The 72,089-nt window shown below is 35.4% G+C and overlaps 1 protein-coding gene and 1 long non-coding RNA gene across 2 annotated transcripts; both read right to left on the bottom strand.

The window, feature by feature from the left end:
• Positions 1 to 3,540: 3,540 nt before the first annotated feature.
• LOC134527826 (uncharacterized) lies at positions 3,541 to 9,675 on the bottom strand. Its single transcript, XR_010074294.1, has 5 exons — positions 9,300 to 9,675; positions 8,762 to 8,955; positions 8,217 to 8,349; positions 7,007 to 7,150; positions 3,541 to 6,294 (listed from the first exon to the last, which is right to left on the bottom strand). It is a non-coding gene; the product is annotated as an uncharacterized LOC134527826 (long non-coding RNA).
• A 23,772-nt stretch (positions 9,676 to 33,447) lies between these two features.
• On the bottom strand, positions 33,448 to 70,083 carry LOC134527824 (uncharacterized). Its single transcript, XM_063360774.1, has 2 exons — positions 49,331 to 70,083; positions 33,448 to 47,840 (listed from the first exon to the last, which is right to left on the bottom strand). Exon 1 carries the CDS (start codon positions 52,959 to 52,961, stop codon positions 51,114 to 51,116), a length of 1,848 nt encoding a protein of 615 aa, XP_063216844.1. The 5' UTR covers positions 52,962 to 70,083; the 3' UTR covers positions 33,448 to 47,840; positions 49,331 to 51,113.
• Between the last annotated feature and the right edge of the window lie 2,006 nt (positions 70,084 to 72,089).

Below are 72,089 nucleotides of genomic sequence, written 5' to 3'. Positions count from 1 at the left end.
ACTGCATATTCAAGTTTTTATTGTTATTATTCAACTGAAATTTATTCTATATGTTGCACAAACTTCGTTGACAAAGATTTTTAGTTTCTGTAAGTATCAACACAGTTCTCTCTCATAACCATAATTTGTGGTGTTTACATCTTAGAAACAAGCTTTCTCGATAACATTGATTAAAAAATTTCCTAAAGATGTTTGAATGGCATCCATGCCTGAAACTTTGTCGGAGATACAACTGCTCCTCAATATGCTCCATTATTTAATTTTTCAGGAATCAAACCAGGAAGAAAAACTGTCATATGAAACTAACACTGAAAATGAACCAATCAATATTAAAGAACTAGAAAATATGGATGGTTCTATGGAAATTGTTATCGAAGATGGTATTCTGAAAAAACCAATTCCAGGTACATATCTACACAAACTTAGAGGTTAATGATAGACTTTCTTGTCACTATTAGAATGAACTTTATTAGTATTATCTTTCATTTACAAATCATCCAAACAAAACTTATAGTGTACAAAATTTTTAATAAATAACCTTTCAAGCAAAACTAATATGATTTTGTTATTATCACCTCTCAATGTAACACTCTAAAGAATAATAATCGAAAGCAACTATTTTTAAAAATGGCCAATAGTGTTAATTTATTAATATTTTGTTGGTTTACCAGACTGCTTAGGTGAAAATTAATAATATAAGAAATGAACCAAAAAGTTTTATATGTGATGCAATACAATTTTTCTTGTGAGACATGGATGTAAAATAAAAAGCTGCAATTAGTTTCAGAGAATGCTACAACACCAAAGGAGAAAAAAAGATCTGTAGAGTGTGTGAGCATGCCAAGAAAGAAAACAAAACGTAAGTTTTTTTTTTTTCACAATGATCTTTACGAACTAGATAAACTCTCTAATAATACAGTTGTGTTCCAAATGAACAATGATAAAAATATATTTTAGCAGGTACCAACATGAATGAAAATGACGACAAATTTGCGGAACTCTTCTGTCAGGCCCAAGAAAAACATTTTCAAAACTATGAAGTAAGTGACAAACAATATTTTTTAACAGCCTTTAAAAAAATTATAATGGTGATTTAAATCAATAATTTGACAAACATTTAGTTTTATTTAATGAGGCTCTCGTCCTAAACTGCTAGCCAGCTTTTTCATGTATCACAAATAATTTTGTTTTACATTTGGGCTTTGTTTACGTTGTTTATAATTTAAAGCTACTACTATGAAAGCAATAGAGTATAAAATCTACGGAGCATAAAATGTATTTACTCAACTGTGCAGAAATCTAACAATCACTTGTTTTAGGTAATGAATGGTGAACTCAAAAAATTGAATGCCAATGTAGAGAGGATGGCCACTGCACTGGAGAAGTTTACTGCAGCACACGAGATGCTGGCATCAGCTGTATCACAGCTCGCATCCTAAGATGCAAGTTTTAAGTTGTAAATAGAACTAAGATTTAAACAGAAACAGTGTGCAATAATAAAGATATAATTTTATTTACTTAGCAATTATTATTTCTTGAATGAAGAGGTAGTTTGTATAGCTTCAAGTTAACAAGGTTATTTTTCTTCGATTTAAAAGTTTTATGCATGTTGCATTTGTTGTGTGTGCAAAGGTTTTTTACATCCTCATAGTTGTTGGCAGAGTAACTTTTGCAGTCTATGAATTTATGAGTCTTGAGAACATTAGGTCGAAACACATTTTTATATGTTGCATGTCGCTATTTGTAAAAGTTTTCTCTATTGTATTCTTCCATTTACAATATCAATTAACAGCTATTATGGTTTTTATTGCAGAAAGTTAGTAACTTCCTACGTTTGTGCTACACCAATCACAGGAATGTTTATGTATTATACTTTTTACAAACAAATAGAGGAAAGGTACAATTGCACACAATTTATGCTTGGTCTTTCAAGCCATGATGATTATATTATTTTCTTAGAATTACTATTATTTAAGTACTGGTCCTGTAAATGTGTAATATAAATTACATGAGAGCTATCATGATAAATTGACGATAAAACCCCTTTAATAATAGCTATAACAAGAAAATAAAATATCCAACATAGCGAATAAGACCAAACCTTAGAATAACGCATACTTGGAATGAGAAAAGATATAACTCCTACATAAGTAAGCAATATATATATATATATTTATGTTATGTTACAAAAATTATAAGAAATTATTAAGCAATCTTTATAACAACAATCATCTTTACACCTCAGACTCTTACATGCAATACATGCAATTTATGTTTTAAAAAATTTCAAATTGCATGAGAAAATTTGTTAAATAAACAACACTTTATCAATCACAACTTTCAAAATACTATAATCAGTTAAAGAATACATGAAAGTTAAACTCATACCTTGAAAATTTTATGGGAATCTAAATGTACAGAGTAACAACACTATATAATTGATGATCCAATTTTGTTTTGCAAATGTAACTGAATATCTTTATCATTGTGGTGCCAAAAATAAATAATAAAGTACATTCATAGAACACATGACATAAGTGAAACATTAATTTACAAATTACTTTCAGTCTTGTATGAATTAGTATATCAAGTGACTATTACAGCAATCCATACTTGCCTCTAGCACAGCTGAACAATAGGTAAACACCAACAGCTATCATGAAATGAAAATTTTCTCTATTATGCATTAGTATAATGAACTATTCAAACAGGAGTAACTAGCCAAAATTACTGCCATGATGGCAACTGAACACTGTAATTAAATGTCAATAAATCATGCTAATGTTAATTTTTTTATTCCTAAGCAAAGTTGTAAGCTAAAAATGACTATTTGTGCAAAGTTCAAATCAAATGTGAATAGTTGTTTTTTACAAACAAAATTGTCTTCAGTACTGTTGCAAAACCTATTTATACTGTCCATTCCAATTAATAAAAAATATAATATGCAGCTTTAACCTTACTGCTATTTAACACATGAGACATTGAAACTATAAAAAACATTACAAGAGAATTAAAGGCAAAAAAGGTTTAAAGGGCACCGCAGTTCTGTAATCTCAAAAAGAAAGACAAAAATATGAATAGCAAATATCAAAATAGAAATAATCAAATAATAAAACAATACTCAATGTATTCTATTTATGGAAGAATTATATTGTTGATATTGTAACCACTGGCAGCCCTACGATCACAATGAGTTCTCCAAATTTGTTAATATAGCTCAGCTTTAGCAGTCAAACTAACCCAATTGAGGTGTATCACAGGTGCCCACTGATAACCTAACATCTGGTAAGTGACCAAAACATGTAATGAATTAAATTTTGCTATTTAGCAATCAAAATTAGAAAAATAATTATATCTCACTTTGTAACACTGTTCTAGTAACCAGTACTTGCTATTTTTTAATCCGTAACAAGTGTTCTTCCAAAACATTTTTTTTTATAATCTAAAACACTAGATAGAAAATTGGCATTTACTGTCAGTAGATTAGTCAAATACCATACATTGAAAACATGTCTCAGGAAAATTAAGTACTGCAGATTCAGTTTTGATAGTACTATTTTCAAAATTAACAACCTAAAATATGACACAATATCTTTATTTCATTGCAAATAACATCACCTTAGGTACCCAGTTTCGTAAAAGAAATCTGTGTTACGAACATCACTGAGAAAATCATAACACAGAAATGGCACAGTGAAATTTAATAAGGTTGAAGGGTACTAAAAATTACCATCCCACCAGTGTCGCATATGCCAATGATCATTGCAATTTACCATACTGTCCTTTTTATAATTGGGATAGGTGGAGCAGTCATTACCACGTACATTCAAAAAAATTACATTGATTTTTACAGGTAAGTGCCTAATTAGTAATGAATTAGTGCAGACATGAGTTAAATATCATCAGCTACCACACAGACACTAGAAAAAACTATTTACATACATCACATTTGCCAACATCTGTGAAATAACTCCAGACTGCACTATGCATCTTGCCATTATGAGATAATGTTAACAAACTCACGCCCAGAAAGGCGATGCTGCATGTTGCCTAAATGTTCTAATGTTAGAATAATCTTTAATTATTTCACCTTTCTAAGTTCACAGCAAATAAGTCTACAAAGGATGTGAAACATCGAATTATCAGAGAGGTTTGTTTCAATGCCAATAGTTCATATAGTTTGTTAGTGTTCTCGAATACTAAAATAACTTCAAACTCAATTGTATTATTGAAGCTCTCCACATGACTAACATTAATCCATGTAGAGAAATATATTTTCCAAACTTGCCAATCCCCATATGCTGATATCTGCTTTGCATTGTTACAGACCCAATGTTATGTTAACTAAAATAAGTTGATTTTGTCACATAAATTTCTTGATTGTCATATATGAAATGTCATTCCACAGAGAAAATAAAATTGACTACTGATTTTTCAAAAGTCAACACATAAATTAATGTAGGATTGTGATAGTATTAAATTTCAAATGTGACTAGCAATTTATCATTCAATTAATATTGATTAAAGTAGATATAAAATTAGGTTATTTTTATTAAATTTATTTAGACTGGATTATTGTTACAAATTTATATAAATTCTGCAAAAAAAATCAATTTATGCCCAGGGCGTATTCAAATTTTTAACATAACTTTTCATAAGTAGTTACTCAATTTTGTGAAAAATTCAGTGCACGTTTTATTCATATTCTTGATTTATGGTAATGGGCTTAAGAATATTATTTTCTTGTTGGACCTTACATGGCTATGTGCGGATAAGTTTCAGATATTTCTGTATGCGAAAACCAAACTCAACGTTACTAGATTCATGTACATGACATTTACAGCACTTAAAGCTCAAAACTAATAATGGAGTTAGAATATCTGCATGTGCTACTGGGAATTTTAAACGAGCCAGGTATAATCTAATCTTTTTTTTTACTACCAACACAAAAAACTGTTGCACAAATATTCTGTGGTCAGTTCAAAAATCCATACAATTTTTAACATAAAAAAATAGTTTACTTATTTGTATTGTTTTGTCGCGATCCTGTACCATTATGTAACACAGTAGCAGCCCTCTCGCTGTATTGATTTATGACAAATCAGACTCTACAACAAAAAGAAAATAAACATAAATAATGGTTCGATTATTGAGGATATTTAGAGTAAATATGCTTGTCAACTTGTTGAACTAAACTACAGTTTATGTTGCTGCCATTAATATCCAAAAGTATGAACTCATTTGGTCACGAATGTGTAAATAAAGCTGTTTTGGAAGACACTGAATTAAAAAAAAGAATTGTATTGCCTTCCCCTATGCATTCTACAACAAAAATAACTTGCAGACAAAATTTATTACTATTTTGAAGTAAATGTACTGTGCATTAGATGTTGTTTTTCAAAATAGCACATACATGTGTACACAAAAAGGCCATATATTTCTTACTGTAAATAATATGAATCAATCTACATTAATGCCATTAAAAAAATATCAAATTTATGTATAACTACTTTTATATAGTCAGTAAGCTCTGTAAAGAAAAAACTAAAAAGAAAAAATAAGTCATACACTACATAACTGGGATTAACACTTCTGTCATTCAGGACAATTAACAATGATTTGAAAGATTTTCAAAATAACATAATTAAATCAAATATGAATAGACGAGATGGTTCGTAAATCTCTCTTATTATTAGAATATTTTCTTGTAACTGAAAGAAATATGAATACTTTCTCAAACTTTACATTTTGATTACTTGTGATAGAAAATCATTTAATAACAGTTAAATAGTTACTCGTTATTGGGTTTTTTGTAACATCATTATTTGATAAATGCACATGCTAATGTAAGAAACGAATTGGAAATTTACTACTATGAATAATATAAATTGGAAAAATTGTTTACGTGAAAACCTGACAAAACTTAATTTTGAAAGTGACGCTGAACAACTTGGGCCCGCACATTCAATGCATTGGCTGCAGGTTCTCCAACATCACCTTCAAAAATTTCAATATGTTCATCAAGTAACACATCTGGTTCCAAAATTCTATAATGCCTCATCATGTTGTTCAATACAGCACAAGACACAATTATGCGCCCTGCTGTCAATGGGCTGTAATGAAGAACGCGGTCCTTAATGAGACATCGCCACTCAGTCTTCATAACTCCAAACAAACGCTCGATACAGTTGCAGGTACTGCAGTGGGCCCGTGTGTACCGTTCCTCCGCTGAACCTGCCTCAGCATTTCTAATTGGAGTCAGAAGATATGGCTCTGGTACATAGCCAGAATCTCCTAGAAAAAAAACAATTGTGGAATACATTCACAATCATCGCAGTACTAGACAGAATCAATCAGAACTGGCCAAACACCAAAATTTATGTTAGGAAACTTTCAATTCTGATTCCCATTTTTGATTAATTTTAAATTGTATCATAAACACGCTATCAAGACTTAGGAAATTATGATTTAAAACATAATTATAACAAGAATCATGGCAGTTGGAAAATTACTGTTTTATATTTAGTAGCTATGAGCAATTTTCAATATTTCTAATGTAAATAACTAACCGTTCTTACTATGATCATAACTGGCCAATTTCATGCCTGACTAGCATCAGCTGAACATTAATAACACTGAGCTAATAAACCAAAGAAAACCAAGCAAGAATGCAGATTTATTACGCTCAAACACTGCTTTCTGTCTGTGAAGTATATTATGATGTAAATTACTTTTGTATCAATTAAACATTATCGAAATGGAACAAAACTTGGTTCTGTTTGAAAATACAAAGTATACAAATCTGTTACATTTTTAGAGCAGACATGTCAATGATTTCAAAATTGAAATAATAAAATATCTATGTATTAAGCTTCAATATTAAAGTTTAACTTTCTTTAATTTTTAATTCAATATTGTGCTAAACTTCTCGGAAATAATATGAATAAAGACTTTATTGCATTTTAACAAGGTAGTCAAATGAAGGAAATTTATACAGTAAACTTACCCAACAACCAGCAGTTCCGAAGCCCTCTGGCATACTGTTGCTCCAGTGCTTCCCTCAGGTTCCCAAACCTGAAGACAAACTGATCGTGTAAGAGCCCGGCATTCGTGGGTCGATGTGCAGTATCCTAAGATCGTAACTGGACACCTGCACAAAGACGAAGCAATGTTGGGATAGTGTAGCATTAAAGTTACATATGTATATACCTTTAAATTTTCCCTTGGAAATGTTTTTTGATACCATATCAAAGAGGACACTTTTTCTCACAGGTTAAAAAAAAGCACTGCCACAGGAAGTATGAAATTTTATCGAACAAAAGTTCCATCATTGTCCTACACAGAATTGTGTAAGGTAGAAGTCACGAAATAAAATAAAAAATCTGAACCCCTGTTAAATGTGAATGTGAACTGAGCTGTACACGAAAAACTAAATTTTAATACTACAACTAATGTTGAATACAAAACTCTCTCTCTATGTATATATAATCTCTGTATAAATTGTATGTATAAATATAAAATTTTATTTACATATATATTTATTTAAACACACACAAGAAATTTTTTAGTAGGTAACAGATCCATGTCAAGATCAGGGGCGCAACAACTAAATTTCCAGGGGGGGGGGGGGGGCAATATACCATTTTATAAAGAATCATCGATCCCCCCCTATTGAAGCGGGTTGTCCGGGGGTCCTCCCCCAGGAAAATTTGTATTTCAAGGTGGAAAATGGTGCTATTTAAGCAGTTTTATTATCAAAAAATTGATTACACAGCACTTTCTTTGCCCCCATTTGCCCCCACTTCAAGGTTTCAGAGGGGGGGCAAAATACCCTTGCCCCCCCCCCCCCCCTGTTGTTGCACCCCTGGTCAAGATGGCATTGCTCTGATTTATGGAAAGTGTGTATGGCTGTGTATAAATAAGTTAGAATTAAATCATCGAATAAACAAAATAAAAAAATAATCAGCAGAATGTGAGGTACAAGTCAGCAAGTATAATACAAAAGCTGTTAAGTGTGAATGTGAATTTAGATGTACAAAAAAAAAAACCTAACACAATTTTACTACTACAACTAATGTTAAATAGAAAACTAACTCCCTCTATGTATGTATGCCTATCTACAGCATGCCAATACATATATAAATTTTATATTTTAGGACATTATTCAAATGCATAAACACTTGCTTTAAACTAATTAAAAAAAAGCTGATACTGACCACTTGGACATTGATGGAATGGAAGCGATTTTGATTAAAATAGGCAGCTTCATTAGCTGTAGGTCTCACAATCGCAATGTGGGAGCAATCGATGCAACCAATTACGCCTGGAAATCCAGTAGCTGCTACGAACCTATAATAAACATTAAAACAATTTTGTTTTGATCGTTTATATAAAAGTAAGAGAAACATACAAAATAAATTTATAATGGGGAAGAGCTGAAATTCTAGAAGAGGGCCTATTCAGAAAAGAAAGCAAACAAAAATCTGAAAATGCATTAAAATTTAGCTTGTTATGTAGAAAGCCATTGCAATACACAAACTACTATAAATAATACTATAAAATAAAAAAAATACTAAAATGGTGTGCACAGTTGGTTAGATCAATGTAATTAATTTTAAAAATGTAATTATTTAACACAATTATTGTAGGAAACTTAAAAAACAGTTAATTTTTTTCTGTAGTATCCCAATCCTTGAAAATTACAGTCAAATGTATTTACAATGAGCACATTAGTGAAAATAAATGTTACGAATATACTTACTGTCTCTGCACTCTCTCCCGTTCTTCGTAGGTCTGTGGGAATCTAATCCAAAGGGCTGCAAAGTTTCCACTAAGCAGCTGGCTCACCTGTCGCACACAATTGCCTGCTGCAGTCTGGCAGACTGCCAGTACAAAATCTTGTGCTACAGCTCGCTGGTAGCTTCCAGTGGCAAAAAACCGAACCGCTACTAACACCTGTAATTAATAAATTGATTTTTATCACATACGTTGTTGATAGCCAAAGCAATAACTTTTATGAAACTAATATAAACACAGTAGTTTTAACACAGAAATTGATTAGTAATTGTCAGAAACAGTGGCTAGTGAATAATAAATGAAGTAAAATGTTTAATTTGTAAATTAAAATATTTTAAGGAATGTTCTACATAATTTCAGCTTACCTAACCTAATAAACCATTCACTTAATTATTTACTTTCCCTTTTCCCACCAGTTTAAAAATGTAGGTACCAAATCACCTAAAAACACCTAAAGAAAAATACTGTTATTTAATTCATTTAGGCCTATGTAGGTTACGTACCTGGATGTGCACTGGTACTTCGCTGACCTTCAAGATTCGGTCTCAGCGCTTCACCAAGCTCAAATGCCATTCTCATACCCATTCGAAAAAGAGTACGGAATTCCACTTGCCGCAACTCAAATGGGTTGAAGCTGTCCCGTAACTGCCTACGATACAACCTAAGCCTGTTACGTTGGCGCCTTCTCCGAATTCTTTCTTGGACGAGATGCATAATACCCCATCCTTCAAAATCCATTGTGCCTAAAACAAGTTAACTGTAAAAATTAATTTGACATATTATATAACACAAGCCAAAAGTATGTTTGCACAATAGTTTGTTATAATTAGCTCATTATCACAATCCATAAACTTGCTACGTTTGTGTTTGTATGTATATTTATTTTAATTTTATGATTTTATTAGCATCTTATTTAAGTTTTAACCTCGATACTGTTATTCCATATATACTGCATCGTAAAAAACAATTATTTTTAACGTCATATACAAGCATTTATAGGTTAATTGGAGGTTTTGACATTCATTGAAGTAGGTAACCTAATTTCATGATAATAACATGAGCAAGCGAACTGAATTTCATGGGCAAGAAATAAAATAAACTAAATATATAACGAAAACAACTTCAAACACAATAAATAAGACATGCCTAAGCATAATCATACCGTTTTTCCCCGTTCTCTTACAAAGCCTTTGACGAAAGTAGCTGCCTATGACGGCTATGACAGGCCTACGACGGGGGACGGCGGGCAAACCATCGCGCCTTACGTATGATGGGCCTGTCGTGGCTAAGGCGTCTTGCTGGAAGGCGAAATAAGATCCATGCTCGCTTTTAGTGGCGAAGCGTCATACCGATGACGCGTCGTCCCTATGACGGGCGATAAAGAGAACCATGCTCGCCCTGCAGGTGTAATTTGACTCCTAGATCTCTTTATGTTTTCACTTAGCCTTAAACTAAGAGCATCTTTGTGTCGGGCCAAATAGGATGATATCCAATCTTTCCCAGGTAGGTTATTTTTGAAACGTTTTTCTCTCACACCTTTTTGTCCAGGTAGCTTTTCACCAGTAGCCGAATATCAAAAGTAGTCAAAGGAAATAATAAGTTTACAATAATTTTTGAAAGTACACTTTAAAGACTACAGTGCACAACATTCATGTGTCAAATTAAAGCTTTTAAAGAAATGTATAATGGTTTTACTTATAAGTAATGCTAGTAGTTCACTTAATTTTTTTTTCCTGTTTTCTGTATTTTTTTCCTCAGATGGCGCCTGTTAAGAAAAAACGAGCATTTTGGACTGAGGACCAACTTTCTCGAGCAATGAAGGCTGTAAGTGATGGTTCTTCTGTAAAGAGTGCTGCCCAGGAATTGGGAATTCCCAGAAGAACCCTTAGAAATAATCTTCTCACAGGTACAGTGACTAAGAAACTAGGTCGACCATCATATCTTACTGTGTATCAAGAAAATGAATTGTGTAAAAGAATTTTCCGCCTAGCTGATATGCGTATAACTGCAAAAATCCTTCGGCGAACTGTATTTTCATTTTGTGAAGCAAATAAAATTCAAGCTCCTTTCGCCCATGGAAGTGCTGGGCGGAAGTGGTTGAAATTATTTTTGCGAAGACATCCCGATGTTGCCAAACGAAAAGCCCAATCGATGAACCCAGACAGAGCTGCTAAACTAAATAAGTTTGTCGTGAATGATTACTTTCAAAAATTGAAGGAAGTAATGACTAGGTCAGATATTTTTGACAAGCCTCAGCTTATATTCAATTTGGATGAGTAAGGTTGCAGACTTACCTTGCATAAGCAACAGAAAACATTTGCTAGAAAAGGAGCCAAGCGTGTTCATTTAATAATGCAAGAACATGGGGAAAGTGTATCAATTGTGTCCTGTGGAAATGCCATTGGACAAGTAATCTCACCAATGGTAATATTTAAAGGTGTAAGATGCAACCTTGCATGGAAAGATAACTTACCTAGTGGAACAGCAATTGAAATGACAGTGAAAGGTTGCATGACAACTGCCACCTTCATAAATTGGGTTCATCACTTTTCGCAGTACAGGCCACCAGACAATGTTGTTCTTATTTTTGATGGAGCAAAATCCCATTTAGATGCTGGTATTGTGAAAGCAGCTGATAACTATGGCATAACATTATTTTGCTTACCGAGTAATACTACTCATGAGTTGCGACTGATGGACAAGTCTGGCTTTCGTCCTTTCGAGGCATTTTGGGACGATGAAGTGATGCTCTACTGGACAACACAACAATACAGTCACAATCAAAAAATTACGAAGCATGATTTTGGCAAGATATTCATAACAGTATGGCCAAAAGCTGCCTCGGCCGCAAATGTTGTTGCAGGCTTTAAAGCCGCCGGAATTTTTCCCTACAATCCAAATATATTCCCAGAAGAAGCTTTTGCTCCTTCAGAGATCACATATAGAGCTGAAGATAATGCAGCTACAGCTACAACCATAGCACCACCTGAGTGCAATGCAGTTCCAGCTCCAAATGCACCCACAGCACAATATGAAGATGACACAGCTGCAGCTACGACCATAGCACAACCTGAGGGCAATGCAGCTAGTAGCACCGCACCATCTAAGAGACTGCCAAAATCGCAAGCTTCTTCTTCATCACTGAATCTTGTTTTACCATCTTGTTATTATCCAATAGCATATGCCTGTAGAAAAAACACCATATCCTCCTACAGTACCAGATCTTCAAGTGAATCAACCTCAGTGAGTGACGACATCTCTCTTCACGATAGTTTGAGCAGTGATCTTGAGTCTGATGAAGACGAAATTGAAACAAATTTTCAGGACATTTTGAATACACCTGAGATTAAAGTAAAAACAGCCATTAGCAGAAAGAAATCATTAAATTACAAGGCTATTGAAGTGACAAAATCTTTGTTTGAAGAACCAGGAAATTCTGGTCGTCAAAAGAAGAAAATATCTAAATACAGTGCTACTCTGAAAAAGAGGGCTACAGTAACATTTGAAAAGGGGGATAAAAATCTGACAAGGAAACTACGACCTGGGAACTCTAAGAACAACAAAAAGTCTAAAATATATGCAACAGAACAATCTAAGGAGAGTTGGTATTGTCATATTTGAGATGAGGATTGCCAGGTTGACATGCGACTATGACAACAGTGTCTTCAGTATGTCCATGAACAATGTGTAAGACTTTCACATGAGGACAAAAACATTTTATTCCTGTCCTGATTGTGAAAATTAGAATTTTGATAACCTACATTTTAAATATGATTGTGTATTTTGGTATTTCTCTACTTAAGTTATGATTCATAACCTAGCTTAAACTAGCATAACAACAGTTAATGAAGAATGTGCAGGGCTTTCATTTGAGTACAGATACATTTTTATCCACCCTGAGTGTGTTATTACAATGTTTGTACATGTAAATAGTGATTTTGTTTGTGGTTTATCTTGTAATTATCATAACCTTCCTTAAAGTGGCATACAGACTATTTACTTGCAGTAAATTAATTTATTATAGGTGGGCCTTATATGGTACTCCTGATGGGCCTTATTTGGAACACGTGGTTTTATTAGTCCACTATTCCAACATTTGTGTTTTACAAAATAATGTCATTAAACAGGGTAGAATGTTAAAGTTTGCAGAGGTGTTACTGATCACAACAAACAGAGGCATTTTATTAGATGTTTTCTCATAATATTATGATTTATGGGAAAATGGGAAAATTCAATTAATCTTAGGTGGGCCTTATTTGGCTAACTTACCTTACGTTTTGTCGATTACACTACACGTCAGGAACGATCAACCAATAATAAAGCTGCACCTATTGCTGATATTTGGAACATGCTAAATGCAAAACTAGCACCGGTGTATAGGCCAACGGAGCAATTGACTATCAACGAACAGCTCTTTCCTTTTCGAGGAAGAACAAAGTTTACCCATTACATGCCATCAAAATCTGCTAAATACGGTCTAGGGGCATAATTCATAGTGGTGTAAGCAATACTTGAAACAAGTACTTCTTATATTCATGCTTAAGCATGGCATTCAATTCATAGCGAACAAAATGAGCACTGCTTATTAAGGCTACTTCAAGTAATACTTCATGAAGCACTATGTCAAATTAAGTTCTGCTCAATACGAATTCACAGTCATGAAATAAGTTTGTCTTGTTTCGCAAGTATTCATAATCAAATAAGCATTGCGTATTCATTGATATAAGTAATACTTCAAGTCGGCTATCTTGGTGACCCAAGTACCGGTATGGATTTGCTTGTTGTAAGGAATAGATTATATAAGTATTAATTCCCGTACACTTTTCCATATATTAAATTACAATTGAGAGAGTAACACAAATTCAATTCGGGGAAAAGAAACAAAACAAATCTTTGCCGCTTAATTTTGTAAACAGTACAGGCTATGTACAAAACCTTTTCTGCAGCTGGCGTGATGGATTTTGGCGACTAGGTCGAATTTGAACAACTTGTGGACGAAGTTTATGAAGACCATGTTAATGTACTGACACCAAAGCGCTACATTAAACCCTATCGAATGGTATAGTGATTCTGAGTTCAAGCGACATTTCAGTTTCAGCAAGAACACAGTCATTCAAATTATCATGTCGTTAATTGAACCTGCACTGAGGAAAGAAACTATTTGGGGCCTTCCTATTACGCCTGTCTGCCAAGTTTTGATTGCTCTGCGATATTGTGCTACGAGAACGTTTCAGGTAAGTGGCAATGTTTGTGTAATTTACATAATGCTTAGGCCTAGTCTATATTTGGTAGATAGCTGTATCATTACTGGACTAGGGAGAGGGAACAACTGCTGATGGTGGCAAGCAACGTTTACGATTCAGGCAGCGAATTCTAGCGGTGGGCGCTGGAAGTAAGTGTGTGATTCGTGTCTCGAAATGTTGGCATGTACTTGAAAAATGAACATTTTATTGATTAGTATACTTATCATGCACAGCATTATTTTAAAACTTATACTTAAAACTTCGTGTCGAAGTTTCGTATTATAAGTTTGGCTATTTGCAACAGAAGAACACGAGAACACATTAATTTGCTCGTTACCGAGTTTAAATGATTACACATCACTGACGAGTACTGAAAGGCTCGCTCGCATTTTTTAATTATAATTTGTAACAAGTTAAATGTTTATTCAAATTAAAATTTCTACATTTTTACATACACACACATATAAATATATAATTTTATTTTGGACTCTGGAGATCTCGGGGTTGAGACACTCTTTTTAATAATCTGTTTCAGATTCGTATTTGATAAATGGGGATTTAACCTAACACTAATCATTGTGAGTCACATTGCATGCTCAAAATTATAGCTCAAAGTTTTCAAACAAAATAATATTTCTGTCCAAGTACCATTTTCAAACAAATAAACATTTCATTTTTAACATATGGTCTTTTGGCTAATCAAACACCAGTGATGGCCACATACACAGAATACAATACAAGGTATAGACAGAGATTAGAGAAAGTTACAGATGGAGCATGTCACCAATTTCTGCGGGAGGGGTCTAAGGCCCTGGGACAGAAGGGGAATGCTTTTGTCCGCCATATTGGAACGTGAAGAAAGTTGTGTTTTCCCGTAAGAGTTATGTTGCGGCGAATTTTGAAGTGCTTGCATTAAATTAAGTATATTGTTCGGTATCGAGTTTTATTAATATTTTTGCCAACATATATTTAACTTTTGATTCCACAATCGTGAGACGTTCATTACTTCAGGAAGTTAGTAGATTGTGTAAAAAATTGTGTTGAGGTGACACTCGTATGGGAAATGGGAAATGGCATCCTGCGTAGCTTTTGGGTGTACTAATAGGAATGCAAGGAAAGGAACAAAACAACTGGAATTCGAAAAGGATAATAAAATAATGTTTCACAAGTAAGTAGCAATAAATGGCGGGGCTGGCTTATAGCCTTTTATAATGTTTATCAATGATATAGGTTATCTCCCCATAAACGGAATAATGTGACTGTTGATACGCAATATGGAACATTTACCACCCGAAATATTACAAAATAGAGCTGTAAGAAAACTGGGTAAATGTTCCGTATTGCGTATCCAAGTATATCTGTTGGTCCTGTTTAAGTATTTTTAATGTCAGTAGATTGATAATTGATAATATTTATTGTCATTAGACACAGGGTGAAATAGACATTGTCATTGAAAATACATCTTAACAATAATATAACTTTACACAAACTTAAAGGGGCACACAATACAAAATACAAGTTGTGGTGTAAGGAAAGATGAAGGTCTACAATGAACTATGAAGGTATCGATTTTTATTTGCCGTGTCCCGTTTCCGAGAAACACGGCTGGAAGCAAGCAGCTGTGATGTCATCTCGTTCACCCGGTCGCGTGGAGTGGCTGCTGCCTGTCTTGTGTCATCCGACACGTGTACGTACTAATACATCAAGCGTGTTCCTCAGTTCCTCACGAACAGTGCGAGGTCTCGTAACGGATACGTTCACAAGTGGAGTGCTATGTTACAGATGAGTGCAAGATTATTTTAAAGGTTTTATTGTATTGTCATGAGTGCAAACAGTAGATAGTTTTTTTAGGACAATGCCGAGTTGTAGTGCATTCGGATGTAGTAATTCTTCTCGGAACCCAGGAAATAGAGGTAAAGGTATATTTTTCCATGTGTTTCCGGACCGTTCTAAATTTCCTAAAATGTTTTCGAAATGGGTATCATTTTGTAAACGAAAAATTTTTACGCCGGGACGTGGTGCACGTTTATTATCCCAACATTTTCTAGACAGATTTCGATGAAACCCAGTTAATGAAATTGAAATTAATGCACGACGAAAAATTGATTGGTCCTAAATTAAAGTCCGGCGCGATACCTTCAGTGAGGAAATTAAACTTGCTGAATAGTGAAAGAGTAGAAGCAGAATCCCCATGTACTAGTACAAGTAATACATGTGCAGTGTGATACGAATCAAAAAAGCGGAAAATGTTAGTACAGGAAATGCTGTCATCGGAGAATCAACCTCAAACTATACGCGAAGCTACGATAACCTCTGGAACAGAACTTCCTGACGTTTCTCACAACAATAAAAATAACGTAGAAATACAGTGTGAATTAGGGTCTGAGTGTTTTAGGCAATATTCTGCTGTGTTTGGTGGCACTCAGCATGACTTGACTGTAACAAATAAATGTGATTTGGATGAAAGTTTTTTCGAACCAGATGAGGCGGAAACAGAATCTGAGAGTGAGAACGGTGACACAGACGAAGGGGAAATGTACAAGCCATTCTGTTCTCGAGCAGAAAATAAGCCACAAAAATATTTCATTGTTGCATGGACGTGTTTACTGGTCTTTTTTAAAACGTGTAGTGACTGTTGGAATGAAATACGAAACATATCTTATTACTGCAAGGGCGCTATGGTTTGTATAAAAACTGTGTGCGCTTTTGGAAAGATATTTTCATGGCATTCTCAACCTGTTATTGGTAAAAGACCAAAGGGGAATGTGGAAATTGCTTCATCGCTTTATTTGTCAGGAATTTTATTCAAATCTTTTAAATCTTTTTGTAGTTGTATGGGTATTGCCATGTTTTCAAGAACAACATATGATAAGATTATCAACGAAATAATCAATTCGGTTTTAAACTCCGTGTGGAAAAACGAGAGAGACACAAACATCCAAGAATTAAAAAAGAATGAAAATGTTTGGCTAGCAGGCGACGGACAGTATGATTCTCCAGGGTTTTGCACAAAATATGTAGTATACTCTCTAATGAATTTGCATAAAGGAGTTATCGTAGATTTTCAGCTTTTGCAAAAAGGTATGATGAAGGGGGATCTAGAAAAAAATGCTTGTGAAAAATTAATGTCAAAAATCATTGAGGAGAAAAAATTCAAAATAAAACTGTTTTTGAGTGACAGGCATGTTGGAGTTCGCCATTACATGAGAACACAACATCCTACCATCGAACATGAATTTGATGTATGGCACATGTCAAAAACATTAATGAAAAGAATAAAAAAAATTGAACATCAGTACCCCGAAATTCATGCTTGGAAAGCAAGTATAAACAATCATCTCTGGTGGGCGGCTCAGTCATGTGGCGGAGACAGTGAACGCTTGATTGAAAAATTTGTCTCTCTTCTATACCATATAAAAAATCAGCACGAATGGTACGAAGGAGGTGTAAAAAAATGTTGTGAACATGAACTTATCAGTGAGAATGGAAACTCAAGAAACTGTGGCTTAGCGGTTCATCTGAAGGTTATTATGCTCTAAAGACAATTGTATTAGATAAATTATTTTTAAGGACCTAAAGCATGTAAAGCATTATGTACACACTGGTAATTTGGAAAGTTACCATAAAGTTCGTTTGAAATATGCACCAAAAAGAGTTCACTTCTCTTTCTGCGGTTTATATCGGCGGGAAATTTTAGCTATATTGGACTACAACTGGAACGCAAATAAACAGAAAGTGGGATGTAGAAGCCAGTATTCAAAGGCATCTGGTGACTGGGTTCTAAAAAATAAGTATGCACTGTCCACTGACGGGTGGAAAGAAGAAATAATGAAGCAAATATTAGGACGTTTGAGAGATTTGAACTTACCAGAAGAGGAGCCTGGAGATGCAGTAGAGCTATCGGTGCCGGAAAAAATCGTTCCAGTACCTCGTCCTTCTATTGACGCCTTACAGAATAAACGATTCTCCAGCTTTCATCATGCTTATCAGTAAACAGGTACGTTTTATTGGAATTGCTAATATACTAATTTAATTTACACCTTATGTATTTGTATAAAATAATCAAACAATGTAACATTCAACAGAATATAACAGGTCTATTACATAAAATATATTTATGATTTGCTATATATAAAGAATGGCGAATTCTGAAAAAATTATTTTATGACTGATAAAAGGTAGCCCTAATTAGGCCATCTGTCACTGTTATGTTTAAAACCTGTGTATATTCCATTACGTTCAGGAAAAGTTAATCTAATTCTGCTAACAACACACGAAGGAATTACCACTCTGTTGTGGTGTCCTATAGCTGTCCATGAGTTTATCCACGAGGTGAATTGTTTGTATGCAGTATATCTCCACGTTCTATTTGTAGGATTATCTGCTGTTAATTGTCGCTTTTTTACGCGACTTTTTGTTTTTATGCTTAAATTATGGCGAGTCATGGTTAACACTTCCCTATCTAGTACTAAATTATTAAATGAAGGGTTTTCTGTTACACAGTGATAAACTGTGGTTTTAACATTTCTCACGTTTTCTATTTCACAACAACACATAATCTCTTCATCTGTGTTCATTACAACACATTTACCACACGAGCACCATGAATGATTGTGTGCCCTACCCACGGTATTTACTTCATTGTTGTTGCTTTCATCTTGACACACTATCTAAATAAATACCTGAAAATTTAACAGTTTTAATTTCTAGGGAAGGTTTTAAAGTAAAAGTAATAGATTCTGTTTTATCATAATTTACAACTAACATATTGGTTTTAAACCAGTAATAAAACTTTTCCGTAGTTTGTACAATTTTAATTTTTAAAATCTCAGGATCGTTATCATTAATTAAAAAAATTGGTTGTCTGTAAAGTCGGTTTACGGACGATAGTTTAACGTGACAACGTCATAACAAAACATTAATGAAATTATTGATCCAGAAGAAAAGGAAATATCATATTCGGCCTGAGACTGAGCCGTAATAGGTTTTTGCAACCAAACCATTTAGGTATTAAAAATATTATATTCTTTGAGGAAGAATTTTTTTTTTTTAATTTTTCTATCTTTTGTATGATAAAATCTACCTCTGCATACTTTTATGAAAAAAATTGAATCATTTTTATTGTATTATCACTATTTTGTATGGATACAAAGGAGTGAAATTAAATCTACAATTTAATTAATAAATTTACTTTAATTTGCATTAATTAATTCAAATATACAGTAAACTCCCGGTATATCGCGCCTCGATTGATCGCGGAATCGGGTATATCGCGGGTCAAACCATGTCCCCCAGTCAGAAATGAATAATAATGGAATAAATGGTTGACAGCAGATTAGGATAATTTTGCGTTGTAACTAACAAACTAAGCATCGGGCAGAAAAAAGCCTAGGCGTAGAAAATGTCCGCAGTGAAATTCTAAACAAGATATCTCCGTACATTATTCCTCTATCTTGTAGGGTTTTCAAATTATGGTCCAATCCAGCCCAGTGATATTTTCTGAAACACTAGTTCTTAACGTCGCTTTATCTCACAAATGAAGCATCGGAACGGGGACCTGATAAAGCCCACCGTCCAGCGACATTATCCAGCGTGACTCGGCTGGGGATTGATGTTGGATAGGCTTGGTTGTCGGCAAGCGCTGGGTAGGGAGAGACGAGCCGAGAATATGGAGAGAGGTAGAGATTAGAGCAGGCAGAAACATGAAGAGGGGGAGTGGGGGAGGGAATGTGTTCACGCAGCACACAGGCAGAGCATGAGTCACTTGACTGAGCAGCGTTCCTGCATACAAGGCAAAATCAGGTAGTCCGGTGTTTAAAATTCCACTACAGAATCTTAATTGGTACTTTACTGGACATCTTTATATAAATGTTTTGTTACAACTTAAACCTACAGACGTAATATTATTGGGTAATTCATTGTATTATACACGTTCATCTTTTTACTTTGGTATAATGTTTTAACATTAAATAGTAAAGTAAATCAGCTAGCGTATTTTTAATCTTTGCCCAGGAATTCCCAGTGGTCCAATACTTACGTGAACCATACTGTACCACTTTTGCCGTGAGGTAGTAAACAAGTCCCGGAAATGTTTATGTGTAACGGTCTCCCGACCTTTAACCAGAGGCTGGGGAATATAACACTTGCCGATCCAAGCCACACACACTCAGCAACTCGACACAGCGTTTGGTGAAATAAGTAAAGACATAGATTAACACGGTTTTTAATACGGCGTCACTGATTGCGCTAAAATTAAATTGGCGCAATTTTTGTTTCCCACACGTGACCATTTATAATTTACTGTAAGCATGGATAATAAAGTTTAACCACTTGACACGATAGACGATTCTTTATTTTTTATTGTACGAATGCTAGAATCGTTTTTTCCTGTATCTGCGGCCTACTTCTGCAAAAGACAAGCTATCTGTAAGTAAATATAGAATTTTTATTTTGTCAATCAAACTCGGTACTTTGCGATTCATATTCGGTTTGAAGTATCACTACGGCCTTTCTTTTTAGAAGACTTCGACCACAGAATCGTGTGTAACCGCACACACTGCACTTACTTGTTACGGACACTGACGAAGCAGATACTGTGGCTGACACCACGAGACTGGCAGCAGCTTGTGTGCCGCACGTGTGTTTGGCGGCGTTTGGCGCGCTCGTAGGCCGTGCGACAAACTGTGCGCGGCACACGAAAAAATAAAAACAATTCAACATTTAATATTTATCTTTAAAATTTATTATTTCTATTTTTTCACCCGCGTTTAGTGAAAACTGCGGATGCAAAGTCCGCACAACGGCGGGCCGTCTATACTGTGCGTGCTTGCCGACTTATTAGAACACAGGCGGTGTTTTATGCCTTTTGACCTTGGTCACATCAAAACATTGCGGTTATACAACAACGCGGGTAAAAGTTATGTCCCCCGACAACCGCGTTAAATAGGGAGTGTACTGTATATAGTACTTTTTTTTGTACACTTTGAACTATAAATACTTTATATTAACAATACTTTTTTACTTTAATAGGGAGTGTACTGTATTTATTACTTTTGAAATGTTGCGTGCGCCGTATTTATTTTTACAAGTACAAAAAAAAATTCGCAGCTGCCAGGATTCGAACCGACAATCTTTGAATTGGAAGTCAGCCATTCTAACCTCACGGCCACGACGCCATATTGAGAAAGTTGTTTCAGGTGGTATAAATTAACAAATATTCCATGCACAATATTTGTTTGAATTTCTTTTAACTAGCATATTCTCTGTTGGACTCGAAATATTTACACACTCGTGGGCTCATAACTATAATAGGGTGTGTGATTTATTTGATCAAATAATAACTCATGACAAATATTTACCAATGTCAAACTAAAGCGTGAAAATTATTACACCAGCAATAAATATTTAGTTACACAGCTAAAATAATACGTACTTGTAAGAACGCCATTTCCTTGCGAATATACTCCCGTGGCGCGGTGCACAACAATAACCTCGGTTTGCCGCCACATGCCGGCCGAGTTCTCTGTACCGTCCGCAACATACCAGAGAGATGCCACGCATGCGTAAGTGGGACAATTTTTCGTGCGTGCAGCCAGCTTTCATCGATTTATTAGACGTTGTAACGTCAAAAGGTAGTAACGTCAGCATATAAAATGCATTTTCCATTAATCATGTAATCAGGCAAATCATTTATACAAATTAAGAACAACAAGGGCCCAAGAACTGATCCTTGTGGTACTCCATTTTTAATAGGCAGTAAACCTGACTTTTATCTTTTATTTTAACTGTTTGCATCCTATTATCTAAATAGGATGACAGTAACCTTTAACTCTTTAGTGTTCTATCCTATAAAATTTAAGTTTTTGATGTGACGTATAATAAATCGATGAATGCTGGCTGCACGCACAACAAAGTGTCCCGTTACGCACATTGTCCCATTTTGCTGTGTTCCGTTACGCTCATTTTATATTGCTCTTTGCTAACCTGAATCTCCTAGCATTGCGATCGAGTACGTGGCGTAATTCTGTTTTCATGTATTTCAATGTAACATTTTCATTGCTCTTTGCTAACCCATTCCTCCTAGCGTTGCTGCAGAGTCCGTGGCGCAAATATATTATTTTTGACTGCATTTTGGTGTTGGGTAAGCCATTTTCCTTCACATCATCCTTGAAACACTCCCATTTGTTTCCTACTTTTCCTATCATCGTCCTATCCTTAACAAAATAACACAGACTGAAAGAAGTTAAATAGCAAACATGTATAAAAGTTATAGTTAAAATAATCTCTTTGATAAAGTAATAAACATATATGAATTAATGAGTGCAAATAAAAGTAAATTTATCAATTAAATTGTAGATTTCATTTCACTCCTTCTTTGTATCCATACAAAATAGTGATAATTCAATAAAAATGATTCAATTTTATTTAATAAAAGTATGCAATCATTTCATCAATGTTTTGTTATGACGTCACGTTAAACTATCGTCCGTAAACCGACTTTACAGACAACAAATTTTTATATTTATGATGCTCGGCATTATTTTAAAGAATTGTACGTAAAATGTCATGTCCGAGTTTCGTATCATAAGTGTATTTGCTTGTTACCGAGATTAAAAAAAGTTACACATCACTGGTGAGTACTGAAACACTAGCTCACATTTGTTTCTATTTTTCAATTAAAATGTTATGATTTACTATATCAAAAGCCTTACTTAAATCTAAAAATAGTGAAGATACATTGGTTTATGACTCAAAACCATCTAAAACATAGTTTACAAGATTTTCAACAGCTTTACAGTATACATTGACGCCGACCGCCAATGCTGCTCCATGTCGCATAGACTGCTATGCCTCATCAATGCCTCACGAAATCGTGTGCACCGAACGCGCTCGGGCACGCACTGCAGTGTAGAAAGTGCAACGCGGCGAATGCCACGCAATTAGGGCCACGTTGGTGGAAGGATCCAGCCGGGTGTGGCATATCCCTCCGCCGAACTACAACAAATGCGTTTTGCACGGGACGGCGGGTCGCGCGCGGTGAGAGCGGCAGTATCCTTCTGGAGCTCACAGAGGCCGGCAGCCTCCACGTGACACGGGACCAGCATTTCTTATTTTCACTGATATGTAGTTTTCAATAGTTGTAAAATTCCGTAAACCTTTTCTTTCAGTTCCGTGGTCGGCCTCGACTTACCGAGTGGTATGTAACCTAATTATTCAGTGCTCCAAGACGAGCGTTCAATGTGATATGTAAGTACTTTGTGCGAACTGCGAGATGGTACATCGGCGCTTCACGCGATATCCTAGCCAATCGGCTAATAAGTTTCAGCCAGTAGGCAACACGTAACAAACAATCTTACTAACGCGTCAATTTCTGGGACAGTCCTAAGATTCATGTAGCGTCGCCGGAGTTACGGGCCTACGCGTTCTAAGCCCAGTGTACTACGTAATTATAATTGTGAAATGTAATTTTTCTCAGTATTCTAGTGTGTTATGTTAGGGTTTGTTTTTGTAATCATCGCATCATGTCCAAAGTGAATGACCTTACCGGGTAGTAAAAACGTGAGCCGCCACTGAGTTAGTGGTCGCGCGTGTGACGATTTGATTCGGGACAACCGTTACGGCCAGGACGGGCAGCACTAGGTATAGGGCTGTGCCGGAATAAATTAATAAGATATCAGCCGGTACTTTCTTGTTCTTTTCAGGCATCCCGAGTGGCCGAAACAGCTCGGGGGGGCCCTACTGTGTCGAACCACTGCCTCTAGCCACAAGGCCGAACCTACCATGAGATTCCGAACAATACTTAAGTCACTTAAATTCACATAGAGGTAGCGGGGTTCGCGTCAACATGCCATTCCTAAAACCAAACTGTGATGATGTAAAGAGATTGTTAATTTCAAAGTAATACACCAATTGATCCTTCATTAAACTTTCCACTATTTTAGATATAAAGGCGGCCACACACGCACAGTTTTGTCGTAGGTTTTACCTGTGCAGGTAAAACTGCACAGTTTTGTCTGCGCGAGTGAGTTGCCCACACACTACTCCGGACTACCTGAGACCTGAGTGAATAGCGCAGTTGTGTTGAAGACCTCGCGAGCGCTGTCCTTCCTCGCGTCTGCAATGTACGAAGAAACAGTATTGTTAGCAGTTCTCGCTGTGAATGTAATACTCCAGCAGGCCAAGCGAAAGAGACGCAAGAGGCGAACTAAGTGGACAAAGGGTTGGCTGCTGAAAAGAAACAAATATTCGCACACAAACTTGTTGTCTGATTTGCGATCGGAATCAAGTGATTGGCACAACTACCTGCGAATGGATCAAGAACATTACTTCGACTTGCTGTCACTAGTTTCGCCGTTGATAAGAAAACAAGACACGTGCATGAGAGCTGCAATTACACCGCACGAACGTTTGACTGCAACACTACGATTTCTTGCAACTGGTAGATATTTTGAGGACCTCAAGTAGGTACACAACAATAATATCACCTCAAGCTTTGGGTGTAATAGTACCAGACACATTTATGCAGTATTACAGGAAATGTACATGAAGGTAAGTAATGTGATTAATGTGTTAGATAGAAATAATTCTACACAATGTATGGTAACAAGAAAGATCTTAATCATGCGCAGACACACTCTTTACATGTTCTTCCTCAATTTTCACAAACAAAGTATTTAAACTAACACTGTTTAAGTAGACATAATATATATTCCAAACGGTATTAAATCAACACATTGCTTATTGCTGCACATCGTACTTATGATATACAAATATACCTAACACTTTCACCGTCATTACTATTGTGAGAATTACATTGAAGAATGTAGGTTACTGCTATAGCATTGAAATGATTGGTTACCAATAATTATACTAAGACATAATTTAAGCACTATACTGAGAATAAAACTTTGCTAACTTTGAAGCATCCGTATCAATACTCGCAGAAAGAGTGTTTTGTACAGACGTCACCATTCCCGTGGTCTGTGTATTTGAGGGTGGATGTTGCCAGCCAGCTGCATGCCTTTCCATGGATTCATATGGCGTGAGGAGCGACTGATGTGTAATATTTGTGACAGGAACGCTATGCGCTACATTTCCCACATGAAAATCACGAGACAGACCTCCCAATGATGCTTCGTAGAGAACATCATTAATGAACTTTTCGGCAAATATACGCTGATTTTCATCTAAAGCGCGTAACTTGTAAGCAACATGTTTGCCGAAAACATCACTTGAGTCCTCTGGCGTCATCGTTTGCAAGCGTTCGCTGACCAAGGACATGACCTTTTCTGTTTGCGTACCATCACAACAATCTTTCCTCTTCTTTGTGGTATGACGTTTACGTGTATACGATGACTCTGCAGATGTAGAACAGAAACTTGTGTTATCATCACCAGGTTGTTGAGAAGTAGGAAGTGTGACATTTGTAGCTGAAATATCACTGTTAGATTCATCGGATAGGGCTGCGTCCTGCGAAAGAATACGTTGTGTTAATATTCGGCAACATATATAGAGTTGTGCTTTTTATAAATATTATGTCAATGTTACATGCATACAATCAAGGAAATGTAAATGATACATTTGCTTATAATTCTAAAATATCCGGAGAAAATGGCGAAAGGAAAAAAAACACAGAAAGAAAACGTGTTTGTTCCAAAATGCTCCGAAAAATAGGAATATTAATTCTAAAACTAAAACATGGTCGTCTCTGAATATTTATTTGTGTACAAGGCATATGATTGTGGAAAAACGGTAAACAGAAACATATTGTTTTAATGATAAGGGGAGAATGTCGCCTACTGCATAGCTGCCAACCATTACGGATTGTCCGTAATTATTACGGTGTAGTGACATATATTACTGAATTACGGGTCGGTAAGAAAGTATTACGGATTTTTTTTTACAAAAACCACAAAAAGCCGTTTAAGTGATATGTGTATACTATAGAACGATATCGCTGACGCTTTGAGTACGATAGTTATCGCTGTCGATATCTTGCAAAAGTAGCGCTGTTGCGGCGTTTTTTTCAAGCAGTCTTGGCGTCCTTTCCGTGTTAACTGTAAACATGGCCGTTATGTTTGGATTGCGTGGGCTACGCGTCACTTATTTTACCGTTTAAGAGTGGCATTGAAAATACATTGAGAATAACTTATTCTGCAACGTCTGTAATAGTGATTTTTCGGTTGCCCACGGAAGTAGAGACGACTGCCGAAGACATTTTGATTGCAAGAAACACCGAGATTATGCGAAAGTGAAATCAGACAATAAATCAATTTCGTCTTTTTTTGTAAACAGTGACGATACGGATGTTACGAATGCAGAGTTGTTGTTCACAAAAAACATTTTCCCCAAAAACAGTTGCAGGCTGGAAAACATGCAACGAAACATCTGACTTAAAGAGTTAGTTTAAAGTTTATGACACAGACAACATTGACGTTTTATGTAAAGAGTGCATTTCTTCATTTCAAAATGCTGTTATCAGTAGGCCTATGCTGAAAAATGTAGCTTAATGTATGTTCTGTAGTGTTGTTATTAACAAGGGTGTTGGGGATGGCGTGACTACCTCCCCCCTCCCCCTCAACTAACCACACCGAATCCTGGATATGCCTCCGAGTGATTACTGATGACTGGCATGAAAGGTTGGCAGCTATGCTACTGAAGTAGCAAGTTGCTGTCTTTTTTATCTTGGTATCTTTTTTATTAATATGAACTTATATGTAAATGACACCACACAATACCATCGTAACATGACACCTGGCAAACAGTTATGTCTAGAAGTATCGGCAGTAGTTTGAAGTTTCGTATAGAATCATTGCTGGTTATTTAATGTGCCACTGAGCCACTTACTATATAATAATTTTTTTTGGAAAATTACAATACATTTATTTATTATTTGACTATTGGTAGTATGTGCCTAGGCCGGTAGGCGTTATGTAAATAAATTTGTGGCCTGTAAACTAAATTGTCACCTGCTTTTTCCCCAATATTTTCGGTTTTTCCCTAAGCTTCAGAACCCTAATTTTGATAGAGTATCGTATACCTACCTACAATCTATTGCCTAGGCTATCTTTAATGTTATATGTTGTCTGTTTCCATGTTCCAGTTCCCAAGCACTGAGCGAGAATGGCAGAACATTTCAAAAGGTTTTGAGGACAGATGCAACTTTCCACACAACCTTGGAGCAATAGATGGAAAACATGTCTGGATAATTCCACCAGCTGACAGTGGTGCTTTTTATTACAATTATAAGGGTTACAACAGTCTTGTTCTACTAGCGATCGCAAATGCTAACTACGAGTTCGTTCTTTGTGATTTCGGAACAAACGGTCGTGTTTCTGATAGAGGTGTTATAAGCAACACAAATTTCTATAGAAAATTTGTGAATGGAGCACTGAATATTCCAAGACCTGGACATGTGGGAAATAGTGAACTAGATTTACCGTATGTATTTGTAGGCGACGATGCATTTGCGCTTCGTCCGGATTTGCTCAAGCCCTTCAGTTACACTGATTTGGATCCTGCTCATCGCATTTACAACTACCGCATTTCAAGAGCACGTAGAATAATTGAAAATGTTTTCGGTATATTGGTAGCATGGTTTCGTATCTTCCACACCCCAATTAATATGGACCTCCATAAAATTTATGATGTGGTAATGGCTTGTTGCGTTTTACACAACTACTTGCGTAAAACGTGTCCCACTAGGTATACACCGTGTGAATGTTTGTATTTTGACGACTCTGACATAGGTTCAACCACTTTGGGTCTGCGGCCAGATGTGGAGCAATTTGTTGGACTTCAGAATGGAATGGTCCGCAATGCAACAAATGACGCGAAAGCTGTGAGAGACATGTATGTTAAGTACTTTAATACCGAAGGGAAAGTGCCATGGCAGGACAGTGTTTAGTGACACAATTCGTCTTTTGGCAAAACCCTGGTGATTTTTTGCAATGCATGTTGTGTATTTTAGTTAAATTTATTCATACAAATGCAAAAACTATGGATAACACTATCACCAAATATGACTTAAGATACATCCTACCTAAAACATGTTATCAGCATCTGTCGTTTAAGCAATCTTTGTCATTTGTTACCTGTAATGTTTTTCACAAAAATTTTCTGTTACCACATATATGCATAAACTTCTGTAAACTTCATTGTTAATAATAATATAAACATATACAGAATATACATTTGTATTCTTGTAAATTTTTTTATAAACATTAAGAATTCAAAGTGAAACACAAAGTATAGGCCATAGGCTACGCAATTAATGCGAGGAAAAGTTATCGGCTGTCCAAATAACAATGGGGCTGTGGGTAGAACATAGGATTACAAACTATTTCAGCCTGACCATAAGGGACACCGAACCCCCGGAAAAAATTTGAATTTCTAAATGCAAATTGGTGCTATTTTAGCAGTTTTTGTATCTGAAAATAATTTATGCACCTGTTTGAAATATTAAATTTTTTTGTATTGGCTTAATAAATTTTATTGAGTGAAGAATTTGATACATAAAGATATTTTTAGTTAACGCTATTCAAAAATTCCAGACAACTCATATGTGATCAGGAAAAAAGTTCGGGGGGGGGGGGGGGGGGTTCATTATTCCTTTGTAAAAAAATCATTTATATTGTAACTGCAATAATGTAATGAATGCACCTATTAATGTTTAGTCTTCAGCGTCACTACCTCGGGCAACAATGTATTTCCGCGATGGCGCGTTGGTAATTTGATCCTGTTTACCAACATAACATTACACGCACTTTGTACCACGTAGATATTTTATTTTAATTCATATTGACTGGAGAAACCAGCTCCTGCCGATCGGCCATATCATCGCAAATCAAATTGTGTATGAACCCTAGCAATAAAATTCCACAATAAAAAACAAATACATACCTCACAGCTGTCCAAATTGGATGTTGACTGCCTTGGTGTTTCCTGATCTTGCAAGAAAAGTAATAAATCGAAATACCACAACTTCGGCGTGTACACATCATCAGAGCCAACTCCTGATTTCTTTGAATCTTCGTGTTTCTTTAGTTCTTTTCGAAAATTGCTCCGAAAATTGTTAATTTTTTTCACTACACTTTCGCGGGTTGCATCACAATCTACGGTCTTCATTACACTGACTAGTCTCTCATAAGTGGCGGCCTTTTTGTCTCTATTCAAATATTCCTTACTTTTCACTTTCCAAAGACATGGTTCGCTGCGATAGACTTCCAAGAATTCAGTAAGAAATTGCTGTGAATAATTCCGCGAGTCTGACATAGTAGCGCAATATGATCACACACTCCGCGTGCGTCTGTCCACTACCAGCTCAACAGCGTAACTGACCTGATCACCACACACACGCTCAGGTTTCGCCTGTGCAGTCCAAACCTGCGCAGGCCAAAATCAACCAGGGTTTGATTTTGCTCAGGTGGGAAAAATACCTGCACAGTTGCACAGGTTTCGCCCACACACGCTACGTTCTACCTGTGCAGGTCATGCCTGCACAGGTAAAACCTACAACAAAACTGAGCATGTGTGGCCGCCTTAACAGGTACAAGTGTTATAGGCCTATAATTATTAGGATTCTTTTTGTCACCTTTTTTATAAATAGGAATAGTCACAGCTATTTTTAAACAATTAGGAAAAACACCTTCCCGAAACATCCAATTTATCAATAAAGTGATAGGAAATATTAAAACATCATGTAGTTGCTGTTACCATGTTGGTAACGGCCTCAACCGAGTGTTATTACTTGCTGGTCATAATATCTAATTGTTTAATATTTATTTAATTTATTTTTATTTTTAATTTATTTTCTTTTCTTTTTGGTACTTAATTGGTAAATTTAATTCCTTGAACTTTTCTGAATTTGCACTGTCGAGCTAGCAAGTGTTCAGTTGGTACACTATACTGCACGCTTTCGGTAATGTTCGGGCCGAGCCGAAGATTTCCGAGTGGAATACTCCGAGTGAAGGCCGCGAGGAAGGGGGACTGCTCGATGTGACGCCGGAGTGGACGGACCGCAAGAGACGGGTGCTTACGCTGAACGAGCATGGAGGTTTCGGCGGCCGAGATGCGAGGCGATGGACATCGCTGTTGCCCCGGGGTGGACGAGTGCCACGGCAGCGGCGGACTTACTGGGACCTTGAAAGTAAGATTAGAGACCCTTATTTATTTTCTGGTGATGGTTCGCCTGCACGGAAGGTGGAAAAAGAAAATTACAATTTGACTTAATGCTACGTGAAACGATCGTGACTGCGTTTAATGTCAGGTGCTAATGTGATTAATACCATCAACAACTTATAACTACTTCTGAAGTATGCTCGATATAGCTCGATATTTTGGTGCAAAAACAATGTGGAAAATACCGTTCGGTAAAAATGGCCATACGGCCATTTTGTTAGAACTTTCATAATAATATTTGATAATAATATTTCCTTTTTTAGTAAATCCATGCTCATGGTGCTGTTGCGATTATATTCCCTGTATCACTTATTAATTTTTTATGTCAGTGCTGAATGTATGTTATTATTGTACGGCGTCATCACTCGCAGTGATAGTATTGCATTAAATCCATACACCGTACGTCTGCATGAGACTTATTTTACTTGTGGAGCCCCATCGACCCCCTTCAATTTGTTGTTTATAGAATCATTTTTGGATCCCATACACACAGGACGGGGAAAGGGTACATATAAGAAATTTTTCTCTTTTCCTTTTGCTTCCCTGTGGCGGTGTGTGTGGAAGGTTTTTTGTACACCCCGGTAGCGATCAAGGTTTTTGAGATTGCTGAAGGCCGGTGTTACATTGCTTAGTTATATAATTAGAGCAACCATAATAATCCTCTAAACGTGAATTACTTAATGTATTTATAATCTTTCTTACATCTTTTATAGTTATTTCAGTCCATTTAAAGGTGTTTACACCAAGATTTAATTTTTTATAATTTAAAAGTTGTAAAACAAGATCTAAATTAATATCATGGTCATTAGGCCTAGCACTTTCACACACATTTGTAAAATATAAATTAAAATCTGAAGCAGATATAGATGTATCATTATCACTATGATTAATATTGTTTATTTCCGTATTAATAACTCTCCAGGCTGACTTACATTTATTTCTAGATTTATTTATATAGTCATCATTAGCTTTCTGTTTAGCTAGCCTAATTTGGGCCTTGTATTGAGATTTTTACTTATCATATGTTAATTTCAATTCATGTTTAATTTTAGATAATTCATAACATTAAATCACAAAGGTTCTCAATCAATGTAATTCAGGTGTAAACCACTTTCTTTTCAAAGGAATATATATATTTTTTAATCAATACAATATTTTCGTACACTAGGAAAATTTTTATCAAATAAAAAAGTAAGTGTATCTAAAAACTTTTCAGTACCTAGATTTACATTTTTTTGCATTATTAAAAATCTCTAGCCAATTTACATTGGACAGTTTCTTATTGAGCATGCAAATGTTTAGTTTATTAATATTTCTGTATAATATTACATTGTTTTTATTCAAACTTGTAGATTCAGCATTAGGCATAGTTTCTTCTTCTATTACATTAAGTTCTATCCTTAGACCAGAATGTAACATAATTATTTGTAAAGTCCTCAATATTAGTATCAGGAGTCCTATAGACAGAAGCAAAAATTAATCTTTCGTTCAGCAAGGCAATACATACAAGTTACCTCAAATTGTTTTTCAATACAAATTTACTTACATTAATCAACTCGATGGTCTTAAAGCAATTTTCTCTAACCAGAATGGATACTCCTCCATGAGTATTATTTATTGTACAAAATGATTAACATAGCATATAGCTTACAGGAAGATATAAATTTATTTCATAATCAGTAAGCCAATGTTCATTGATGCATAGTAAAGCAAACTTTATGGTTTGAAGATATGTTTCAAGTTCATACAGCTTATTCTTCTAAGATTGTACATTTATATGGAGTATAGAAATTTTCGTTACGTTACCTCGGACTCTTCTAGGGAGTGCCCGTTTAAAATCATCTTGTCTTGTTCTTTTTGCTTCTTTCTGTAGAACTTTGACACAAAAACTTTTGATGGCCAGTATGATGGTGTATAAATTTCCTCAAAGAGGTGAGATAATACACCAATCTTGAAGGATGAGTAATGCTAAGGATACTTAGAATTAAGTTTTTCCACTGTAAAATTGTCTACTTTACAGGAATTCAAAAATTTTTCAATATCTTCTTTTTTGGTTTGTGGTGAAAGTCTAGATATAAAAAGAAACACCTTTTTCTCACTTGTTGACAGACCCAAGTCACTTTCGCTACAGTTATCAGTGATAAAAGAATTTTTAAAATTTCCCTTTTGATACATACCTTCTGTTTTCTGTTTTGGTGATCTTTTCTCCTGATGTTGTGTTTTCTTGGATTTGTATATTTTAAATTCATCTTCTGAGGAATTACATATACCCTCAAGTGTTTCAAGCTCATAAGGTTCAGTATTAAACTTCGGTTCCGATGATACATTTGGCTCAACCAACACTTTTTTACTCACACTTGCTGATTTTAGACACATTACTATCATTTACAACAGACGCATAAGTCTCCCTACCTTTCGTAAGTAAACCACCAAGTGCGTCAGCTTGACTACTAATAGCTGACTTCAATTGTCTATTTTCTTCTTCGAGTTTAACTAATATTTCAACAAAATCTTTTTGATTATTCGTAACTTCTAGAATTTTATCAGTCAATATTTTTATTTGAACACATACATCACGCTTAGAGTCAATGTCCATACCTTGTATGTTGTCACGTTTAGTAAGAAAAACTTCAGTACACTTCACACACATCCAAATGGCTTTATCTCCAAGTTCACCAAATAATTTATATTCATTTTCGTTAATATCAACGCACAAAATATGGTACCAATAGTTACATAATCCTTGACAAAGCAACGCTTTACAATTCTTCGGGACATTATTTAGACATGCTCCACATTTACTTTGCTTGTTACTCGGCACCATGATCGTTGTTGATGTAGTTTTATTAAAACTTTTTTAAATTTAATTTATAATATACTATACTAACCTAACCAACCATCCAAAATGTTTCTTTTTTTAAGTATTTTTAATGTAGGTACACTAACCTAAACCGTTCATAATGTTTTTAAGGACGATTGGAGCGGAACATATGTAAGTAACCAGGGGCTTTATAGGCCTAAAATGTTTAATGTGAGGAAGAACTATATAGAAAGGGTAATTAGGGAATTGAAGCTCAGTAAGGCAGTGGGGCCAGACAGAATGGAAAATGATGCATTAAAGTTTGGTGGGAAGGAGTAGAGGTGTAGTTAGATTAGTCACTAGTGGTAGATAGTGGAAACAACTTTCAGGCAGATTATGATAGGTTGTGGCCTTAAAACTGAGAACCAATTTTTTTTTTTTTAAATATTTTATTTAAGTATTAACATTGGTTTCCATAAAAGTAAATGAACTTAAAGCCTACTAAGTAGGATGATGAAGAAACTGAGATGGAAAACATTGAAAGACAGGAGGAGAATAGAAGACTGGTCAGGGTGTATTTGGTGATGAATGGTTAGGGTGGATGGGAAATGTTGCTCTGCAAGCTAAGTACAGGATTGTTAATGGGAGAGGGACCAATAACAAAAAGATTCAGAGGGCTTGAAGGAAAATGAAGAGGAGTAGACAATTTATGCTTGTGAGGACTGTAAGTACAGGAGTGGAATGTAACACAGAAGTAATTGGTTACTGTGAGAGGGGTTGTGGTAGGTTTAGGAAGGGTATGGAAGGCATGTGCAATTTGCACAGAGTGCAACTTGTAGTTTGCATTGTTGCTTTGAAGAATAATTATACTTCAAATTTGGATGCTCGTGGAAAATATTATCTGCTACCTAGTTAGTATTGAAAATTGGATAACAAGCTAATATAAAGGTAAGTATTCAGCCTATATACTAAGAAATTAGCCTACATATAGTTTGCCTATGTTATTAGACCTCACATTTTAACTGCACACACAGTAACATATGTAAGAATAGTACTGTAACAGCCACTTCACTTTATTTTTGAAACAATCCAGGCCTTTTTTTGTCGGTAGTCCCTCTTGCACTGCATGTAAGTTATACTGTATACACACAGTAAAGCCCATAATTTTATGACATGTAGGCTATGTTACAAACTGGGTAAGTAAGTTTCTGGTTTAATGGGTAAGTGCAAGTAATTTTTAAATAGTCATTACTAGCAATGGTATTTCTTAGGATGGGAGCAGTAAAATATTAATGAAACTGTAGAAACCAATTAGGGGGGGGGGGGGGGGTTGAGTTGCAGATATCTTTAAAACGTTTATGTTGATTTGGTGCACAGCTGAATTTTCATGCCGATGGAACTGGTGGACGAACTCAATTCAGCCTGAATAATTGGTTAAAAATAAACACTACGATTTAACAGTAGGCTACATTATCCTACGGACGTAACAGCTTCAAGTACTTACTACAGCAAATTACAACAGATCTGTCCGACATTAGCATTGATAATACCTTATCAAAGTCTAATAATTTTATCATTTACTGTCAGAAGTCATTAATGAGATCGGTAATAGCAGAAATCTACATAATTCATATTTATTACAGCATTTCGCCATCCTAAACATAATCAGCTGACTGAAATTCAAAACAACCACCCGCCATATTGGAACCTGAATGGCGAAACCTACTCGGACTCACCATAGCTAATTTATGTTCCATCTGTAACTTTCTCTAATCTCTGGGTATAGATTGATCGTTAGTCTAAAACATGGGGAGGAAACTGTAATAGGAAATTGTTGCACAGGTTTTTTTTTTATGATGCCGCTTTTTTTTTGTTAGTTCGTCATTAGCCGTGATACAGGTGACGTCGCTAAAAGCAATATCACACTAAAACTCAAATAAGTATAGCATAGCTACTTGTACTTGTAACGAAGTTTCTACATCAATTTTTAAAATTATTCAGTATTATAATAAAAATAATTTGCTTTGAAAATACTCCGCTAAAATAAGTAGGATATATTTGACTCGCATGGTTGGACTTGCTGGCGCCATGTTGTGCTTAGTGGTAAACAACTTGCTGCTGGTAAATTAGAAATCATTTAAAAATATTTGGTTAGCAAGAAAACGTGAAAAGATAAAAATGTCTGGACGATATGCCTATGGGCAAAAATGTGCAGTAAGATGCTGTCGTTCAAAACCAGAAGAGCAATGATTTTTTCCGTTTCCCCGAGGCAAGACCGATGTTGAAAAGTGTAGGCTAGTATTTAATTTACTGTTTATATTAAGTCTTTTTCATATCTTTGACTCTATCCATGGTTCTAAATTGTTTATAGTTTATAGTTTAAATTGGGCTGCCGCCTAGTGGATAAACTGTTTTCTTGTCCCCACTCCCCACACTAACCCTCAATTGTAACGACTTAGAAACGGGCAACGTAACGTTCTACAAGGCGAGCTGCGAGGACCTGTAGAGGCCTAAGGCCCGCGGGACGCCACCGCTCGCCATTGCATTTTTTTTTTGCATAATTACGAACATTGTTAATTATTTAGTTAGGAGTAGCCTATATTGTGCAACCTATGTTATTTCAACCATGCCAATTTTGGACAAGCCTATAATGCGTGTATTTGTAATGCTTTGTTATTTTCTCTTACAGATATCAGAGATGGACCACATTTTCTGGACCAACAACTCTTAATGCTTTACATGCCTTCATTGGTGAAGTTCATTTTGATGCCAGTCAATTCACAGATGAGCATAAGCTTTTCCTGATTCGGGGAGCAGTCCCCACTCTCTTGCCTCCAAATGAGAGTACATTGACGTCTGTGGAGGGGTTAAGTTGAAGGTTCTTCCAATGAAATATGGCCGCAGTCCTTAAATGATGCGTGTGTACAGCTACAACAGACTACTGTACAAAATGAAGAAAATTGTGTGCAATTGTTAGAAGACGAACCCCTCAAATGCCATGTTGAAGAATGGCCACATTCTTCTAGTCCGTTCTTATTCCTCCTCCCTACCTTCCCCTCCCTTCACTCGCCCTCCCCTCCTTTCCTTCCTCTCCCCTTCCCCTCCCTCCTTCCTCCTCCTCCTCCGACCTTCCAGATGCTTCCGGCCTTCTAAACCTTCCTTGCCTCCCCTTCCCCCCTCCCACTTGTTTACCGTGAGTTAGCAGGCCGCTTCACTCGTTCGTCGGCCGGCAGCGGTCCTGGTTCTCGTCGCCCCTGTGTCTGGTAAGACGTATTTGCTCGTCATGCCCATTTGTTTTGCGCCTTTCGCCCTGCGGCCGAATGTGCGTTGATTAATTCTGATGTCTGGCCACTTGCTTGGCAGCATGATTCAGGCCTTCTGCCCCTTTTGATTCATCATCTCGTGTTTTTATTGGATTGTTACCACGCCTTACCAGGTACACAGGGGCGACTCGTAATTATAATTTGTCTTTTATTTTTTTTTAAATGTTAAATTATTGTTGACTTTACAATCTGTTATACTTGCGTGTTTTATGTTATGTAAAGCACTCTTTTCTTATAGGAATGTGCCATTTCAGTATTAATGATGTATTCAGTATTTTTCAGTGTTAACGAATGTACTAATTAATGATGTTGTTCAGATTATACAAATAGATTTCTGCTATATTTATTTATTTATTTATCTCCTTTGTCTTGTATTAATTGTGTCTTGTGACGTCTGAGGCAGTCAGGTGGGTGACTATTGCCCCACCTGGTTCAACTCTGCGCTAATCTGCTTAGGCAGTTAATCACTTAGTACTTGTGTTTCCTGAACATCTGAACATCATGAGTGGCTCAACTGTTTCCTGGATCTACCGCCTCCACCGGGATGAACTGATCCGATATCTGGAGGAGAACCAGCTCCAGGTGGAAGATGGGGACACCGTGGCAGCGATGCGTACCAAGCTCGTTAAATTCATGCGCAGTTCGGGTGAGCTCCCGGCTGGCGACGGTGCGGCGCGGTCAACACTGGACGTGAGTGAAAGTTCGTCAGACCCCTTCGCTCAAAAATTGTTCTTTTCTGTTCTGAAGTCCTTACCCACCCTTGATGGTACCGATCCCAAACACATCTTAGAATTTTTCTGTGAGGCGGATCGTGTTGCCAAGTTAGCCCTGGTACCCCCCGACGCCCTTTTAAAGGCCTTGCTGACGAAGTGTTGTGGTGTTTATGTGACAAAACTTACAGATATTATCGTTCAAAAGGGGGACTTGCGAGCCTTCAAACTAGCTGTTCTTCATGATGTGTGCCCTCCTCGCGTCATGGATGCTTGTAAGCGTGATCTAGTGTTTCGCTTCCAGCGACCTGACGAGCCTGTGTCTCAATTTATTGATAGCGTTTTGGCCTTTGCTACTGTGCTAGAGATTGACACTCCTGAAGCTGAGCTCGTGCAGCTTATTTTAGGAAATTTTGGTCCTCATGTTTTCAGTTCGTGTAGTATGCTTTCCCCACCTACTACTTTCAAGTCTCTGCGTGCATGGGGCAGCGAGGTCGAGGCGCGTCTCATGAGCGCGCCTAGGCGCGGCTCCAGAAATATAACTCCTCCTCGCAATAAAAAGCAGCCCTCAGTCATTCCTCAGCCCGCCCATACACGCGCTCGGTGTGCGAACTGTTGTGTCTTTGGACACATTACCGAGGATTGCTCCCAGCCACGTGTAGACATTAATAGCCGGCAGTGCTTCTCCTGCAAAGCCTTGCGGCATTATAGAGTCAATTGCCCTTTAAACTCCGCATGACGGGGCGGAAAAGAGGCCGGCTCTGTCGTCTTAAAAGAAAAACCTCTTCTTCATTTTTGCATTTCTTGTCAGTGTCCATCGGCGATCGGTTGTTTCCTGCCCTTGTGGATACTGGTGCTTCCCGCTCAAGTGATTAGTGAAACTTTTTTGCAACAATTGCTTAGTCTCTTTCCAGCTCTTTCTTCCCGTGTCTCCTCAGAGGACTATGCTAATATTTGTGTTGCTAATGGTGAGTGCCTACGCTCGTGCAAATCAGTTGTCATACATTTCAAGATCAAGCATTTCTCGTGGGATTGGAGATTCATAGTTGTCCCCGGTGTCTCGCCTAATTTTATTGTCGGCCTTGATTTTTTGAGTAAAACCCGCTGCGTTTTAGATTTAGATCGACGCGAGCTTTCATTTGCCTTTGCTCCTTCTTGTAAAATAGCTCTGAGAATTCAGAATAACAGTTCCATTGTCTTACAGTGTAGTCGGTCCTGTCACTCCGATCGGGGGCAAGCTCTTTCAGCCCTTAGGCCTCTTTCACACTATACGGTTTTTTTGCCGTCCGGGAACCGGACGGCAATACTGCCGGACAAGGAAAATTTTTTCATCCCTTTCACACTACACAATATTCGTCCGGTATTTCATCAGTTGTTGCAGCCATGGACAGACGGCAGAAATTATGCGCTGTGCTAAGTTTGGTCCAAAGACGTAAAAAAAAAGCGAAATAGACGGTTTTGGATACATCCTCTGTTAGTGAGAAGAGATGAAAAAGGAGCATTTTGTATATTTCAAGAACTGAGACAAGATGAAGATTAATTTTTTAATTTTTCGGATGTCAGTGACAACATTCGATGAACTTCATGGTCTTCTGAAAGTTCATTTGCAGCGTCAAAACACGAAGCTAAGAAACTGTATTCAGCCCATAGAAATGCTAGCTGTATCACTCCGGTGAGTATTGTTGCAAAGTAATAAAATAATGGAAAACCCTAAAACATGTTTCTATAAAAATTACAATTTTTTAAGCAATAAACAGGACTTCTGAAAAAATTATTATTTAAAGCAATTAAAAATAGTTCAGTAAATATGAATGAGAAATATCTAGTCCGAAACAAAACAATAATAATCTAATAATTACAGAAAAATTAACAATTATAAAAAAATTAACACGCTTTAATTCTAATTCAAAAACTTTGAGATTAATATAATAGTTTTAAAAAGTATCAGAGCATATTTCTGCTTAAATTCTGTTTGTATTATGACATAGCATAATTAGGTAGAAGTAACACTAAAAATCAATATCTTGCATTTCTGACAAACATGTTAAAGTCAAATCAGCAGGTGAAGGTGTCTTCGACTCATTTTGAGTTGCTGAATCAACAGAATGGGAGGTCTGTACTGGCAAGACTGTTTTAGACGTATGCTGCTGAGGAGTCGTATGTATAACACTAGGTTCAAAGCGTGCTTGAGGTTGCGAAAACTGAGTGGACGAGTGAGGGTAATGGTTAAAATTAGGTGGACTCACATGGGTATAATTATGATAAATGGGCACTCCTTGAATGTCCAAGCCTTGTCTAGGAGGAAGAACAGTCATAGTAGCATTTTGGTAACTAACAGCCTTTAGTGCCTGTAACACTGCCATCTGGAAATCAATGAATTGTTCATTTGTTAACATTTTCATTGATGGCAAAAGTCCTTTAAAAAAGCTTAAATGAGGGTCTTCGGGACTGATGGTTTCTTCCACAGCCTTTAGCATTCGTGTTTCAAATTCGTCGAGCTTCCTTTTTCTTCGTCCCTTATTACCTTGAGCCGTGGAAGTGTCTACATTTACAGAAGTCCCTGAATCACTTCGCTTTTGCGTGGTTGTCTTTTCAGTGGGAATTATTTGCTGTTCCACTGCTGCGTCTGCTTCTTCATAACCCTGTTCTTCAGTAAATGTCTCTGATGTACTGTTATCTGGGAGGTTGTCAGTATTCTTCTGTGAAATATTGCGTTCTTCTGCCTCAAAGCTAGAATCACTCGGCCGATGTTCACATATTTTTTTCAAAAACATCAATTCGTCATGATATATGTATTTTCTGATTTTGTTAGCACCTGAACCAGATTTTTGGCCTTCTTTGAGTTTTCTATTCGTTTTCATCCAAGAGTCTCTTATATTGTTCCATTTCTTCATGATTTGTTGCCCTGAAAGAGAAATTACATTGTTAGAGTTATTTTGTTTTTAAATATGACATGATCATTTGTATGATGTCTTTTTGTGTTTCTTAATGTAATGTTTTATTAACAATTAATTATAATTCTAGGTACCTAGCCAGTGGATGCACTTTCATGGACCTACATTATTCATATAGAATGGGAGTATCAACAATAAGCAAAATTGTCAGAAATGTTTGTTCTGCAATCTGGACCATTCTTCATGAACAATGCATTCCAAAACTATGCAAGGAAAAATATGAAGCAATTGCAAATGATTTTGAGAAGAAAGCGAATTTTCCGCATTGTATCGGCGCAGTAGACGGGAAGCATGTCAGAGTAATAAAGCCAGAAGATAGTGGGTCAATGTACTTCAATTATAAAGGTTACTTTTCTATAGTAATACTAGCTGTTACTGATGCAAACTATCGATTTACATACGTCGACATTGGTTCCTACGGATCAGAAAGTGACCCTTCTATTTTCAAGCAATCTTCTTTGTGGAAAGGTTTAGACAGTGGTCAGATTTTACTGCCAGATGAAAGACCTTTGTATGGAAGTGAATCGCCTAAAGTACCTTACTTCTTTTTGGGAGATGAAGCTTTTCCTTTGTCGACAAAGCTCATCCGTCCTTTTGGAGGCGTTCATCTTGATGTAAGAAAAAGGGTATTCAATTATCGGCTCAGCAGAGCAAGAAGATATGTGGAATGTTCTTTCGGGATACTGACCAATAAATGGAGAATTTTCCATCGACCACTGAATGTTAACATTGATTTTGCGGAAGAACCAAAATATATCTACTGCAACCAACATCAGCCTATAATTATTATGTGCTACCTACAACAGTGCTAAGAAATGATGTGTAAAACTGTTGGGAAAACTTAATTGTTAAAATTTGGATATCCTTTAAAAACATATTGTTGGCTACATACGTTTCGTATCTCAAGAATGTGTACTTATTTCTAATTTCCAACTTCTCTTTAAAATTTAACTAATGGCGAAATTAACTTACCAATACTCTTCTTTTCGGAAGGTGTTTTACTGTCGAAATCCCCAACAAACTCGACACAAACTTGGCGCCATGATTCTCTTGTGAGGTTTCTGTCCTTGTAAATCTCCATTGTTTTATCCCACAAAACAGGCCTTTCGTGAACTAAACATATTAATTTGTCCACGTCGATGTCAAGATCACTCATTTCTATGCAACTATGCAACAACACTTCTCATGAGCTGAAGACCGCCGGATGTACTGTACGGCAAACTGCCGGAAAGTGTGAACGCTCCAATACTGCGCAGTAAACTACTACGCAGTTATGCGGCTATTTCGCCGTCCGGCGACCGGACGATTGTAGTGGCAATCCGGCGAGTCATCAGGCAGCCGGACGGCGAAACTGCCGGAGGTTCGTAGTATGAAAGCTCCCATTCCCGTCAATGTACTTCGCTGCCGTCCAGTTCCCAGACGGCGAAAAAACCGGATAGTGTGAAAGGAGCCTTAGACAGAAATTTGCGGATGTTATCACTCCCAAATTAGGAAAATGTGACAACAAGGTCTTATTTTTTTTACTGGATCCTCCAGTAGGGCACGTAAGGTCGTTATTCCACTTTCTCTCAGACCTATGGTAATTGCTAATTTCCATTCTTCCTTAGTAGGTGGTCACCTAGGTATTGATAAAACTCAGCGAAGAATCTCAGCTCATTTCTTTTGGCCTCAGCTTAATTCTGATGTTAGAGACTATGTCAGGTCTTGTTTTGATTGTCAGGTTTCGAAACCAGCTCATAATTCTAAAATGGGACTTTATTCAGCTGATCCTCCTGTGGCACCCTGGCACGTTATTCACGTCAACATCTTTGGGCCCCTAACTCGCTCACGTAAAGGCAATGTATGCCTTTTAGTTGTTTTAGACATATTTTCTAAATTTGTTATTCTCTTACCTCTTAAAAACATGAAATCTGTTTCCATTGTTAATGCTCTCAAAAACCAGGTGTTTAAGTTTTTTGGACCTCCTCATATCATTGTTTCCGATAATGCTCCCTACTTTCAATCTTCTGTGTACAAGGATTTTCTGTTTGATTGGGCCGTCAAAGCTGTCTACAGTTCGCCTTACTTCCCTCAGGGAAACCAGGTTGAACGTGTCAATAAGGTAATCAAGGGTATCCTTACATCTTTTTACCGTGCCGATCAGACTCTGTGGGATTCAGATCTGGAATTGATTAAATGTGACACTGAATTCCGCTGTCCATTCAGCTTCCGGTTGCCCTCCATCCATTCCTTTTTTGGGTCGAGAACTCACTCATCCCTTATTAAACCAGTGGGGGCTGCCCCCCGTCGACGCCAGTCTGGACGCTCGGGAGTTAGAACTTGTTTTGGATACTGTCTCTTGTAATCTTGAGAAGGCCTGTCAGGCCGTCGCGAACTCTTACAATAAGGGTAGGACTATTCATGATTTTCAGGTGGGCAGCAAGGTACTGTGTAAGTCATTTACTCTCCCAAGCTTGTCAAACAAAATAAATTGTAAACTCTTGCCCTCTTATGAAGGGCCATTTATTGTTAATAAGGTTTTAGGACCTAATACATTGTTGTTAAAGGATTTGCAACGTAAGAATAGGTTTAGGAAATCTCATGTATCACATCTTAAGCCTTTTGTGGGATAATTTGTAAGAGCTAACCCTGTATTTTTGCTTTGTATTCATGATGTGCACATCTTTTTATTATTGTAATTGTTATACTTGTGATCCTCGAGGATCATTGTGTGTTGCTAGTTATTTATATTGTTGTTGTTTGTTTTTGTTTTTTTGTTTTTTGATGGGCATTCCTTGTCTGGTTCCCTACCCCTTACCCCTTTCAGGTCATCCTAGCCATGCGCTGTCATCATCATCAGCACCTCACCGGGAGACGTCTCTGCGGGGCGACATCTGCATCAACCCCCCCCTCCTTTTTTTTTCTTCTTTGTGGCTCCCTGCCTGGGACGATATCTTCGCTTCACTGCTTCTCTATTCCTGATGGCTGGTTGCCCTGAGGAGGCCTGAGTTATCTTCCTCCTGCGTGTTTTTTGAGACTGTTTATAGTGGCTCCGGCTGAGTGCCCCTGCACCGCCGTGAGCCGCCTGCGGTCTCGGAGCTCTTGGTGATGGAACTGTCTTCGGGCTATAACTCAGACAGCCTCCCTCGGCTGCGTTCTTCGGTTCCGACTGGAGTCCCCCCCTCCCTGGCCAGAAGGATGCGACACGTCGGAGTTTCTCTGGACTTGAGCACGACTTCTCTGCAGTTCCAGCAAATCATGTCGAGGACGAGATCCTCACGCCCGATCCATCGACGGCAGCTACTGCTCCTATGCTGAACCTCGCCGATCTTTCAAGCACACAATGTCTGTTCATCATGTTCTCCGCGTCCAGGCAGGGCCACTTTAGGAAAGGGGGTTGAAGAATGGCCACATTCTTCTAGTCCGTTCTTATTCCTCCTCCCTACCTTCCCCTCCCTTCACTCACCCTCCCCTCCTTCCCTTCCCCTCCCTCTTTCCTCCTCCTCCTCCGACCCGCCCATTTGTTTACCGTGAGTTAGCAGGCCGCTTCACTCGTTCGTCGGCCGGCAGCGGTCCTGCGGGCTGATTACGAACACCATCGACGACTAGCGTTATTCTTCACGCGGTAACGAAACACGTATCGCATTTGGTGATTACGACCCACCTTGCAATATGCATCCATGACGTCAGAGGACAAGCAACAATTGAACAATTAATATGTTCGTCGAACAGACTATTATGTAAATGAATCATGAATACTTAGTGTTACTGGGAACAAAATAAACTTTTTTAATGCACTAATTTCTTAAATAAAGTCTTTAAAGCTATTTTGCTGCCTTTTTCGTAGAAGTTTAAATTAAAAATGCAGTTAAAGATTTTGCATCGTCATTGTGGCTAACTGCGTCTTGCCATGTAAACATAAACATCGAACGAGAAGCATGTTTAAACTTCAATAGAATGAAAATGAGGCCACTCTACAAGTTACAAAATTAAAGGAACAACTAATTACCACGAACCCGTGTCTGTTTTTATTTTACCTATTATTGATATGATATGAAGAATGGAATTTAAAAAATATTTAGTCAAGTTTGGTGTGCTTGTGTAAAAACATAACCTTATACTTCAAAGTTATACATATATGTAGTTAATGATATATTTAAGTGGTTATTAGCATACCTAATAAAAACAACACTTTTTAACATATTTCCAGCGGTGAGCTTTTTAGTTTATGTAATCTAATCAGTTAAAATTTTATAAATATATTTTAATACTCATGTGCTTTCGTGGATTTTATATAAAAGTGTTTTGAAACAATGTTTCCAAGATATTAGTACCATTCGTAAATAAAAATAATTTTGCTAATATTTATATCATAGGTCACTCAAACATTTTTTACTCCCTTCGTACACTTAGTAAGGTTTAATTACAGTAAATTATTTAAATTTGTGGTTTTCTGGATTAGAGTGCACATGCCGCTTTTAAAGAGGACACTGTGTTGAATATTTGTGTTCTCAGTTAAAATAAGCCTTAGAGTGGCACTGGTAAAGTTACTGCTGCCCAACAGAAATCATGGTGTGGTTTATTAAGAGCCACAGAGTGTTTGCAGCCAATTTTTCTTCAAATAATGAATGTGAAGCTTGCATGTATCTGTGGATTTAACTGGCAAAGAGGCTTAACAAACGTTTAGGGACATTAAAAACCATTGACCATTGGCAAAATATTAGTTTTCTTATTTTTTTTTCTTTAGTGAATATTGCTTTACAATTTTTATGTAAGCAGCAGCCTTCAATTACAATGGAGAAGATATGGGCTACTTTTTGTATTTTCATTTATTTAAGTCTGTTTTAAACTCTTCAGTGTGTTGGGTTGCATATTCTAAGGATAAAATTAGGTCCATAATGGTTCAATTTAAAAAGATTGACATTTTAAACAGTTATTATGGAACAGTTCTTGAAAATTTTCAGTGTAAGAACAGTTTTTTTTTATAATCTGAGGATATGAAAGTTCATTGCTATGTTTTTTTTTAATTGCTGTTTAATTTATTCTCACCAATGACTTAAACAAGTGAAACTAAGTACTGAGTAATTAGAGTAAGTACTGAGTAAGTACTGAGTAAACAACTTTGTTTTCAAGATGGCATTCAAGTTGGTTAATGATCCAACATGTATGTAAATTATTAATATGCTGCAATTATTTTAAAAACTGTCTTGAAATATTCAATAATTTTAATTATCCCCCCCTTTTTCCATTAAGATAAATTAATAGATTACTTTTTCTCAGCAAGTTTAGAAATTGATGGTTTAATATGTAAAATAATATTCAGTTTGAACAATTTCTGATGTACATGCATACCAATTATTTAATCCATTTTTTTTAAATTCAGTAATGGATCAACATGATATATGCTGCAATAAAAAGAGCTGCTAAGATAACAGCTGGCAATATTATCCAAGTTATATTTCTGAGCAGCCTTGACCAGAGAATTATCCAAATCTTCGGTACAGCATCATCATTGGGAATGATGTAGATTCTAGAAGGTGGTTTTGTCCCTCAACCTTTGGTAGACATTATATTGTGGTAGTCATGCATTTTGTTTATCCTATACTTTTCCAAATATTTATTTGAAAATGAAATATATATTTTTTTCAATACTGGTATGCTTCCAATTTTGTTGTTTGAGATTGGTGTAGTGGGTTTAAAATAAGAGTGGTGAATATTAAGTAGTTAAGATACCTGAAAGTTGACAGAGAGAAATTGGAGGTGTGCTACATTTAAAATGAAACACAAAAAAATGACTTGCATGAACATGGAAGTGTTAATAGTTCATATTAAAAATAAAAAAAAATTAAAGTTGTTCTACTCAGAAGTGTATGCAGAATTTTGTTATGAGGGAGGAAGGGGGATGGGTAGGAGGAAAGTGGTATAGAAGCACTTAGCCTGCTTTTGGCTTTTTTTTTTTGGGGGGGGGGGGTGGGGGGGGGAATATAGATTTTTCTTTTAGGATTTTGGGGGAGGCATATATTCCTCTTGCCCCTGCATATACCCCTGGTAGGTTCATTATTAAAACAAGACCTCTTACAATCCTTGTGTTTTCATAAGATAGCCAAGAAACCTAAGAGTTTTTTTATGCATATTTGTAATAATGGCCATCAGTCACAATCAGTTATATATTAATTTACTGTATTGAGTCTTTTATTTAAGTTAAATTTTACTTAATATAGTTAAATAAGCTGTTCAAAGGCTTCATCACATATTTTCAGAAACATTTGATCTCTAAATACTAGCTCAAAAATTGCTTCTGGTTAAACTTTTATAAAAATTGCTTATTTTAATATTCACACACATCTAAGCACAGATTTAATGGTTATTGGTTATTCTGATGATAAATAGAAAGATAAGAACAGTGAGTGATGATAATTCATAAGATGCAGAGTGTTGACTGGGGAGGTGCAAGGAATGGAGCTGTACCAAACTTTATCGCAAGATGAATCATACTCAGTCAATATTTGTTCCTGAATTATCTAGCTAAATGCAATGTGTGTCATTTAATTTGTTTGTAAATGTCACAGTCTCAATAAACATACCTACATTGATTCTAAATTTACAATAATAAAAATTAGTTAAAAAAAATATTTTTTTTATTTTCGTCCACATGAAACAATGTCTATACTGTATACAAATGGGCTCACTGGCAACAACAAGCAGTGTTACCTGCTGGAACTTGCATTGATAGTCAGCTAAACTAATTAAATTCTTCCATGTTATATCTTGTTTACACAAAAAAAGTAAAGAATGCTTATATACAAGCATTGTGAAATCTTTGACTGGAAAAACCTTGATAATACTTTTATTCAGCATACTTTATAGAATGTGTATTTTGTTATTAGCACCTCCTTTATTATAACTCTGCCTCTATGATACCTAGTGTAACCTATACAATTCATACTGGTAATGATCAATAGTACAATTTAAAAATAATAAAAAAAATATATGATCAGTTGAGCAGCATTCAAGAAAGATAGCTGGCAGCTGATGAGAAGCATTGGGAATATGTGCTTCTGAAATGGTAACAAGCAATTTTATTAAAAATGTATCAAAGAACTTAAAGAAAAAATAAAAGGCATGCTGGAGGCACGTGCTAAAATTGCCAATTATGAGAAAATATTGTGTTAAGAAATCATTTTTTGCATACAAGATTCCTTGCAGACATGTGCATTGATTTTTTTTATTGGACAGGCTATTAATAGTTAATATTAATAATTGTTTAATTATAACCATCCATGGAAATAATTGAGATTTTAATAATACACTCTGTGTAAATATTTTTCGTTTAAAACCAAACCAAAGTCTGAAATTGCAAAATTTTAAAATAATAAACTTGTAAACATGAAGCAGCACACAAGCAATTTCCCATGTATGAGATTTACTTTAAATAACAACCTATCATTAAATGATTCATTGTATCTATTTTTTACACACAAAAAAAAAAACAATGGTTCAAAAAAGCCACTGCCAACTCTCTCAGGACAATGAGATCATCTGCTGAAACCAGAAAACAAAAAGTTAACATGTGTTTAATATAATATCCAAGTTATACTCAAAAGTAACATGGAAATGAGTGAACACTATTTTCATTTCACAATTTATTTAATAAATGCAACAAACTTGATAACAAAGTATTTATTAAATTGCATAGCTTGTTTCTTCATGTTTCTTCATTTTCTAAGGTTTTCCAACTGCTATGAGGGTGCAATCTGGCAATTCGAAGGGATTTTGATGGGTTCTTAACAATCTTCTCTGCCTTCTCCTCCAGTTCGATAGCTAGCAGAAAGGCAGCAAAGGCCATTGTGTAGAACCTGAAATATTTTCAAACATTAACTAAATTAGTGTAATATAGTTTGGTAGGCTACTAATTGTTAACAAGAGGGCCTGATTAATAAAAATAATTTTTAAGATGGTATTATTGAGCTAATATTCCTCGATGTAACACATAACTGCATTCATTTTTCTTTAATTTCTAAAAACAATTTTAACTTTTTGACTTCTTTTCCAACAATTCTCCATGAGTGTGTTGTATTTCTTCAAGCAGTTAAAATAGAAATATGCCATTTTAATAGCTTGTTAGGTTAGGTAAATCAAAAAATTTAATACATGAGAATGATTGGTTGGGTTAAGTAAGCTACATTAAAAATACTGTGTGATTTTGTGAACTGTTTCTTAAGTTATGTTACCAACAAAAATAATAGGTATAAACTGTAGTGTGGTTGGTTAGGTTAGAGTTAGCTGTGTTACAATATATAATTCTTAAAAACTGTTAAAATGAGTTCACAGTATATTTAATATAACTACCATAACCTAATAAACTGTCTACACTACTTTCAAGTATTTATAGTTAACCTAATCAAACCAGCCATTCCCACCATTAAGTTTGTTAGATGAATTAAAAATAACAAAAAAATAGTGTGGATCTGTGTGAATGGTTAGTTAAGTTAGGTTAGTTACATTAATTGTACTACAAAATATGTGTGGATGGTTGGTTAGGTGAGGTAAGCTTAATTTTCTATTAGTAAAACAATGTTACAGTATTGATAGCCTATGTTAATTATTGGAATTAATGTCTGAAAACTAATAAATAAATTTAAAAAAAAACATATGGACAAGTAGCTTTTCACCAGATTTACCTCATTATACAATATTTAAAATGTAGCTAACCTAACCAACTGTAGACATGAATAGGTTTGCAGTATTTGAAGTGTAGCTAACCACACATAACCAACAATTTAAACAGTAAACAACTTGAAATATCTCAACAGAAATAAGTATCAAGGTTAATAATAGGAACTCAAAATTACCGTTTTCATAAACTTATTTTTATAATAAAGCCTCGTCTCCCCTACATAAAAGCTCGAAATGTTATTTAATAGAATCATCCTGTTTAAGGAGGGGAATTACTAAATAAATTATTCATCAAGTTATTTGTTTTATGATCAGCCCCACTTGTTAACAATTACCAATGTTAACACACTTAGGTGTTAGAGCCAATATGTAAATGAATCAGCACAAATTAAAAATGTCTTGCACAATTGAACACACAAGGAGGCCGGAAATAGCTTTCTGAAACTAAATAGAGAAATATACAATTTACTGTCTGAAGTCTACAAGCGCACAGATTAAACAAAAATGCATGTTGAGCAAATACCCAAACACAAAATATACATAAGCAGCCTATTTGAACTATTTATAGCTATGTTAAGTTCATAATGTGCGTGTAAATAATATCGCTCTTTAGGTTAGGATTAATTTGATAAGCTATGACACGGCATTTATTAATATTCTTCTTACCTACTTTGATCGTATTTAAACCACTTCATAATTATTCCACACAAACTATGCATTGAAAACAATGATTTCATGGTACAATTAATAAACAGAAATAGCATGTTAAGAATAATGTTTGCGTGTTAAATATACACACGCTAACCTAAAACAATTGTTTTCGTTTAACTTCATCGCTTTACATCGTACTATATTTAAAACAATAATGTGCGATTATAATGCCGTTTTTAGGACGGGAGGACATTATTTTTAAGAGTAATTATATCACTTACCTCACATTCGCTTCGTATCACCACTTGAAATGCTCGTGATATATAACGTAGCTCCGGTGCAATAAATATCACTTGAAAAGTGTGCTCGTAATCAAAGTTTGCGATATATACCGCCACAACGTCATCAATATTCGAAGTTTAACGAAAAAGGATGTGTTCGTAATCACGTTGCTGGTTCCTGCGATATTCTTCGCAAACCTTCGTTATTTATCGCAACTTATAACGCAAAGTATGTGCTCGTAATCAACCCGCTGGTTCTCGTCGCCCCTGTGTCTGGTAAGGCGTATTTGCTCGTCATGCCCATTTGTTTTGCGCCTTTCGCCCTGCGGCCGAATGTGCGTTGATTAATTCTGATGTCTGGCCACTTGCTTGGCAGCATGATTCAGGCCTTCTGCCCCTTTTGATTCATCATCTCGTGTTTTTATTGGATTGTTACCACGCCTTACCAGGTACACAGGGGCGACTCGTAATTATAATTTGTCTTTTTTTTTTTTTTAAATGTTAAATTATTGTTGACTTTACAATCTGTTATACTTGCGTGTTTTATGTTATGTAAAGCACTCTTTTCTTATAGGAATGTGCCATTTCAGTATTAATGATGTATTCAGTATTTTTCAGTGTTAACGAATGTACTAATTAATGATGTTGTTCAGATTATACAAAGAGATTTCTGCTATATTTATTTATTTATTTATCTCCTTTGTCTTGTATTAATTGTGTCTTGTGACGTCCGAGGCAGTCAGGTGGGTGACTATTGCCCCACCTGGTTCAATGTTACCAGTGACCACTCATATGTTAAGTTTTTGGGAACTGCAAGTGTTTCATCATGCATTGAAGCATCTGCTGTACATTTAAGTGAAAGTGTGGGTGATCACTCATCCTCCCACTATGCAGTTCAAAATTGTAGTTCCTGTAGCAGTCTTACACCACAGTCAAGAACAAACTGTGAAAACATTTCACCAGTTTTTAATGTGAACACATGTGAGATGGTTTCATCTAGGCCTAAATCTAAGTTTAAACCTGTAAGTCTTTTTAGTGGTGTGAATTCAGATGAAGTTTTTGCAAGACCAGTCACAATCCAGGGTTCCCACAGAAATATGAAAGTCAATTTCCCTGACTTTCCCTGACCACTTCTTACAAAATTCCCTGACCATAATTAACATGCTTATACCAACACTTTATCTAATGTACTCTTTTTTACAGCCTCCACCATCCCCATAGCTGCCCATCACGCTCCTGTTTAACAATATATATATATATTTTAATTTTTTATTATAAATTTTTGAACTCAAAAAAATTAGAAATGTTGGTATAAGCATTTTAAAAATTGAGATTATTGAACGAGAATACAAACTAAAAAATAACATTATCATGATAACAGTACCATAAAATTTAAATAAACATATGACAAGTATAATATTACCAAGTGATACAATTTACAAATCTTTCCCAGAACAAAAACCTATTTGAATTAAAAACAAAAATATTGCATTTGCCAATGGTTAACCATCATATGCTGCTTCAGTCCAATATCTTTTTGTGTAACAAATTAATCTGTGCTGAAATGGTTTCTTCTTCATGCTGTTTTTCTAACCTTAAAATCTTTCTTCTTTTTTCTAGTTTCTTTATTTCATTTTGGAGTTGCCGCTTTTGTATGGTTCCACCTTCTTCTTTCTTGTTTCGCTTTGCATTGTCTAGATGCTCACTATACCGTCTTCGAGAATTTCTGACATAAGACAACATCTTTTGTGTTAGCGGGACCTTGTGTATGGTCTCGTAATATTTTATGCCATCATAAACTTTTCTTTGAGCTATGACACTTTCTTCCTGTAGATTTTCAACCAACAAGCTTTTGTTGATCGAAAAACCACTCTCAACTGTTGCATTGCCATGTGAAAATATAAGGCACAATTTCACAACTTCCCACAGTTCTTGGTATTCAAGTAAAATTGAAGAATAAAATTCATCTAAGCACTGAGAAGACTCTACATTATTTTCTTCTAGGAATTCACAAAACTTTTTCTGTAGACCACACTGTGCATCACAAATGCCAGAGTACTGAGTCTTTGCTCTTTGTGCAACAGTTTCCGTTATTCTATTATGTGAATACAGAACATCTAAGAGGATATCAAATCTAATTTTTCCTTGCTCTGGCTGTTTATGAATAATTTTTGGGTCCAATGAGGACAACCCCTGAACTACTGGATATTTTAAGGGACTCCGTTCACGTATCTTCTCTGTCATTCTTGTTAGTATTTTTTGGCAATCTTTCTTGAATTCAAGAACTTCGCGATCAGTTGAAACCACCTCTCTAAGAAGTTTCTTAGTCTGAAATCCCAGATCAATGTTTTTGAGTTCACGTAAATTCTCCGCACAGTGTAAATCAACAGCAAGAAGTTTCTTGACTGTAGCAGGCATCTTGTTTGACTTGACAAATCGTTGCATCAAAGTTTCAATCAAGTTTTTCAAGTCTGAGGACAAGTATGGAGCGAGTGGACTTGCTGTTTGATATTTCTTCAGGAAAGGTTCACAGTCATTTGATAATGACTTGAAAAAAGAAAGTTTACACTTCATGAACTTGTCTTTAGATTGGTCTCTAACATTGAGTAATGTCTTGGTTTTTACAGCCTTTGTGTTTTCGATAAATTTCTTAACATCATCAAACAGAAGTAAAGCTCTTTCTAAAAATGGAACATTCTCCAACCACCTAGTAGTACAGTACTTTCGAGGAAACTCTTTTCTTCCAGTGACAGAAGTGAAATCTGCACGCCTCGCAGGTGATTCATTAAAGATAAAATAGATATCGCGCAGAAAAGTAGGGACATCCCAACCAACAGAATTAAGTCCTGTTCTTATTGCACCATTTACAACATAGAGACCACAAACACCAGTGTTCACAAGAATCTTGCCATCTGGTTCCGATTCTTCTCTTATCTTCTCATCAAGTTTCTTAAGGAAACTCAAGTTTACGTTGGGCCCATCCATTGAAATACTCAAGATTTTGTTTAGTGACATAGGTTGAATGCCAGATGTAAAACTGTGGAGAAGGTTTTCTGCTGAGGCATTTCCTAGGAATACACTATTATAGTACTGTGTACAAACCTTATTTCGATTGACATCAAAATATCTTACGAACAAGTCCATTTGTCCTCTCTGAACTATTTTATTTATAGATTCATCAAAGGAAACAACATAATCTTTGCATTCACTTAAACGTTCCTTCAACAGCTGATCAAAATATGGTGCAAGTCCATGATTAATAACATAAGAACATTTAGTTTCACCCATTGAGAATTTTGAGGCAATCCCACTGTCTGGGAACATTGAACGAAATATTTCACCTAAATCTGCGGTTGAATGCAATGACATATTTTGGGTATTCACAACTTTCAAAGCCCATTAAACCTCGGCTCTTAAAACATCATCTTTCAAGCAGAACGAGTCTACTGACACCGAACAAGCAGGTATGGATACAGTTTTAATTTCAAATATAGAAGACTTGAGGGTCACTACTGTCCAACTTAGTACACTCTTCTGAAATGTCTGTAGTTTTACTTCCAACACTTGTATCTGTGTTCGCTACATTTGAGGAGGATGATATATTCACTTCACGACTATAAAAAAAGGTCTTCACTGATGTCTGGGAATTCACACATTTTGTTAAGTTCGTGTGCTTCTTTCCTTTAGCATGTGAGATCACAGCTTGACGACCCATGTTACCCAATTCAAAGGACTTCTTACAAGCTCTGCAGTAAGCATGAAAAATATCTGGACCTTTACATAACCATCCCACAAACTCAGGACTCTGCTTAGAGTCAAGCCATAGTTCATTAAAGACTGTTCTTTTTGAGGTCATGTTACACTATTTATAAAAGCTCACTGGATACTGAAAAAAATGGAAAAGAAACAATTAGTAACCCTGAAGTAAATAAGATAAAGTTTTTACACATTATCTTCAGTCAACCTGGAAAAAAAGTTATTAAACACAACACACATACACAAAATTGCTGCCCATTAAGAATGCCATTAATTATAAATTATATTCCAAGATAAAAAAAAAGAAGAAAGAGAATAGAAAAACTAAAAGCTGAACAAAGAAAGAAGCCTCCACAGCATAAAAGAAGTGAAAGCTGTGGAGGGGCAGTTTAACGTCATACCCAGGACATATTCACTGACTTTCTGCTATCTCAGCACAATTTTCCCTGACTCACCGGGTTCCAAAACATATTTCCCTGACTTTCCCTGACCAATTTTATTTTCACTGACTTTCAATGACTTTCCCTGACTTTCCAGGTCTGTGGGAACCCTGCAATCAGTAAAACTAGGCATGCAGGGAAAACAAAGGTAAGGCGCAGTAGCAAGATAATGTAGCTGTTGGAATGTTCTCCAGACACTGATATAACTCCTAGGAAAAAAAAATTGATACAGTTAGTGTCAGGCGGTTAAAAAAAAGTGTAGTGAACAAAATGTGAGTTTGAGTAAACTGTGCACACCAGGCAGTGATGTTGTAGCTATGGTTAATCACCTTTCCAAATCCATGTCCGAATCCTCTGCAAGCTTTCCGGCCTCTCAAATTTTTTGTTGCAAGAAAAGACCCAAAGGCAGACGATGGCAACTATCTGACAAAGTTATGGTGTTGGCTCTTCATAAAAGATCACCCAAGTGTTATTCTTTATTGAGATCGATGTTTGCACTACCGAGCAAGAAAACTCTGGTTAACATGATGGCCAAAATTCAGTTTGAATCAGGGATAAATGGTCACATATTTGACTCACTTAAGAAGTGTGTGTCGAGCATGGAAGAAATTGACAGAACATGTGTGCTCATGTTTGATGAGATGTCTCTTCACCAGCATTCGAATATAGCAGCAGACATGATTGTATTTTGGGTTTTGAAGATCTCGGTCATTTGGGCAGAACAAGTAAAGTAGCAAACCATGCTTTTGTTTTTATGGCCAAAGGCCTGTACAAGAATTGGAAACAACCATTAGCTTTGTACTTTAAAACAGGAAATTTAATTTTGGATAAGCTGGTAAATATTTTGCAGTCTGTTCTGGAAGAGTGTCAGAAAAATGGTTTGAACATTGTTGCAACCGTCTGTGACATGGGGTCAAACAATACACGAGCACTGAGACTGCTAGGTGCATCAGAAGAGAAGCCTTTTTCCAGTTTAAGGATACTATTATAATAACTTTGTTTGACCCCCCTACACCTTCTTAAGTGCTTAAGAAATATGTTATTAAAGCATATTGTAGTATTGAAGATGAACATTGGGGGTAATAGTGTGGACTGTAAGCTTCATGGTTGGTTATCCTTGATGCATATACCATTGATCTGTCACAGGGGATTTTCAGAATGATGTACAAGCTGACAGATAATCACCTGGAACCCAAAGGAAGACTAGCCATGAAAGTGTCACTTGCAGCTCAGATTTTGAGCCATGCTGTTGCAGGAGCAATCAACTGCTTTGTGTCAAGTGGTAAGTCTGTAGTCATATGATACAAGATAAACGTAACATTTTAAAGATAACCATTTTATGATTCTGAGTCTGTTACTGTGTATTGTTCAACAGTTACAGTACTTAATTTAAGTTACTACTTGATTGGCTGAAAACGAATTACTTATTGTAGTTACATTTATTGTGAATGAGTTATAGGCCTAGGCTATGTTATTTCAAATTTACAAAATTTTTTATCCGATTTAATTGTCAGGACCTGTTAAAATCTGTATTACACATCACATATTATAACCTCAGTGGCACAGAAAATGTTTTTGGGACCAATATTTCCCTAAAACAATATTTTGGCACTAGAAATGCCTCAAAACTGTTGCAAATTTTGATACTCATGAATGATCCATTCATGAGTATTTTGAAGCTTAGTAATAATCATTGAAAGCCTATACTAAGTGACATGTGCTGGCAAAATTAGTTTGTGCTCAAGCTCCTGTGCATTCTAAAACTGCAATTTTTTCTAAAATAAATAATCCTTAAGAGAGCATGATTTTTTTTTTAATTTGTACCTATATGAGAAATAGCCTATGGTATTGTACTTAAAGTTTACATTGATATATAGGCTACACTAAATTCCCCAAACTAACACACATAGGAGCTGGGATACTTGTATGTATAGTACATTAATTACATCTGACAAAAATCAGAATCACGAACCAACAGATGACACCCCATATGAAATAAGTATATCTGAGCCCTACATGAATTCAGGATAGGCAATTATACACTAGCTGATAGGTGACCAATCTCAGATAGGCCTACTAAAGTTGTTTTTATGTAGGATGCAAATCAAGATAGATGTACAGTACCTATAGGTGTTTACAACTCTGGTAATGAAATGCCTTTAAATGAATTCAAATTTACTTTATGACCAGTAAATTTGAGAAGTACCATTTAAAATTTTTGCCAAAGATACATGTCGTGGATATTTTTTTTTTTCTGTAGGTTCATTGGATTCAAGTGCACTTGGAACAGCCCAATTTGTTCATTTCTGCAACAAATTGTTTGATAGCGTGAATGGTGCTACAGTTCGTCCACAAGGTGCTGATGGGATCCGGTGCCAGATTCGAAAAGAGAGAGGCTCTGCACTTAAAGTTTTGGGATGAAGCTATAATTGAAATGAAGCAGTGGAAAGTGGAATCTGGTAGCCCTACATCAGTTCAAGAAGAGGTAGGTTATAGTGTTAAGGGTGTAAAATATTTCCGTCCTCTATGCTTGAGTGGATGGATCATAACACTACAAGGAATGAAGTTGTTGTGGAAAAAACTGAAGGAATTGGAAGTGTCATATGTGAGTACAAGAAGCCTTAATCAGGATCCAATTGAGCACTTGTTTGGGTCAATCCGTGCCCATTGTGGGACTAACGTTAACCCAACTGTGCCCCAGTTTGTTGCTGCCCTTAAAACAGCAATGGTAAATGGACTAGCATTTGTTGATATTAAAAGGTCCAATTGTGAAGAAGAAAGTGGCACAGTTGAGTTACTCGACAACTTGCAAAACTTTGTTGCCAGCCCTACAATTGAATCTGCCTCAAACAACTTGCAACCAACCTTTGTTGCAGCAGAAGACACAAGCTTTTCTGATTTGGGCACAGGTATTTTTTCTCTGGCGTATGTCTGTGGGAGTATTGCCAGGAGAATTGTTATTGGTACTACATGTTCGAATTGTAAATTAGCATTGTTGGCAACAAACCCAAATGTAGATGTCCACAATGGTATTATTTTTAAAGAGTTTTCTGAAAGAAATTATGGGTTGACATACCCATCAGAAGCAATGATACACTGTGTTGGGAGTATTGTGGAAGTTCTAGTTCAAATGTAGATGTCCACAATGGTATTATTTTTAAAGAGTTTTCTGAAAGAAATTCTGGGTTGACATACCCATCAGAAGCAATGATACACTGTGTTGGGAGTATTGTGGAAGTTCTAGAGAAAGTCATTCCACAGGTTGCACACAAGAGTTGTGTGCAGTACACTCTCTTGTTTGTATTGAAGAACTTTGATTAGGATTGGTTGGTGTCTGTATGTCCTCTACATCATGAAAATGTCAGAAGTGCAATTTTGACCTCGGTAATGCTTGTTTGCATACGGTGGTGGTGCACGAGAAAAAACAGAGAATTCGGGAAATTTTACAAACGGAACGCAGACTTGCGTAAAATAAAGATCCTGAAACATCAGTGACAACCAGTCCATGACTTTGTGTAGCAAATATATTTTCAGTCATCTTTGTAGGTTTACTGAGTGGGTTGGCTCAAGGTTATATGTAGGATTCATGATGTAGAGTACACATTTAATATAATGGTCAACTTGATTTCACTTTTCAATGATTTCCTGGATCAGTTAGGTTATTTGGTGAAATAGTTGCATAAGGCTATGGTTAATTACTTCACTTGTTTTCTTTGGTTGTTTAGTTGTGTGAACCAGTTAGTCCCTCTGCTGTATTTTTATATTGCTAATACATGCTGCCCCAGCATTGTGATGATCTCTTTTCTGATGGATGTATTATGAATAGATATTTTTGGATTAATTGATTATAACCCTGTGCCAAACACTAGTGATAATGAAACATACTTGCATGAACTACCTATGTGGCTATTGATAAATGTATGATAGAATAAGGGATTTCATACACATTAATAACAGTGTACAAAGTATAAGAAGACTGGTCTTATTTATAAAATTCTTTATTACATAACATTCTATAACTTCAATGATGAGTGTGGTGTCCAGTAATAGTAATATGTTATTGTTGAGGGTGTTTTCTTGAATTATTGTGTTATTAAAATGTTTCATGTATTACTGCACTTTACAACATTCAGCTAAATGCTTAAGTAGGTAGACTATGTAATATTTTTACCTCTGCATTGTAAGGGTATACAGACTTGTGATCATTTGTTATGTATGTATTTCATTTGATGGTGTTCATGTATGCTATAATTTGGTGATGATAATCATTTTTGTTACACCTTTCATAATTTTTTTCCTACCTGACTCTTTACTACTGTCCCTAATAATTCATTGAGTAAATACAACACAATTACTCATTGCATTGAGTGAACTGTATTACCACTCGCAATAGACTAGAAAACTTTTCTTCTTCTCGCCGCTGAAGAGTTTAAACATTTATTTATATTATATTGGTTGATTTTTTCTCATCATGATATTTAATTTATAAAATTCACTTGTCCAATATATTTGTAAAAAATTGTACTCTGAAATGATCTGGCAGATGTAATAAACTAATTAGTAGAGTAAATTATGTTGGTTGAATCAAGTAAACTAGTAATACACATAAATAGCCTATTCAGGTTACCTTTGCGTGAAATATATTCTGCAATTGAAAATAATCTGGCCCAAGTAGGTCAACCCTGACTTTGGAGCTTTCAGTATACCCTGTGACAGTTATGGCACTACAGCACGACAAAAATGAGTGGGTGAAACCGTAACAACTGGAAAAATTACCTTGGTACATCTTTACACTATTATACAGCACAAAGGCGTTGCCAGCCAATGGCCTAGGGAGGGAGGGCAAGTTGTGGGAAAAGTATGTATTTTTTTTTGCATTTGGCTACTTTTTTTTGAATCTCTAGGGCTCTAGGAGGGGGCAACTGCCCCACCCCCTGGTGACGCCCTTGATACAGCATAAGTTTGTTGTAACAGTGTTGTTTTTGATTGTTGAAATATAATTTTAACATTAATTTTGTAAATATAGGAAAACAAGACAACTATATTTGCAGATTTTATTGGCACCAGTAAACATGGGTTTAGGTTTTGTGTCTTGTGAACAGTTAACTTTTTAATTTATGATCTTGAAATGAAATTTAAATATATTGGTATAACATGTCTGAAGATACATTTTTTATTTACAGCAAATTCAATTTCCCCTTTCCTTTTTTCAGAAAGTATGGCACATAAATGGGACATTCATTAATTCATTCATTGAAATAGGTTTCATATCAAAAATCAGAGTGATCATGGTTAACTGTTTTTGCCAACTTTTGGACAGTCGTTTTTACAGCTTGATCTACTAGGGCTCCCAGAAGCCAGATTTTTGCAAAACAGAGTACACAGAATTATTGATCCGTCTGGCTAAATGTATGCTCATGACTTAGGCAAAAACTGCTATATTTAATTATTCTGCTTTAGTTATCTATATTCTGATTAAAAATCTGAATAGTTCAACAAATATTAACAGTGTTGATTATGTGTCTCTGTTAGCCTACATTATATCCCAACCTTCAACATACTTCTTATTCTGCAAAAAAAAAATTCTGAGAAGTGGCGACAGGCAATGCAGAGCAACAGTGCAATTTCACTGAGTAGTTTGTAAAGTATAAACATGTTCTCGCTTCTCAAAATGTTTATGTACAGTCTGTATGGCTACACTGCTACTGCGCCAAGCAGGGGTTTGGTCGGGCTTGCAGTGTGCAGAAAGACGTCATGGTCTGTAGGAACGCCACGTAGTTTGTGGTGAAACTCTCCGTCCCACCTCCTTACGAAGCCAGCTTTATGCACTGGCCAACATTTAAGGCCCATTGTATAAGTGAGAATCTATTATAAAATGCAATTTTGGCCTATTTGTGTACCATGTAATTCAGCATTTTGAGGTGATATGTAATTAATGTTGAACTGTGTATAAAACTACAGAAGGGGGGGGGGGGGGGGTGTGAAACTGTAAACCCAGTCGTGATAAAATTGGTTTTAATGGTAACAATGGGTCATGTCAAATCAACACACCCATTTTACCTCACCATCTCAGGTTTTGATGAAATTTTGCACAGATTACAATGATTGAAGATAAAATAAAAATGTTTTGTTTTTCTTAAAGAAAATTTAACTATCTACAATTTTCTTTCTGCATGACCTTTACGTACGACGAACGGATAAAAGGTTATCTAGTCAAATAGGGCAAAAAACGTAAGAAAAAACATTTCCCCCCTAAAAATTAGCATATTTGAACGCAAATATCTCATAAACTATGCGAGATAGAGAAAAATTGAAACTAATAAATTTTGTGGAAAATTTTCTCAGCTTTATTTTAGTATAGATTGGTCTTTTCACTAGAGCGTATAGTTTCCGAGATATAAGAGAAAAACCGAAAAAAGGGACCTTCTACATGCCCCCCTCCCTCCCGCTCACCACCCAGAAGTTGGGACTTTTAGTATGTTTACCTCCTTACTAGTCCAAACAAAGTCCCGAAGTAAAAAATTGTGTTCCTTTCATTTCCCTCTACAACTTTTCATTGACTGGACTATTGCACAAATTAAGTCTTTTTGATATTTTTGATTTATTTTTATTAGGTTCACTGACTGTTATGCAGTCTTTAACACCAGGCATCGCTCTACTGACTTCATCATTTTCATAAAATAAATGGACAGCTTCAACTACATCTTCTGAGAGGTGTTTGCCTGGTTTGGAGTTAAGACTTTCTAACATTCCTTTTTTAGCCAAGAGTTTTTTTGATTGTCGTACCATGTAGTTTGGCGCATCAAACTATCACATTATTTTTCTAACTCCCCGATTTGGTGGAAAATAGGTTAATTTCATTAACTTCTTGCTCCTACTAGTAGAACTCAAGAAATTGCCTTTGAGGTTTTGCAAAACTGATTCCTCTAAATCTTCATCATCATCCTCAGAGAAATTATCTGGCAACTCAAAAAGTTTCCTTTTGATTGTAGAGTCAATTGTTTTAATTTTTCTGGTTGAATAACTTTTTGATTTTAATTTTTTTCCTATTAATAGGAGATTCTCCTAGCCCTTGTAGTGAAATATTTAATGAACCAATCACCTCTGAGGATGCAGAAAAACTGGGATCTTTATCAGAATCTGAACTTGATTCGTTATCCTGGTGAGTAGAAGAAGAAGAAGCAGCAGCAGTTTGTAATGTTGTAATTTATATTCCACAGCTATCACAAATTTTTGCTCCCTTTGGCAATCCAGAAAACAAACTGCACATCCAACTAGTAACATTCCTTAATTTTCTTTTTTCCCTAATGTTGTGGTTTCTTTTTTTTAATGGATTAAAACACTGTAACTTCAAAAATGATTCACTGAGGGCCATTTCTTACCGTAAACTGCCCACCTTTTCATAGGGTTTCAGTGCAACCCCTGCCTTCAGCAATCTCAATGACCTTGATCGCTACCGGGGTGTACGAAAAACCTTCCACACACACCGCCACAGGGAAGCAAAAGAAAAAGAGAAAAATGTCTTATATGTACCCTTTCCCCATCATGTGTGTATGGGATTCAATAAAAAATTATTCTATAAGCAACAAATAGAAGAGGGTCGATGGGGCTCCACAAGTAAAGTAAGGCTCATACAGACGTACGGTGTATGAATTTAATGCAATACTATCACCGCGAGTGATGACGCCGTACAATAATAATATATATTTAGCACTGACATGAAAAATTAATAAGTGATACAGGGTATATAATAGCAACAGCACCATGCACATGGATTTACTAAAAAAAAGGAACTATTATTATGAAAGTTCTAACAAAAAGTCTATACGGCAATTTTTACCAAACTGTATTTTCCACATTGTTATTGCACCAATATATCGAGCTATACCGAGCACGTTTATTCAGAAGTAATTATAATTTGTTGATAGTATTAATCACGTTAGCACATGACGTTAGTCGCAGTCACGATCGTTTCACGTAGCAATAAGTCAAATTGTAATTTTCTTTTTCCACCTTCCGTGCAGGCGAACCATCACCAGAAAATAAATAAGGGTCTCTAGTCTTACTTTCAGAGTTGCAGCACGTCCGCCGCTGCCGTGGCACTTAACCACCCCGGGGCACCAGCGATGTCCATCGCCTCGCGTCTCTCCAACGCGCCCTGACTGGCGAAACCTCCACACTCGTTCAGCGTAGGCAGCCGCCCCTTGCGGTCCGTCCACTCCGGCGTCAAATCGAGCAGTCCTGTTCCTCGCGGCCTTCACTCGGAGCATTCCACTCGGAAATCTTCGGCTCGGCCCGAACATTACCGAAAGCGTGCAGTTTAGTGTACCAACTTAACACTTGCTAGCTCGACAGTGCAATTTCAGAATAGTTCAAGGAATTATTAAATTTACCAATTAAGTACCAAAAATAAAATAAATTAAATATAAAAAGAAATTAAATAAATATCAAACAATTAAATATTATGACCAGCATGTAATAACACACGGTTGAGGCAGTTACCAACATGGTAACATCAGTCACTATCATGATGAACACATTACCTTTTTAAAAATAAATATCAACATTCTCAATTCAGAATGCATAAACTCCACTAATAATATAGATCAAATGGTCACTTTTTATATAGGTGTAGCACTAATACTTCTCCTAACTAACAACTTTGATACTACATCAGAACAATACCGACTCCTAGCATAAACTAGCTGAAACCACTACTGTACAGTATTCTGTAAGAGCTAGGGGGTAATCCCAGGGCAAAGCAAGGGTATCACAGAGCTAAGGGAATCCCAAGGCAATGCAAGGAGAATCCCAAAGTAAGGGGAATCCCAAAGCTAGGGAAATCCCAAAGCAAATTGAGGGGAATCCCCAGTAGCTGGGTGCTTGTCTGAACTAATCTTTGAAATAATGTATCAGAGACAAGCAAAGTATAGCACTAGAATTAATTACAATTGTGTTATTAGTGATTTTTAATCAATTTTATGTGTTTATACTTTCAACATAACTTATTATAATTATAAAAATGGTTAAATATCATAATTGGGTAAAGTAAAGTATATATATGATTACAAATACTAATTAACTTTACTACGAACCCATTAACTCTCCACTTTGAAACTTTGTAGACTAATATTAGTACAAAACATTTTATAGAATTTTTTGAAATTTTTTTTTCCTAGGCATTATTGTGTTACATATCACATGGAAGGCCATACCAAATGCTTCAAAATGACACCTGTCTCACCTTTCTAACTTAATTTGGAGAAGAGTTATTGTAATTTTAAACTATGCCTGTTATGCATTTTTGAGTGTTTTTTTGAAAATTTACAAAGCAATATTTTCAAAACGGATGGATATATCATTCTAAAATTTTATATTTTTGTTAGTCTGTATGGAGGTAACATCTGTGCAAAATTTCATCAAAATCTGAGATGGTGAGGTAAAAATTTTATTAAAAGTGTGTTGATTTGACATGGAATGACCCCAATGTAGGATTTAGTCAGGCCTACAAGAGAAAAAAAATTTAGTAACGAACATGAACACTAGATTAATTTCATAACAGAACCTTCCTGACCTATGTGTCAAAAGTGTAATTAAATGTATTCACACCTGGGTTAGAGGCCTGTATGTTTTTAAAATATAGGTACGTTTTATACATGCGCATGGTAACTTAAAACCAAACAAAATGCTCACGAAAGTGATTCAATTCTGGCAATATATTTAATATGGTTAACATGGTACAAACCAGATAATATCAGGCTCCTTAACAAGAATATTAGCCTTTCTTTGCAATTGAAAGCTTAAAGAAGGTTAAGTATTTACAGAGTGTAACTTTTAGAAATAAACATGCAGAGATGCAATAGGACCGAATTACGCTTGTTTAGATTTAGTACATAATTATTTGCCAAGAAAATTAATTACAAGTGTTTTATAAGGCAATATCAAAGTAATTGACCAATCTAGTTTCAGAAATATAATATCGTGCTTGCAGCCATGGGAAACATTAATGTTGCAACGACAAATACTACAAAACGCAAAATTAGAGCCTTTTTCACTCTTAGTAATGAAAGGAAATAATTCTGAGTAAGATGACCGAAACACCTGTCCATATTGTTTTTTACTACTCGTAGCCATTATGAAATCATATTATCTTACGTTTCGTACAAGCGCTAACTTATAAAATATTTACAGCACTCGTACATAAACGGTTAAGTCGTTATCACTCGTCTCCAGCCAACCTACTGTGTACCAACAAATTTCAAAAAAATTACTTTCATGACTTCCGCACAAAAGATTAGCAAGATCAGTTTCCATCCAGCCTGCTGTGTACCAACGAACTTACAAAAATTACTTTCTTTTCGGAACAATTTTTCTCTGACTCCATTATTCTCATATTATGTTAAACAATAACAAATGCTGCTCAAACGGTACATTTATATGGGCACTAAAATATTATACTGCATTTTTGAACAGACAAAAATCGTAAGATGTTCCGAATTTCCGTACAATCGTAATATGAATTATTTTCCGTACAAATTACGGGAAAATCGTACAAGTTGGCAAATATGAAATACTAATTAAAATTACAGAAAAAAGTTTCTTATATTTTAAATTTCTTGTATATCTGTTTAACAAAACAAAATACACATGAATACGATAATATCAGAAGGCCTGTTTTTAATAATTATAAAATTTCTAAGTTCTTTCTTAAATTTAATATGATTATTTAAAAGTAGTATGGTTTTAGGTAACTTATCAAAGAGTGTAATTCCTTTATGTTGAATTCCCTTTGCAAATAGTGTAGTTTTATGGCACTTAGGTTTAAGTTTATATTGATTCCTTGTTTCATAATGATCAATAGCATTGGTTTCTCTAAAGTGTTCCATATTCAGAGTAATAAGATAAAAGTTTTAGTTGACGAAAACATTGTTAACAGGTGGAATTTGGTTTCTTATTACAAATAATTTGAATAGCCTTTTTTTGCTATCTGAAGATTTTCACACTGAAACTTCTATTTCCCCACACTTCAATCCCATAAGTCATACTAGAGTGAAATAAATAAAATACGCAGTACGTAAGGATTCCTTATCTAATGTACTGCTTAAAATGATATACTTGTGTAGGCCTTCAAATAGATCTGTGCAGTATGTAGGCCCCACCTCTATGGAGACTAAAATACATAACACGTTGGGCTGTGTTGAACTGTGAAAAATCGATATTATTTATGTAGCTCTCCAATGGTATGTGATGATTTTCTGTAGGCCACAGTTAGGTATTAATTAAATAAAGGTACAAATATCCATAGACATACACTAGGGCAAATGAAATTAGAAATGACATAACACAACACTCATAAATAAAATATATAGTTATTTATTGAGACGAAAAATGAGTTCCAAATTTACCCTTATTAATTATATTTATTTAGTTACTAATTATATTAAAAACCTAACTGGTACTTGGCATCACAGATCACACATGAATTCCAACCATCAGGAGTTATGATGCGCACATTTAATTCTTAAACAAAAGTCTTTATTTGGGGTCGTCGAAAATACACAGTTTTATTATATGTTTTCAGGGATCTTAATTAATTTCCTCGGCTAGTAAGGTTTGAAATATAGTCGGTAGAGCTCAGAGTCTCTCAATCTGTAGGACCTCTGAGTTGATGAAATAGTGTGTATAAAAAATTGAATTTGTATCAAAATATTGTTTATATTGTAGATAATGTCAAATTACTTCACAATATCAATGTTTACAATAGTTTTTGACGGCGATGTGATGGAAAACGAGAGTTACGTGACGATGTGCATAAGTGGAGGAAACAAATTTTTGGCACTTTTAATTACTCACGTTTTACACTCCTAGGTCATTTATCTTTTTTAGATAAATCCTAAATTATGTTCTAGACTCCCTAGATTACATAATTAATCATCCTCGGTTCGGGATGCCTACCGCTAATTAGCTAAATTGTAGGATTTATTACCGTCGACGTCACAAGCTTCAGCTTCCTTAGCTGGCCATTATAGAACTCCCTTTTCTAGCTTCTTAAATTAAGCCAGTTAACTTAACTTTCAAATGGCGGCCCGTGATTGGCCGAAAACCAAAATCAGTTACATTAAATACTTAATAAAACGTGAAATCCGCACGCAACAATAGCGTGGATTACAAAATTTCACGTGAAATATTAAAATAATAATTTATATTACAAAATAACGGCGTTAACTTTACCGTTTACCGTCTTAAAGTTCAATTAGTCCTTAGAGGGGTCTTAACAATACATAATTCAAATTGTCCGAATAAGTCCATAGAGTCACTTTCTCATAGATATACATAAAAATAATTTACCGTTTCTGAAAATAAATAACATATTAGACATAGAGCAAACAATAAATAAATTGTAAATAATAATAATTAATCTGTCAAAACAAATAACATGTTGCAGTACAAAGTGCATAAAATGATTTACTTAATTTCATTACTGTTTGTTCAATGTGCTCTTTTCATGTGAGACTTTTGTCAACTATTAGACCTAGAAATTTAGTTGTATCAGTCAGGTTTGTTTGTTGATTTAAAATTTGCCCTAATACATTGTTTTTATCATTATTAATTCTATTTATTAACATGACAAGCCATATTCCTTGAAATTGTTTCCAATTTTTATTAGATGAAACTGACTCCTACATGCAAGCTAATATTACCAGCTTATTTGTGACATTAAGAATCTAAACTATTGTAATTTTCATAAGTCTGCATTAAATGTTTCTTTGATAAAAAAATACAAAGGGAGACAATTGTATGTAAACACTTATTATATAGCAAAACAGTAACTGAAGTACTTAATAAATATCAACAATTAATTTTGTTATGACTCACTCAAGCCTAGAGGTCTAGAGTTTTAACTGTCTTGTTTGTTAACCACCACTAAACAACTAGAGGGCAAAAAAGAAACCTACTTTGAACTTTCTTGATAATAAACATATTAGTGCATACCTGCCAACTTTCCAAACTCCTCACCAGTAAAACTTTACAATATAATAAATTTTAGCGTAAACTGGACGCGATTATTTTTCACTCAATTGGTTGATGTACTTCAAGCACATTTCTCCTATTGAGACCCATTTCCTTACACTATAAACGAAACCCAATTAACTTATTTACAATAAATATTAAAAACCAGATGTAAAGCAAGCAAAGTGATTAAATAGTAACACAATAATAGGTCTTACCTTCCCTGCAATTGTATCTTAAGGTAAGTCCTATGTAAAAATTCTGGTTCTCTTTATTTCCTACATATTATTTACAACACAGTCACAAATGAAATTTAAAAAACAAATAGTTTAAATTATATCTGTCCCATTATTCAATAAAATTGTTATTAATTTAACACACCTTAAGTAGAAACACTGTTGTTAAGTGAAGCTGCAGTTGTTTTCTTGGCTTTTTTTAAGAAAGTCAACTGAAAATTTTCTTCAAAACAAGCTATTTTTGAAACCTTGCATTTCAGTGCACACAGACTTTCCACTGATTTGTGAGACATAGATGACCTAAATTAGACTGAATATCCTCTCACATTCCGCATTGCTGTGAGGGATAACAAGAACAGCCAACATAACACTTGCTATTTTATCATATTTTAGCACCCCATCCACACCACAAACTTCAGCTAACTTGGACCATTTCTTATCAATGCTGTCATCTTCTGATACAAAGCTTGAGAGGTCATCTACCTGCAAGTTTGCAAACTGCTGCTGAGCTTCATCCTCCATGGCCGTATCAAATGATTCACCTGGCTTTAAGGGCAGAATGAAGGGAAACATATTTACAAAGTACCGAACTGATGTGAAGCTGGATTTTTCAATAGTGCTTAACCTGGCAACCTCTGCATGTTTAAGCACTTCATTAAAAGTGGAAACTTATTCACAATGTAATCGCAAGCTGCTACTAGGTACTTCCTAACACCAAAAAAAAACTCTCTCTTCTTGTGCTCTTCAAGGGTGTTTACCAATTGAAATGTTTTACTTTCAATGATCAAATCCTCATCATTTTTCTGATTTTGAAAATAATGATAATCCAGGTTCTGTGCTGAAACATCACTCTTTAGAACAGATGGTTTAACAAATTTTGTTAAAAGATCTTTCAGTAAACTTTCTAGCAATTCTTTCAAAATATGTATTTGTGGTTCTGCCCTCTGAAGTAATATGTTGATTTTCTCAAAGCCTGGAATAATATGAAGTACAAATAAACAAAATGCCTTATTTAAATTACAGCTTAAAAACAAATTTTCTTCTCGGCTCAAGATACTATTTTTCATTCCTACAGCCTTTATACTCTTGGGAACAACAGTTTTACATTTGGTGACATCTCTTTTGCTACTGGAATTCGGCCCTAAACTTGATAGTGGTTTCAATTTACTTGTTCCGTTTTCTTGAGCTGTCATTTTAGAAATGGTTCCAGTTTCTAGTTTAACTTTCTTGACAATGGTGCTGCCTTCTTGAGTATTTCTTGTGAGATATGGTTTACAGTTAACCTTACCATTGGCAAGTTCTTGTTCTTCAGTCTTCTTTTTGATGTTCCGTTTTGGTATTAGAAAAGAAGAAAGGTCAACATTATCTGAAGTCTTCTGTTGCTTGATTTCTTCTTTAAAGAAGCTAACTAAAGGCTCCCATTCTTCAAAAACCCGTGATAAGCTTCTTTTCAATGACAACCATCTCGTACACACATGTTTAAGAAGAAATTATACAATGATCTTAATAGTATAAACTAGAACTTTTATTGATTCTACAACTGTTTGTTCTAGAATGTCAAATGAAAATTATAATTTTTGTGTATGTGTGTCTGAGGAACACCAAGTCTTCAATTTATAAAATGGTTAAGCCAGGTAATATTTAATGAATCACATTTTGTTTAAAGTCTGTATAGAACAAATTCTAACATATGTTAGTAAAAAAAAATAGGATAGGTAAATTATTATTCAAAAAACATTTATACTGTAATAATTTTCTTTGGGTGCTAAAACTTTATAGATTTTTTTCATTGTTTGGATACGAATAACTTTGTCCTTCAATCCATCCAAAACTCCACACACATAAGTAGCAAACCCTTGAGTTGCGGAGGTTGGTGTTTCCAGAATTTTAACAATGCTCTGGAGTGCTTGGTCAGATTGAGACAAAGAACCAACTTTTTTTACATTTCCCTTGAATTTCTTTGCTGTAGGTGGAGTGTCTCCTACACTGGTGCCACTCACATCCTGGGTTGTTGGTTGAGTATGTATAACACTTGGTTGTGAGTCATCTATGCTAAGGGTGTAGTCCCTGTGGTCTACAATTTCCTCGTAGCATGGCTCTGTTAAGACTGGATCATTACCATACGAGGAACATCTGGGGCGATGTCCCTCCAGAATAATTTGTGATGCTGGTTTTCTACACTGCATGATGGCTGTAAAAAGAGTGTAATAAATCTAAACAATTAAATTCACAAGAAAGCACAATGTGATTGAATGACTTAAGTTTTTTATTGTTTAATAAATATATGTTTTTAAGTCTAAGAGACTGTTTAACATTGTTTTATTGGGATCATAAATTACACCACAACAATTATAACATATCTCAAGAATAACTTCAACTAATTACAGTTTAACACCTATAAATATTTTGTGAAGTATAATAAAGTAAAGTCATTACATTATTACATTAAATTATAAAGAGCAATCTAAAAACGTGGTGCAGAACTGAATGAATCAGGGCTTAACATCTTATCGACATTGAGTACAATATGACATGGATAAGAGGTAATAAGAATGGTGCACTAAAAAAAGCATTGATGTTCCCAGAGATAAACCATGGGCTGGTCGGTCCACAGCAAATTCTGTGACATTTACCACTTCTAAAAAATCCAACTGCACACCCACAGGGAATCAAACCCACATTGGAGGCTACTAATCTGACCATTCAATGACCATGGCCACTTTACATTAAACAAGTTGCATTTGTTGAATAGTGTTGTATACCATACACCAAATTGTGAGAGATCTACACTTTATTTATATTTTTATTATTATTATTATTATTATTATTATTATTATTATTATTATTATTACTGCAATTGGGCACAGAAGTACCCGGTGTACTTGTAATAGAAGCTCTGATAAATCTTAGTATAACCCTTTAATGTACAAGCAAAAAAAAAACTATATTAACTAAGGTTCATTAAACACTCATGTAAACAAAACAAGCAAATGTGATCTTAAGATATTACTTACCTTAACAGTAAGAATTGATAAAAAATGTATAAATAATTTTTAAAAATGTAGCTTCAGTCTTTTATTAACAAGAATACATAATCTGAAGTGCTATTATTAATCTTCTCAACTTGTTTTTGTAATAATTTGAAAAGAGTATTGTAATACTTACCATTTTAATTAGTAAGATTATATTATGTATGTACTTTAAAAATACTGATATATAAGTGGGATCTGTAAACAGTTGATTAGGTTAAATTATAAATTCCTAGAATAGTAATGTTGGATTGGTAAGTTAAGTTAGTTACATTATAAATTGGTAATTCATAACCAAGTATTATTATAATTTTATAGTATATTTAATATAGCTTACCTAACCAACTGATCATCCACACTGTGCTGAAACATGACTGTCCCACGCACAGAAAGTGTTTTGTTTTATTTAAATAACATTTTTTAATTATTATTATTATTTGTTGACATTTTTATGTTTTGTTCTATGGTTATGTATTTGGACGTATCTGCAACTACCATACTCTATGGTGTAATCTGAGTGACGTCGAAGCTCAATTAGCAAGACACCTCTAAGGAGCAATGGACTTAAAACGGCAAATTGAACTTTTTATTCATAATTTGCATAACAAAATTTTCATTGTTGAAAAATCATATTTTAAATTTAAGGAATTTTGGTGTATTAATCTGTATTGTATATTGTGTGTGTTTGAATTTGACGTGATAATTAAGTTAACAATCTTAGTGTTTCGGCCAATCAGAGGCCGTGTTACTTAAGATAAGCGTCACTACTGAATTAACGGTAAGAGTCTTGGAACAACGGCGATGATGGCTACATAGCCCGGGTTGAAATCCCCTCAAAAATCAACGGAATTAATTAGCTGGGTAGATCATCCTACAACTAGGATGTTTAAAACGTCGTATGAACCCATATTACTGATTGTTTAATTAGGGCACGTCCCAATTGACGTGTATTTAGGAGTGATTTACCGTGAGTAAAATACCGACTCATGATGCCATTCTAATTGAACTGTTTTTCTACTTACAAGCATCGTAATATTGCCAACGGACTTATAAACATTGCATTTTATTGTTGAGCACGTTAAAGGCCCTATTGAGACAAACATTTTATTAAAAGCAATTACGTATCCTGTTTCTACACTTGATTTAGTTCAAACACCCAGAGGTGAACTGAGACAGATTTCTCATGATGCTTTACCGCAATTATTTATTGAGTTCAGCCGCGGTATATAAAAATTAACTTTAATCACGAACACAACAAATAAACATTAGTTTTCTCACGCTAATTTCTGATTATAAATTGAGATTTCAACAGGCATAATTAATTTGAATTATATGAACTTTTGTTTTATTCCATCATGTGTGCAACATAACTCCAGTAATTTCAAAAAATATGAATGGTATACCACTGGTCCAACCATAAATTAATTATATTATTATTTGATTAAAGAATATTTGTGTTAACCATATGTTACCCTGTTGTTATTTTTCAGTGCATATGTATGTTTTCCCTATGATTTCAATTTGTCTGTTGTTTATTCTCATGCCCTTTTTGAAGATTTAAAGTGTGAGAATATTTAATCTTTCTCTTATGTACCACACTGCATTAGCCTTGACATATTAAGGAAATTAAGTCGTACATAAGGGTGGCGCCCAGATATCAATTTCAAAAATAATCAAAGAATATATATCTTTGACAGAGCAATAAATAGCCAAAGGGAACTATTTATTATTTAAACCTTATTACACTGAGAGCCTTTCAATAGAGTGTAGGAGAGTGTATGAAATAAAGGAAATATTATTATTAAATATAGTAATAGTAGAAAAAGTAAACTCTTTTTCTCTCTCTAACACCTAACATTAGACTCAGTTTCATACATAGTTCAACACAATTTAGTTAATTTTAACATAACTAACCTAATGAACTGTCAACACTGTTTAAAGTATTTAAAATATATATCGAAACTAATCAAACTGACTATCACAATAGTACAGTATTTTAAATATTTAAACATAATCTACAATCAT

The sequence above is a fragment of the Bacillus rossius genome, chromosome 1 (genome assembly GCF_032445375.1).
Source record: "Bacillus rossius redtenbacheri isolate Brsri chromosome 1, Brsri_v3, whole genome shotgun sequence".
NCBI classification, from domain to species: domain Eukaryota; kingdom Metazoa; phylum Arthropoda; class Insecta; order Phasmatodea; family Bacillidae; genus Bacillus; species Bacillus rossius.
This window is presented reverse-complemented; position numbering and strand designations above follow the sequence as displayed.

What these genes read in the sequence shown, in the direction of transcription:
- LOC134527824 (XM_063360774.1), bottom strand. Translation starts at nt 52,961, where the DNA reads ATGTCATTGCATTCAACCGCAGATTTAGGTGAAATATTTCGTTCAATG.